At 39.0% G+C, this 72,089-nt stretch overlaps 3 protein-coding genes, 1 long non-coding RNA gene and 1 other non-coding gene across 11 annotated transcripts; 3 read left to right on the forward strand and 2 right to left on the reverse strand.

Moving 5' to 3' along the window:
* The first annotated feature begins 2,049 nt into the window (after positions 1 to 2,049).
* On the forward strand, positions 2,050 to 2,123 carry Trnai-aau (transfer RNA isoleucine (anticodon AAU)). Its single transcript has one exon. It is a non-coding gene; the product is annotated as a tRNA-Ile (tRNA).
* A 1,956-nt stretch (positions 2,124 to 4,079) lies between these two features.
* On the reverse strand, positions 4,080 to 28,517 carry LOC125762433 (wiskott-Aldrich syndrome protein family member 2). 4 transcript variants are annotated; one of them, XM_049424523.1, is made up of 7 exons: positions 28,189 to 28,517; positions 27,859 to 28,104; positions 26,741 to 27,328; positions 10,233 to 10,976; positions 9,003 to 10,148; positions 7,835 to 8,048; positions 4,080 to 7,753 (listed from the first exon to the last, which is right to left on the reverse strand). In XM_049424523.1, exons 4-7 carry the CDS (start codon positions 10,611 to 10,613, stop codon positions 7,569 to 7,571), a joined length of 1,926 nt encoding a protein of 641 aa, XP_049280480.1. In that variant the 5' UTR covers positions 10,614 to 10,976; positions 26,741 to 27,328; positions 27,859 to 28,104; positions 28,189 to 28,517; the 3' UTR covers positions 4,080 to 7,568. The 4 variants fall into 4 exon arrangements, with proteins under 4 accessions (XP_049280480.1, XP_049280481.1, XP_049280479.1 ...); XM_049424524.1 differs by lacking the exon at positions 27,859 to 28,104 and having other exon boundaries at positions 28,369 to 28,517; XM_049424522.1 differs by lacking the exon at positions 27,859 to 28,104.
* Positions 28,518 to 31,345: 2,828 nt separating this feature from the next.
* On the forward strand, positions 31,346 to 50,679 carry LOC125762431 (nicotinate phosphoribosyltransferase). 4 transcript variants are annotated; one of them, XM_049424517.1, is made up of 12 exons: positions 31,346 to 32,206; positions 37,568 to 37,738; positions 37,818 to 37,944; positions 38,051 to 38,134; positions 38,279 to 38,406; positions 43,646 to 43,786; positions 43,850 to 44,021; positions 44,751 to 45,329; positions 47,094 to 47,198; positions 47,694 to 47,959; positions 48,021 to 48,430; positions 48,499 to 50,679. In XM_049424517.1, exons 1-12 carry the CDS (start codon positions 32,101 to 32,103, stop codon positions 48,574 to 48,576), a joined length of 2,367 nt encoding a protein of 788 aa, XP_049280474.1. In that variant the 5' UTR covers positions 31,346 to 32,100; the 3' UTR covers positions 48,577 to 50,679. The 4 variants fall into 4 exon arrangements, with proteins under 4 accessions (XP_049280474.1, XP_049280475.1, XP_049280476.1 ...); XM_049424518.1 differs by lacking the exon at positions 47,094 to 47,198 and having other exon boundaries at positions 31,350 to 32,206; XM_049424519.1 differs by lacking the exon at positions 44,751 to 45,329 and having other exon boundaries at positions 31,352 to 32,206.
* A 513-nt stretch (positions 50,680 to 51,192) lies between these two features.
* On the reverse strand, positions 51,193 to 57,690 carry LOC125762432 (uncharacterized). The gene is made up of 4 exons (XM_049424521.1): positions 56,630 to 57,690; positions 52,603 to 53,559; positions 51,637 to 52,524; positions 51,193 to 51,571 (listed from the first exon to the last, which is right to left on the reverse strand). Exons 1-4 carry the CDS (start codon positions 56,783 to 56,785, stop codon positions 51,362 to 51,364), a joined length of 2,211 nt encoding a protein of 736 aa, XP_049280478.1. The 5' UTR covers positions 56,786 to 57,690; the 3' UTR covers positions 51,193 to 51,361.
* Positions 57,691 to 61,211: 3,521 nt separating this feature from the next.
* LOC125762467 (uncharacterized) lies at positions 61,212 to 64,127 on the forward strand. The gene is made up of 3 exons (XR_007418224.1): positions 61,212 to 61,864; positions 62,964 to 63,058; positions 63,199 to 64,127. It is a non-coding gene; the product is annotated as an uncharacterized LOC125762467 (long non-coding RNA).
* The last annotated feature ends 7,962 nt before the right edge of the window (positions 64,128 to 72,089 follow it).

Consider the following 72,089-nt stretch of genomic DNA (forward strand, 5'->3'; position numbering starts at 1 on the left):
ATGCACTATCCAGGCTAACTAGCTCAGATCTAAAAAGCTTAAATCATAACATTTTCCAAGTAATGACGCGTTCGAAAGCTAAAGCTCTATCCTATAAGGATGATATAAAAAAAAACACAATTGATAATGGTAATGAAAGCACAAGTACGGTTTATTTGGAGCTTAAAATTGATCCCAAAGCTAAAAAATTAATTATTTCAAATGAAGAAATCATTTTCCCTTCTATCATGAGCACAACTTACTTACGAGGAGTTATGACAAAGGTAAAGGAACATGAGAAAAATATAAAAAAATCTATATGCCTAATCACGAACGAAAATGAAAAAGTTATAAAAGATTTATTAAATAGAATGAAATTTTTAAGTATGAACGGGTTACCAAGGATAGTCCAAATAAACAAAAATGTAAAGATAATAGATGAAAGAGATGTTGGAAAAAAGAAATTAATAATGAACGACCACCACGTACTACCTACAGCAGGACATGCGGGAATCCAAAAAACGCTACACACTATAAAACAGAAATACACATGGAAAGGAATAGATAGCGATGTAAAACAAATGATTAAAACTTGCCCACATTGTCAATATTTTAAACAAAACAATAATCCAAAAATACCAATGAAAGTAACAGAAACCGCATCAAAACCCATGCAAAAACTATATCTGGATTTAGTAGGACCGTTGGTTAACTCGGAGGGATGTGAGTACGTATTGACCACTCAGTGTGATTTTACGAAATTCATTACTGCAACACCGATAAAGAACAAGAAGACAGAAACAGTAGCAAAAGCTTTTACGGAAAATGTAATATTGCGATATGGAATACCAGAAACAATTTGTACAGATAGGGGAAAAGAATTCATGTCGGAATTATTCAACAAAATATGCAAAATGTTACAAATTAAAAAATTAAACTCTACGGCTTACCATCACCAATCAATAGGTTCGTTAGAAAATTCACACAAAATGCTAGGGAATTTTTTAAGAATCTATTGCGACAAAAATCCTCTATCTTGGATACAGTGGATTAGATTTTATGAATTTGCGTTTAACAACACGGTACATATGTCTACCAATCATACTCCATTTTATCTGCTATATGGCCGACATCCTAATGTACCATCAAATTTGATAGAAGAAACTAGAGAGCGTATATCCGACGATATGGATAGTTATACAGAATTTGTAAAAGCTAGACTAAGGATAGCACATAATATAGTAAAAGAAAGATTAGCTAATAGGAAACAAATCAACAAAAGAATTTACGATATGAACTCAAAAATAAAAACATTTCAAATAGGAGATAAGATATTGTTAAAAAATGAAGTGGGGAAAAAACTAGATACTAAATACACCGGCCCATACGAAATAACAAAGGATAGTGATGAAAACGTAGAAATAAAAGTAGGAAACAAAACAGAAATAGTACATAAAAATAGAATTAAACAATTTCATGAATAATTTTTTTATTAAGGAAGGGCGTGTAGCGTGCAAAGCAAGATAAAAAAATTTTTGTTAAGGAAGGGCGTGTAGTGTAGACTCGCATTAAGCGGAATATCGTTACGTTAAGTTTCGTTAAGTTAAGTTTAGTTAAGTTAGATTCGTTAAGTTAGGTAGCAAGTATAAAATAAAGAATAAACTTCCGGGCAGCCTCTTTGGCCGTTCAACAGCGAACCTAAACGGAACACATAAAGTACACATTACATACCATTTCTGAGCGATCAAGTATTTTTGTTATGATTTGAATTTGGTTTGTAAACAAAAACAAGTACTTTCTAAAAAAAAACATCACACTTCGTGGAAAAACAAATTACGCACAGTGCGTCATAGGCTTAATGGATTTATAACTTGAATCATCACAATAAGTGATAACTTTTTTTGTAATTACTTCCTCCTTCAAAAACCTCAAAAAGAAATCTGTTCTACCAACAAAGGGACAACGGAAAGATAAGGCGCATGCGTTTCCTGTATTTATAGTTTGCAACAGATCGCAAACTTGATCAGAATGGGACAGCTGTTTGTATTATGTTGCCCCCCTCGCACAAGCGGCTCCATAGCTCAGCTGGTTAGAGCGTCGTGCTAATAACGCGAAGGTCGTGAGTTCGATCCTCTCTGGAGCCAGCACACAATTGTCTTTTTTTAGGGAAGTAAAGTATGTGTTTTTATATTTTCTTTAACATCCATTACATCTCTTAACAGAACAACTTGGAATTTAATTAAAGCGACTGTTCCATGTTCAGGGAAAATCCCCTCGGGAACTTCCACAGTTGCACAACAGAACCGGGATAGTAAGACGGAATTAGATTGGTTGTTTATACGTCTCTACACATCAAAAGCACCGTAAACAGTAATTTCATAGATTTGCGACGTGTAATAAACAACACCGTTTCATTCGTCACCTAACAATCACCTCAAGAAGACGAATAATTGTCCAATCACCCAAGGCCCCGGGTCTTGATTAGGTTTTTGCAAAGCCATCATCCCGCTGGTCCCATGTGGTTTATTATCGGTGGGTGAAGGAACCGTCGTCTTTCTTCCTAAACAAAATATACGTTTTTTCCATAGTTCATGGTCTTTACGTAACGGAAGAAAACCGTCGGTTCAAATTCCTTTGCCCGTGTTTAGAATGCTGCGCAATTTGCACATCATTGAAGAGTGGTTTTGTTTTGTATTCCAACCAGCAGCATTAAGTTGCGGCAAAACTTAATCAACACACAACTTGTACTTCATTGCACATGGGATCTCTTTCGTGTCAAGATCGTGGTTTGAATAGGGCATGTGTTTTGGTTTTGTACGCTACACACAATTACTGCGACTTTGCTGCTCGTGGTCGTTGATAAGCAACAACATATTTAGTGCCTGAATTTACCCATCCGTTTACAGCCGTTCTATGGCTTATGTTCACTGACCTACTCCAACAAGAACATGTGCCGTTTAATGACGGATGCATATAGCCATCAGCGCCTAGATTCATTTCCGTTCCAAATCTTGTGAGACGTTCGCTTCCTTAATGCTTGTGCGCATCATGATACGACAACAAACATCATTGTGTTCCCGCTAGAGATGTGCAAAGTGAGTAAGAGTGAGACTTAGGAGATTTTCAAAATTTAGGTTTTTTTTATTATTTTTCATTCTTTTTTCTATTTAAAGCATTATTTGAATGAAAACAAACTTATTTCAACAAATTCGCATTCAAATACATCAATTTATAAATTTTGCTAAATTTCCCAAAAAAAATATAGATTTTTTTAATTTTATTATTATTATTTCTAATTTAAAGCATTATTTGAGTGAAAATAAGCTTATTTCAACTAAGTCGCATTCAATATATCAATTTATAAATTTTGCTAAATTTCCCAAATAAATGATAGATTTTTTGTTATTTTTTTATTATTATTTTAAATTTAAAGCATTATTTGAGTGAAAATAAACTTATTTCAACAGAGTCGCATTCAAATACATCAATTTATAAATTTTGCTAAATTTCACAAAAATAAAAGCTAAAGCTGTAGGCTTATGAGCAAAAGCGAATCAAGCTTCTCGGAGGCCCTAAGCGGAATGGTAGTTGGGGTCCAAAAACTAAAGAGAGTCGCATTGTCGATAAACTTAAATCAATGAGGTTTATTTTGCATTGATCCACTATGACCGATCGGATGAAGGCAAATTATGAAAATACTGACCGTCGGGGGGTAGTCATTTTTGGAGGCCCTAACTGAGAATCCTCGGGGCCCCTAAAATTTTGGTTGCGATGACGGTGGAAGGGAAGGGGGGGAGGAGTGTTGTTTGGGGTCTCCATAACCGACGAAGAAAATAATTAAAGTATTACAATATTGTAAGACATTCATATTGAACTCTACAAGCGCCAAAAAATTCGAACCTTAAGTTATACGTTTATGCCGGTTTTTTTTTTTATGACTCCGAAATGAGTCGTTAAACGAGCTGACGCTTAATAACGACTCATTCACTCTGAGTTGACTCACTAAAAAGAGTTGTTATTCTCATCTCTGGTTCCCGCGCCAATTTCGCATCGAGTCGTGCTGAAAAGAAAGCAAATGATAGTGAATACACACGAGGTAATTTGTTTTTCTTGCAAGTTTCACTTTATTTCCTCGATTAGTTGTCTAATTACCATGATCAAGTGTATTTTGCTGCTGACCGACTATTAATATTATTTGAAACTGTCCTCTATTACTGCTACATTTCGTTCACTTCGTTTTGTTTTCATCATGCGTGTTCGCTTTTGTTTCATTTGCAAAAATTATTTGCCCCATTATGTTCATCGTTTGCTTTTACATTACCTATTATTTAAAGAAATTATAATACATGTACAATGTTTGCGCAGTGTTTCGCACGACAGGATGTGGGACATTCTTTTTAGGTTTGTAACAAAATAAAGCCAAGGAGGGAAGATCTTTAAAATAACTTTTTTCTTAGAAACACATTTCGTTTCCTTTGTCATTTTTTTTACATATTACAGAGACAAGCACTTTAGTGCGTTGTTAAAAAAAGGACAAACGACTAAAGCTTAATGCAGAAACCAACCAAATTGCTTTCTTCGGACACTAGTCTCAGTTTTTTTAGGGTGGCAAACGGCCCCTTCACACGACTAGTCCTTTTCCCTCTTTTTATGCGATCAAAGCTACACATCTCTTCGAGGAGTATTGGCATACGTTTGCTTTCACTGTTTAGTATGACAACATTCAACCATCCAACCACGACAGTACATTATTATTTCCCTAATATCAAAGGCGCAGTTGCACACACACGCGAACGTCACTGCGTCACCACGTGCATTGTATTACGTCGATCACGGATAATACACAGCTACGGATTGTGGATTATAGCTGGTTTTGTGTATGTGAGTTTTACATCTTTCCATTAGATACGTTAGCATATGCATGGATGCGTTTACTGCAGCAGTGCAACACAGGGAAGATATTGGTTGGTTTGCTGTATTACTTGGTTAACTATCTATAGTATAGTATCAATTGATAATATTGTTTTTTGTGTTGTTTTGTTTCCATAATAGTGACTCTCCGTTTGGCTATTTGAGTTACAGTTGCTGCAGGAAAGAACTGTGAATTGTATCATTTTTCAGTGCAATTTTTTCACCCATACTGTCGCCTTACATTGTTTGGTATTGTTGTTTTGTCAATTAAGTATTGTGTCAGTGTTTCTAAACTGTGCCTGTCGACTAAATGACACACTGAATCGATTTAACTGCACATGAAAATAATCCATCGAAAGATGTAGCGCATATGGATAGGTTTAGATTTGTTTGTCTTTTGCACCGATTTCTGTTCGAGATTTAGATTGAGAAGCCCATAAAAGCAACGTAAAAAAGTTAATCCTCGAGGAAAACAGCAAGCATTAGCATAGCATTAGCGAAACAGTATTTTAGAGATATATTTTAGTCCTAAAAAGTGTAATGTAAAATGAAAAATTTGAGCATTTAATGACGGTATGTCGCTAACGAGTTATAAATTAGTTTTACTTTACACACTGGTTAGTAGCAGGTCGAATTTTAGAGAGTGGTAGAAGAAGATTTGTTTATTAAAAGCATAAACGCGCTTTAAAGCACACTAGCAACAGAAAAAAAAACATTTCTTAAAGCTGCAAACACAATCCTAGCGAAAAGGTTTGCCAAACCTTCTGCCATGCTTCAATCTACCAATATTCATTAACGGCGTGAACATTTGAGCGATTTTGTTTGTTTTTTCTGTTTGTTTAATGTAAATAGTCGCTCTTGAAACATCTACAGTGTAGCAAGCATAAATGCGTTACTTTTAGCTTTTTTTTTGTTTTGTTCCTCTCGTTGCGTTATGCTTTTTTGCCACAAGCGTTTTACAAAAATTTTTTTTTTGCTTAATTTTTGTTTAATTTTAAGTGTCTTTTTTCTGTTTGGAGTACTGTAATGGAGTACTGTAACCGTCGAAAAGGTTGTATATTTTTCTGCTTTCTTGCGCTTTCCTAATATGAAAACCAATTGCAATTGATAGAGTTAAATGAAGCGTGTTTTAATCGTTGTGTAGTGTGACAGAGAGTGTGTAGGAATCTTTTACCCATGAACGGAAAGGCAACGGAAATAGTTTGCTTCCAATTCTGAACACATGTTGTTCGAATACGAACAAAATTTAAACAAAAAAGGTATTGTTGTTCAGCACAGGATGATGAACAAAAGAGAAAAACTAGCTATTTTTCAACATCCTACTACGAACGATCTTTTCTTCTATGCTACCGTAACGAACAAATGCGACTATATAAATGTCCAAAAGCAACAATGCAGCAAATGAGCTTTCCAAAAATCACTAGCCGCCGAAAGACGTTTCTATCATGTGAACAGATCTAATAGCCGATATCTGAGTCGTTAAATGCATATCGATTTTCAATTGTTGGGAGAAGGATATTATGATATCATTGCATATCAACTGTGTCTTCCCACCAAGGAGATATCTTCAAAAGTGTTCCGTTACGTTCATTTTGCAATATACTTGAAAAAAAAATTATAACTACCTTCAACTCTCTACCTTGTTTCCTTCGTCTGTTTGGCATTCTCGTTTGCATTTTTGTTTCATTCATTGTTGCTACTAGTTGGCAAATGACCGACTGTGACTGTTTCTATCTTACGGCTACATTGGTGTAATGCTACGTTTACAAAGTTATTTATAAATTGCATTATATTTCTCCCTAACTTCCACATACTATTTCTTCTTTTCGTGTGGAGGGCGGCGCTTGCATTGCCTACAGTCGCTTTATTAAGCGTTTTATTAGAGGAAGATAGACTGCCTTTGCTCTTACGTTTTGATATACCCACACGACGGTATTGACGTTTTGATTTTCTCTCACAAACACACCGCACTCCTGAACCAGCGAGGGTAACGACGTGAGATGCTTCCGTAATTTGTCGATCGCGCCCATTTTTTCAGTGAAGCATATTATTATTCGAAAACTAGGACATGTAAAAAAAAGTACAATAATCTATACAGAATGTTTAGAATGTATGCGCAACAAGTGAACCTCGCCATTCGATCACATCATTGATCGGGGTAACCACATCCTTTTCTTTAGCAATGCTTATCTCTGTGTATAAATAGTGAAAATTATCTTTGTACAACTTAACCGGAACTTAACGATACGCAGTGTTTCCTCCAATACAACCTATAATATAATCTCGGATATAAATGTCTTCTTTCGTTCCCGACCATCAGTGGAGCGATCACACCTTTATCAAATCAATGTTCGCTCCACTACCAGCAGTTGTTCTGTTTTGCATTGCAAAATAAATACACCGAATATCAGGCTAGATCGCAAAAAAAACCCGTCTTTGTTGCACCGATTGCAGTCCTCCTTCGATTGGTGCTCGATCCTTCCATTCATCCCATTCTACCGGTTGATGCGATTATATCGAATTCAACTACTAGAGCACTCACTGGTGGTAGTTTCACCTGAGTTATGAAGAGATGAGGATGACTTTGTATGTTTGCTGGAAGAATCGCCCTATCGGAAGAGGCGCTACACCTTGTTTCACTTTTTCTTGCCACCACCAGCCGCCACGCTCTCCTGATGTCATGCGGACGTTTCGTTCGTTTCCTGCCAGCCCTCGCTATCGTCGTCGCTCTCGGAAGATTCCGACTCGGAAAGCTCGATGGCAACGCGCCGGGCCAGAATCGACGCCACATCATGCAGACCCTTGTTGCGATCGTTTTCCTTCGCTTCGTGATTTTGCTTCTCAACCTTGCGCAGTTTAATACCTGTGAAATGTTGTGCAACATACACGTACATTAGTGTAATGAACGGTGAGTTCTGGAGTGGGTATTTGAATAAAAATTTACCGTCACGGATGGCCTTCATTAAATCGCTGCGCGGATCATCATAGGTTATCTTCTCTTGCGGAGGAATCTTCTTCAGTTGGTGCATTTTCGGCATATTGTACAGATCACCGTTTGCCAGTGGAGCCTTGGTAGGGCTTAACGGTCCGTCCAACATTGGCGGTGGTGGTGGTGGAGGTGGTGGTGCCACATTTGGTGGTGATTGTTTGGGTGATAGCTGCAGGAGGATGAGGAAAAATAGTTCAAAATATTAAAAGAATGCAAACAAATCATACATACATACAAATATTAGAATAAATGTATTTTAAATGTAAAACAAGCTCAAATAATTATTTAATTTTTAATCCCAAACGACATTACCAATCCTTCATTTTAACATTAACAGGGTAATAGTCAGTTCTGCGTATACCAGCGGCTGCAAGGAATCCTGTCAACATACCAACTTTTTTCATATTGGTCAGTTTCATAAAGAACTGCCGGAAAGATAACAATCACAAATTTCGCACAAGCCGAATCGATACTGCTTAGTTAATTTAAACGTATATTTTAACAATGGTTTTACATCTAATTCTAGTGGATTGTTCAGGATCCTTTTCAATATCTAATGCTTTTTGCAAAAAATGTACTGAAATATACTTGATGTAGAGTAGTTTAGATACTTAAGAGGTTCTTGATCGACGAAATCGACAAACGAAATATCGGTGAGCATGATAAGAAATTTAAATAAGGGAATTAGACGACAATATGAATGATGAATACATAAATATCATTCAGCAACACACGTAATGTGCCACAATTAATTCGATATCAGGGAGTATACAAACAATCAGAAAACAATTGAACATGACAAGAATGAAAGACACGAATCAGGTTAAGGGAATGTGCTTAGTTGTCACAGAAAATACACCTGCAGACGAGCAAACAAACCGATCCATTGATTGGGTACATAACTGTCCCACAAACGACTTACCTACCAACGTAAGGAATCAATCGGAAGAAGACGGGGAAAGCAGACGTACGAAGACGGAGCTATTAAAGAGAGCTTTGGACTGTAATGTGAAAGCTCATTAGCCTTAGCACCGCAAGCAAAGGAAGCGAATGTTTACAGCATTGCTAACGACCGTAACTATCCACAGGATGAGGATGCCCAGGGTAGAAACGACACACTTACCTGTTCCGGTATCGGTGGCGGTGGTGGCAGATCGTTCATCGACATCTGGTTCAGCTGCATGTTGAGATTGTTCAGGTTGTTTATCTGCTGGTTTAGTTGGGCCAGCGCAAGCTGATTCTGGTCCATCATCGACTGCACGACGACGTGCTGGTGTTGATGTTGCTGCTGCTGCTGCTGCTGCGAACCGGTCATGCCCAGCTGCGGTGATCCTGACCGTGAACCCGATCGATTCAGCAGCATCTTAGCGGCAATGTTTGTGCCACCGTTGCTCATACCATGCGGTGGCGATTGCAAACCTTCCGGAATCGGTGGTGGCGGTGGTAGATTATCGCGTCCGGTCGACAAACTGCGGCTGCGCGTCGGTGTGTTCGCGTTTGAGGCATTCGGTGTGCCACCGCCACTGCCGGACGATGGTGGTGCCGGTGGTGGCTGCGATGGGCGCGATTTCGACCGCGAAGGTGTGCCGGGTGCGTACAAACTTTCCTGCGACATCTGGTTCGCACCGGAACCGTAAATCGATGGATTACCGTACTGGTCGTATATTGGTTGCTGTTGCTGATACATGCCACCGCCCTGCTGATGCTGTAGCTGGGCCGCCATCTGCTGATGCTGATGGTAGCCACCTCCCGGTGACGGTGGTGCATAACCACTGCCATCAACCATTTCGTTCGGTTGCTGATAGCTTCGCCGTAGTTCGATGGAGTTCGGACGGGCTGCACCGCCGCTATTACTTCCGCCCATAGCGGAGGATGAGCGTGAATCGTAGATCATGCTTCCGCCACCCGCCATCGCACTGTTGTAAATTGCCTCTTCCTGCGAACCGATGATCGCGTTCGGTGTGCGGTAGATGACATTATTTGGCATCAGCGTTTCACCATGCCCGATGGCACGCTGGCGTTGCTTTTCCCGTGTGTTATGCGGTGCACGTGGTCGCTTCTTCTGCCGGCCACCACCATCGGCGCCACCCTCGGCACGCGGTTTATGTACCTTCTTTCCACGATCGTGCATCACACGCTCCGTATCTTTCAACATTTCCTGTCGCCACAGCTCGAAGAAGTAATTCGGATCGGTGTAGAACTTGAGCCCATCTTTACCATCATCTCGATAACAGTTCAGCTTATCCAGTGGCGGTGGTTTATCGCAAGTCTAATCAAGGGGAACGAAAAAAAACCAACATACATTAGTTTGAAATGTTCTGTCAATGCGTAATGGGCTCATTAAATCACTCACCTTATACACCTCCAGCATTGCCGAAGGCATCGTCGCCCGGGAGAAGATCTGCTGGTCAAACATGGTGGCACTTTTGAAAGCCTTCTTCATCTGTATGTCTTGCAGCGATACCTCCTCAACCGTGCTGTCCAGCTGGGTGACCTTTATCGCGAGACGATCTATACGCGCCTGGAGCGAGTTGGCCCGCTCGGCCAAACCACCCGCATCTCGTGCCAGCTCGCCGAACAGATCTTCCGCATGTTTCGACAGTGACGATAACTGACGGACGATATTGGTGAGTGTCGTGTTGGTTACAGTTTCCAGCTCGGCCGGTAGCTCTTCGCGCACGTACACCGACCGTGCAACGAACACCGGCTGCACTAGGCGCTTCGGTAGCGGCATCTTGTTGCGTTGTCCAGTATCGTACCAACGGGGAGTATTCAATTAACTACCTCTCGTTGTTGGTTTAACTCCACACTACTGTGTGGATGATCGTGGCGGGTGCTTTAGCCACACAAAATCGTAGTACGTGTGGTGTGCCACTACTGCACAGGAAGCACTACTTTCGTCAACACCGGTAGTTAGTGATCCCGGCTTTTAATGATACCGCGTTCGCCAACTCTCCCACCCGGTTTTTCTTTCTCCGACCCTTTCCTCCGCAGGAAGAGTTTCTAATGAAATTTCCACCGCACGGATGTTGATGATTGGATCACGTACTGTCCTACATATTACTACGCACGTGCAATTCTGCTACACAACAAAAACCTGGAAAGAAAAGCAAAATAGAATGCAGAAAATTATCACAAAATGAACGATGATCAGGTACGCTATTGGAGGTGAAAATGTTTCCTCGAGTGAAATCGAACGCCATACATTATGCGTTCGGTTTTGATGTCTAACTTATATGGTTAATTATTTTTCCGTCCCGTACATTGACGTTTATCGTGCAACCGGATGTTGCTGATCGTGATCGACGATCATCAACCGGGCGAGCCGCGGGCAGTAAACATCGATGGCAAGATGGTGCGTGCGCTGCTACAAACATAAACGAAACGTAATCTAGGTCTCCTCCCTTCATCGCACGGTGCACTTTCCTACTGAAAACATTATGTTGAAGCACCGCAGGGTGGAAGTGGGTGATTATGCTAATTGAATACTGTCCCCATGCGTGGCTATGTTTTTTCTCGGCATACGGGATCAGCTGTTTAATCACATTGCGAAAAACAGGGGACCAAGCCAGTGTCTAGTGTTTATCTCGCGACAGGGTGTGATACATGCAAATCACTGCGGGCGTTGTTCAGAGTTCCCCTGATACTGCACCGCCGCACCTCATAGTATGAACAACACTGTACATATGTATTCATACTTCATGAAATCGATTCAATTATACCATACCGGGAGCAAGAGTAAAGAGAATAAAACCTTTTCGTTTTGGCTTGCTAAAGCTTTTGCTTTTCCGCTGCTTCTTACAGACATAATGTACGAACAGTAATGCAAGATAAATGAAATAACGAAGTACGAACAAGATGAATATGAGATGATGACCGTAAACGGTTATTTTTCAATTTAAACAGCAATGTTGTTTCCAACCGACTTTCAGTTTGACGAACACTGCCTCCGCTTGGCCGCCGCCGGCATCACATTGATACAAGTGGAACATATGGAACCGTTTAGCGCGGTATGTTTTTCTCTCTCTCTGATATATCTGAAGCACATACTTTTTCACAGACAGATTTTTAAATTGAAAATGACAATTTCTACTGTAAGAAATAATTGTGAAGCTAAGAGGTTGCTAAAAATAAATCTAAAAACTTTCCCGAAAAACTATCCAATTGAAAACACATGTGTAAAGACGATGTGGAAACGAATGAAAAGTATTTTTATATTTTTTGTTTTCTCTCGCAGCAAAGATCTATTTTTTAAGACAAATAATATTCTTCACGTAGATATTACAAAAAAAATCCAAATACGATAGACTGTTATTTTTAGTTGAAAATAATTTTTCAACAACACAAGCAAGAAACCCTTCAAATGAATCTAATTATTAAGATTGTTTTTATCGTTAACGATGGAATTAGTGCCGCCACGAAAAGAAACCTTCCTTTACTAGTATATTTACCCCATACAACATTGCTACATACATGCTACAAGAAAATGGGGGAAACGCCTCTATCGTTGCAGCTTTATCTTTTTGCGCCGACCGATAACTTGGAATGCGAGCAAAATGTGTTCCGTTAAGTAGGTTGCCCCCGGTGTGGAATGCTCGTCGACGGTTCGCGACAACAACCACCACAACGGACGACGAGGACCGTCTTATGCTAGTGAACGCGAGAGAAGAAAGCACACGCCGCACTGGGACGGGGCTTTCGGTAAAGGCACGTGATTAGAGAGAAACCCTGTGGCAATAGTGACGGCGGTCGTGGCTTCGTGTCCAACACAAAATTCGTACGGCCAGATAGGTTCCGTATCTTGTCGGCAGATTATTGTGGCATACCAACCCCTCAGCGGTGCTACGAGACCAACCAATATAGAGCAGCTGGGAACTGTTTTCATTTTGGTTTTTGGTTTTCGAACTGTGAGCTCCACCGCGCCCTGAAGCTGTAGGGTAAGAAGAAAGCACTGCTCTGTAGGGCAAAGAATCTGAGGCACGTAAGCACTATCTTAATATGTGGGATAGTTGATAGGAGACCACATTAAGAAATTTACCGTGACAAGATCATTTCTGAACTGAACGTGAAACGAGATAAAAGAGATAATGCTTGATTTACAGGAATTTTGAGTCCAATTGGCAAAGTAGTGATAATGTTTGGTTACTATTGTAGTTGAACTAGAATGTGTCCAGGTAGATCTAGACTAGCTTTACAAGCTGTAATCGACTTTGTTCAAAGTTTTCTCGAATAATGCACAGAAAGCTTTGCAATAGATTAAATAGCCTCGAAGAAAATTGAGTTCCGGTTACAAAAGTCCCAGAAAATACGAAGAATTCCAGACATGCAGATATTCGACGACATCCAGTTCAACTTGAACATAATCAAAAACATGGTTCCAACTTCCAACTTTGAATTTCTATTCCGCACAGCTTCTCAACATTTTTGACGTAAGACTATTATTATCAAAGAATGCAATAAACATTGAAGAGGATAATAAATTAAGTCTTTTATTTTATCTGCTTGTAGATTATGTTATAGATAAAATAAATTTAGTATCATGGGAAACATGAATAATGAGCACACGTAAAACGACAGATATTAAGGCTAACATGATAGTTGTCATGCATTAGAGATATACCTAATTTAGAGAATCACATTTCCTTTTCATTCTACGATTGAATACATAAGCGGATGTCTTGTTTTGATGGCGATTGCGATGAGGTTGGGTTTGTAAATTACCTCATCGCAATGCAATGGGAAATTGCATCTTTAACACCTTTTTTCTAACACAATTGCACGCGGGTTCCTTCCCGGTTAAGTGTATCTTAGTTGGATTCACATTTTTTTTCTTGTATTCTCCACTCCCAACTGTACATCTCATCATCATCGGCAACTTCTAGCCGATGATGTCATAAAGATGTTTAATTGTTTGCATATTTACACATTCATACTCGGTACCCGGCCAGCGACGCAAACACAATCCATCTGCACTTCTGTGTACTGTATTAGCCTTCTCCGTGCGGAAACCCACCCAATGCACTTGGCGATGATCGCGCTGATCAGTAGTCGAACTAGCGAGCCGCGACTCGTCTATTCGTGGGGCCCGTTTCGAAAAGCATTCCTCATCTTTCATCATAACGACCGAAAGCTGGTAAGCTGCGAAGGGCTATTAAAATGATACTCTCCAGTGAACACAAGGGACCCTTAATACGTACACACGCACGCACAACAGTATCATTTGCACCGTTTGCCGACCGCTTTGTGTGTCGGGGACCTTTGAGTAAAGAACCGTGCCGCCCTACACCGCTCCACTCTGGGCCTTTCTGCAACCGTCTGGGGTTGTGCTCACTGGCGCACCCGCGTAGTAAATCAACGGAACTGTGCGCAAAATACTTGAAAAAACTCTTCGGCAGTGTATGAACACTTTCTTTCAACAGCCGCCGTATGTCTGTGCCGGTTCGTTTCCGTTCGTGCTTTGGAATCTAGCGAAAAGGAAGTTGGAAAGATCGTTAAAAGGGTACACTTGGGGGTCGAATCCCGTAGGAAATTCTCACTGTTTGCTAGTTGCATTGAGATTTTATTACTTCTCGGTATGAGTGATCATTTCGCTTGCAGCAGCCAGAATGACGATAGAAGAAATTCGTTTATCTTATCTACTTTATTAGACCGTGCTGAGATTTAGGTGTTGGTGGAGGTTAAGAAGGGTTAAGCTATATCAACATAACCTACCCAGCATAGTTTAAAATTTAATGAAGGTCATTTCAAACAGCAAACCATACATTTCTAACCATTTAATGATCAGCTTAAATGATGTTGTTTAGCTGCAAAGTGATTATTAAAAGTTGTTAATATGCATTCGATAAATGAATGATAATTTTTTTTTTATGATAAAAACTCTTTTTTTTTGAAAGATGTAAAACAATAAACATTTCATTTTGTGGAACGAATTTGTGAAGTAAAATGCAATAAGACACATCTACCATTGAAAATTCCTAAAACCTTTTTTAAGAGAGTATCTAAGTTTTTTAAGTTGATTAATTAACTGAGTCATAAACATACCAAAATACACAACAAGATTTATAGGCGGTTTTGGAGTTCAACTGGCAACGTTGGAGGAATTTCCAGATGTTTTTCAAGTTGAACAGGAAAATGTCAAATGATTCCGATTTTCTGGAACTCTTACATACTTAATTAGATTCTGATTCAAGTTTACTGTTAAAAGAATTGAGATATATAAACATATTGACATATTCTAGTTCCACTGTAACAGAATCCAGAATTTCTTAAAATTTGTAACTTGAACGAGAAACGCTGTAATATAACCAGTAGAGATATTTCCCAATTTTATGTGCTTTTCTACATCACTACATTTTTTTTATTTCAGACATAGTTATAAATTAGGCATGCTTCTAATTGTGTGCTAAAGACACTAATGTTAAGTGAAGAACTCACTAAGGAGATGTGAAGATAGATGGAATATGTCTGCAATTTCATTAATCATAAACAATAATTGTGCGAATCCCCTAGTGCGATCCGATCGATGGAGAGGATCTATGACCATTTTTTCCCTTTTAAAACGAAATCCATAATTATGTTAGTTTTTCCCGCAACCGTGTAGAACCGTTGATGACGAACTCTTGAAAGACATTTATTCTCCTCACTTTCACAATAATATCTTTTTGCTATCAATCTCTAACGCTTTTTGACCCGTCCCGATCGGCAAGCAAGAAGTAAGCAGTTCGTTCCGTTGCCTATAAATTAAATCAAAACCCATTCGCGCGGCACATTTCGTTGGTTGCGTTGTTTGTCCTCCCTTTTTGGCTGCTGTACGAAGTAGTGGAATTAGAACGCACCGGGATCGTGATAGGAAATTGGTGCCAATACCGCTAGCGGAGAAAGGTTTCGCTCCCTTTCACTATGAAACGAAAACCATTCCCGTGGGTCTGAGAGTTTACGAAACGAGCATCAAACAGGATGCCAAGGCTGGGTTGTTCTGCGTTTATCCCATGTACCGACCGGGCTTACGGCGATTGTGGATACACTTCCAATTCGAATTTGCCATTAAGATGTCTTTTTGTTTTTGTTCGGCTTTCTCCTATCGGTTTGGATTATTTATGTTTTGTAGGATTATGAAGCTCGTACGGTGGTATGATCCCTTCGCATTACGTTTCACACCTTGAGCATGGAATTATTATTGCAGGGTTTTAAAAGGGTGACTGCAAAAAATGTTTCCTAAAACAAATAAGAGATTTTTGTGGCTGTTTTTATATTAGAACTAACAAAAAATACTTTTAACCCTGAAAGGATCAATTCAGTAAATTCCTTTTGAGCCAAGATGCAAGAAAATTCCAACATTATTTCCAACATAGTCACAGGTCGAAACATGAAAAACACGAAATACCTCCCATCTAGATTTCATCGTACATACGGATCTTGTTTTGTAAACACTGGACCATTTATAGACATCCATAAAGCTGAAGCGCTTTCAAATTCGATGCTAAATTTCTCCAGAACTCTCATCCATTTTGACACGCGACTATGCTTGGCTTTTTACGTTTTGATGGAATGCGATCCGAACGACACTGAATGTTTGTTTTAGTTTCCATTTGTGATAGAATTTATGACTGCCGACAGTAAACAATGAATAATGTTTAATGGCGTTTGGGTTTTCCTTTTTACTAAGCAGCTGGAACATAATCACCATTTACTAAAAAGGGAATTGTAATTTATTGCTAAATGTACTGTGTTTGTTTGAGGATTTAAGGCACTATTTGGATCATATTTTAGATATTGATTTTAGGTTACATCTTTAATCTTAAAGTCGGAAGTAAGTCTAAAGTACTAATTTTAAAGAGATATTAATCATCAAATTGAAGAAGAGTCCCATGATCTCGTAGTTAAGTATTGTAAATAAGATCGAGATTTCATGTAGATCGATACCTTTATATTAAGGACTTGATTATCCAGACACATGACGATAAAAAAATGATTAAAAAATAAATATAATTATAAATATAATTATATAAAAAATTATGAATTTTTGACGTCCATAAATATTTTCCGTAAATCGGAAACTAACTACTTAAGCACACATGGCACAAGTTCCCCCCATTTAAGCACAATTCACATACAAATATCGTTTGATTAACACCGATGACGTAAAATTAGGAGTGATGATCATTCTTCTCGTGTACCCAAACTGTTGCAGTGCACTGTGTGCATGTGTCACCCGAGAACCGGATGGACATTGACAACAACGACCTTAATAAACAGACACACACACACACACACATGCGGAAGTGGCCGGTTATTTTTCGAACTTGAAACGCAATCTACAAAACACGCACAAACTCAATTTGAAGCTTCTCACACTTCGTCAACTGTGGCACAAAAACCAAGGGGTTGAGCTCCTGCAACATTCCATGACCACATTCCAGTTAACGTACAATATTCTCAACCTCCGTCCGATGACAACATTCGCTAGGTGGGGAAAGAGCATCTGCTCTAGCCGTAACCTGCACCCGGGCCACCCGGGGAGTGTGCAACACGACAATGAAATGCAACACGACCGCGATGATATGGTGGACGGCGGCGGTGGGAAACCGTAAACCCAAAGCTCGCGATCAGCACCGACAGCTCAACCTCAAAATGTAAACAAATCGGTCTCGCGCCTGTCACCGTCGTTGGGTTCCGCGTGCTCTCTGTCTCTTCTGTTCTAAAAATTCAGATGCACTTGTTCACCGGTGTGTGTGGAGTGAAGTACGGATTGAAAGGTTTTGGGAATAAAATTAACAAACTGCATTTTGAGAAAGAGAGAGTATTAATTTTTTTAATTACTTCTTTTTCACCTACGAGACAGTTTTTTATTCCATCAATATAACCCCATTATATGCAATAAAAAAATTACCTAGCTTCATTCCAAAAACATTGCACAAATTGCTGGTACGGTTGAGGATGACTTGCGCAACGCATCGTTTAAAGACAGAGAGACTACGATTTTATGCGAACGCTACCTCGCGGCTTTAAAAGGTTGGGAAAGTGAATTTAGAGTGAACGGCCTAATGATTTTCAATGTTAAAACGCATCTACCAACCGTCTGGTGCATCGATCCATATATCGCACGTGTAACATATGGTCAGAAGAGCGCATCGTGCATCAAAAAAAAGCTCTGAATGTATTTCATTGATTCATTCAAAAAAAAATTCTCTGCTCTGATTCATTGAAAAAAAAAATTAAACAAAAATTTAAAAATTTTAAACTTTTGGACAACATGCATTCAATAATGTTTCTTTTCCTAATTTTTAAAGTCTAATAACACCGTAAAACATTATACTAACGTCATAATCAAACTTCCGGAACATGAAATCCCTTAAAACGTTCCCTCACACATACAAGGTTTAAATGTATCGTTAATGTTTGCTGCATTATAAACCTTTAACACTGCGGTCCCAATCCCTATTCCTCACACAGTCGTTCACCAGGAGTTTGAGGTTTTATAAATTCATGGATCATGCCTTATCTTAAGGGCAAAGCGTGAGATATGATGCGCGCCCAAAGTGCACCCAGCTCTGTGACCTTTCGTTGCTTGAGTTGATTGAACGGCGGGGACTGGCGGTATGAATGTAGACAAAAATATCTCATTCTTCACCAACACCACCGTCTCGAGACGGAACAAAAAGGTTTGTAAGGGATGGGCGTTTGTCCCTTGTCTGGAAGGCTTGCACCATTTGCGGTTTAGCTTCGTTTGGTTGCATATTTATCGCGAGTATGGTAAATCAATTATTTTATTGTTTCTATTTTAGAACTTCATCAGTAAAGTTCAGCACTGTGGCACTGCATTTCTATCGCTCTTTTCCCCGTCAAGTACATCCGTTCCATCGTGCAATGAAGGCGACGTCAACATAATTTCATGCATCATTAAGTACGAAGCACCTTCTCCCCACTTATTGGGGGGGATTCGCAGCACAGGTGTGTGTACGGCGGTGTTTGTTTCTCTTCATGTTCGTGTGCTACAAAAATGTCAACGTAAACGCGGTAGCACAACATGGTTACACACGGGCGAATGACAAACAAACATTTTGGTGCATTCGTTTTTGCTGCTTGCGATAAACACAAGCAACCAACAAAACAAGTGCTTTTGTAAAGCGATACTGTGTAAGCATTAGCTTTAAAACATTACATTTGACAAATTGTGTGTGTAACGGTCAATATGGATTTCTGAGCTCTGAGGAGGACCAGTTTTGGAAGCGTTAAGACATACTGTTCCAATTTTGTTGTAAGGATTCAACAAATGCAACCCTCATTACAAAACAAACCATATAATTACATTACTTCTCTTCTTTCAAGTGCTACAACAGGTGCACTAACGACCAACGGTTTATCTTTTGGCCAGAAGAACTGCATCTTTTGTTACAATGAACTTCATGCACCCAAAACCTAATCGTGTGCACTAATCCTATTGTGAGTTTTTCTTTGTCAGCCAAACATTCCTAACTGCATGGTTTTAGCAATATTCAATTATTCTCTCTATTCAAACACGCTTTCTATTAACTTGTAAAAAAAAAGCATTCCTTTGCTAATGTACTCCAACACTTTCTACGCTTAGGAAACGATTTTATTCATTATTTATCTAATTTCCCATGGCATGGCCATTACCTCGCCAAATGTGAAACAATTAGTTGTGGCGCCGGTTGTTAGATCAATTGAAGTGAAAACCACAATACAACTTTCCATTTCAAACACACAAATTACTTCCACTTACTACCGCATTGTACTTTAGGTTTGTTTACCTACCATTACGCCCTTTCGTCAGAAACGATACATATTGGAATGGCGAAAGAGAATTTTTGGAAGTTTATGTTTTTTTAAAGATTTAAATGCAACAACATTAGGGTGTCTATTAAGATTATTCACCTCCACTGTTTGCACAGTGGTAATAAATCATAATGATGAATGGTCATATAGTATTCCGATACGAAGATTAGAAGATCAGAAAAATCTCATAAAAAAATTAGATTAAACAGATTGCGAAAATCTTTGAATCAATCTGAATGTTTCAAGTTTGATTAACAATTATATCATTTTACATTAACAATTAATTTTAAAAATTAATTTTCTTCATACATTTGTATATTTTGCATTATTCCTGTAATCCTTCAAATCTCAAATAATTTGAAGATGCAAAGGAAAGCTAAGATTGCAATTTTTAAAGTGTGGTAGAATTATCGCACCGCTGATGGCCTTTTACTCATTATAATCTTGGGCTCAACCCCCGGTTTGTACCCAGGGCTTGATTATCAGCTGACGACGGAATTGTATACAATTTGCCAAAAGAGAGGCCCATAAATACTTGTGTGTTTGTGTTTAAAGCATGACGGAATTGTGCTATTCGTGCTAAATAAAACCCCAATGCAGTGCAGTTCCCTTCACAGTTAGTAATCTGTCAAGAAAGAAACCCCATACACGAAATGCAGTTCTGAGTGCATTATTCTCGTTCCCCACTGAGAGGGAGAAGCGTTTTTCTTCCCCTATTCTGCCCCATCACAGTTCCGTTTTGTTGAAAGACAAAAAGGTTACGGTTAATATTTCACACGTTCCAGCTCATTACACTTGCTAACTGTTTCACCTTCAGGAAGCTATGAGCAAACGTAGGAATTTCTTATTTCTTCCCCTTCTCGGTTGATCATTCGATTTAAAATGTGCTGTTGTGTGGATGACCTTGGTGACATACTGAGTGGGTAATTGAAGGCAACTCTGGGTGCACACAATCAGGACGGACAGTTATTTTAACTGCAGCAATACATTATTCTGGACAAAGAAAATAAGCTGCACTTGTTTCTCACTTATGAAAAATCTGAAATAATCTAATGAAAACAGACATAGAAAATTTCTCTTTTCTTCTACCACACAATCATTTCCATTACCTTTAAGCGAACTGATTCGACATTCTTCAAGCACATCGTGTGTGGTACAAGTGTATTTCTTCGTGGCACATAAACACACGCAATCCAGATGGTGGATGCAACATGCATTAATGCAAACTTTAGTGACGTTTCGAGCAGATCCACCATTAAGACATTAACCGAGTGTATCATCATCCGTTAAACAGAGGAAAAGCATAAACAAGAAAATATACAACGAAGCCAAATGAACGGGAAACTTAAATAAACCAGCCACATCGTGTCTGGGGAACATATGAACTGTATCACTCCAACATTCTTTTCCCACATCTTCTTACTGTTCGATCGACATCACTTCAATGTTGGAATAAAAACAAAACATAGCATAATCATACTGTTGATTATGGGGAAGATGATGTTGCATTTGGAAACGGGACCGACGGTGACCATGGGACGACATTAGTTTATTTATTTTGATTTCCTTCTTTTGTTTACAGGAGTTTTACATGCGCACAATACCCAAGTAATAAAGCGATTACCGTTGGATATTTGAAAAAAATAAATACTTACTATGAAGGGTGTCTGCTGAAAGTACATGTTAGTCAAAATATCGACCATGGAATGAATAATATCTGAGAAAAATATCTGAGAATATGAATATCCTCAGCACACAACTATCATGAGCTTTAGGGAGAATGGGGGAATGGCCTTTTGCTTTGTTTAAAAATTATCACACTGTGGACTTATGTGGACTTAACCATCAATTAACATACGTGTATCAATTGCCAAATAGAAGACAAATTTAATAATCTAAACCACATCCAGGGAGGCCACTCAAATCAGAATTTTAGATTCCCGGTTTTTTCCCGGTTTTCTCCCGGTTTTTTCCAAGTTTTTCCCGGTTTTTGGCGGTTCGCTACACTTAGTTTCTCGGTTGTAAATAAACATTGTGCGGTAGTTTAATGCCGAAGTTCTTTATCATATAACATTTAACCCAATTCCATGCAAATGGCTACTTTGGTAAACAAACCGATTTCGATTGCTCATTTCACCTCAGGGCTCCAGAAATTAGGTTCAAGTGTGTAAACCACAATCGGGTTTCTCTGCAACTTTAGAGTCCTGTAACTTGTTCATGCGTGATTCAATTTCGATGCGTTAATCTAATAAAATTTAAATAAAATCTTCTAGTTTCAAGTTAGTATAAGCAGTTTACATGTTTTGGTATTTCAAAGTTGACATCATTTTAAAATAAATGAGAATTTGGGAATTATGGGCATTTGAAGAAGTTTAATCAAAACTAAACACAATAGGTATAACATTAACATCCTAAAAATGTTTAATGAAAGGAAATGTTTCACGTGATGCTAATTTGTCAAGGTGGGGCTAAATGGACAGAGCTATGGGGCTAAATGAACCGAGTTATTTCGCAAAATGTGCATTAGTATTCATGCAATATAAATGGACTAGCGAAACACTATGAAAACATAATAAGTAAGACCGATAGGACTTTCGATTTAGTTCGTAAAATGACTAACGAATTCAATGGTCCTGTTTGTATAAAAACTCTGCTTGTTAGTCTAGTCCGTCCTTTCCATGAGTTTGGATCTATTGTAGGGCACTCATGTTCCGAACTATGCATCAAAAGAATCGAAAAAATCTAAAAATACATGTCTAGGTTTGACATAAAGATACTGACATGCACTAGGACTGGAAACATTAGAAAATCACCGTAAAAATGCCAAAATCATATTTGTTGCAAATTTATTTGAGGGAAAAATAGAAGCGCCTCAAAAAATATGTACCTGTAAGTACATGGATGGCCAGGCCGTTTTGTTTGAATAAAAAACCTCTTCAAATTGTACACTTTGACGATTAATTCGGTATTACATGAAAGAAAATTTACCCGGTTTTTCGTAGAAATTCCCGGTGTTTTCCGGGTTTCCCGGTGTTGCACATCAATTACTAAACGCTAAAAATATTGAGTGTACAAATATCCATCCTTTTCCTTGCGTATCCACGAGAACTATGTATAATTTCAAATATTGATTGTATAGACTTAGAGGCAAAAAATTCTTTTAAAAATAGTAATTCAAACGAATCAGCTGCATATGATTCCATTTCCAATTGATTGTTTATTTATTCGAAGGAGTTCGCAATATAAGACATTATTCTGTTCCCACCAAATGCACAGCACGATTTTCTGTGAGGGAATAATTCGCTTTGTTATCCATGGAGCTATACATATTAGTGATGTGAAAAATCCAGTTTTATCCGGAGTCGGAATATTCCTACTACAGGACATTCTGCAGTCAGCTCCGGATCCATTCGGAAATTTAAAGGATATCATACAGAACGACGAAAAGCACCCTTACTAATTTTCCGAAAACTAACTATTGTAAACTCCTTAAAAAATGTTAGAAAACCTTTCTGAAAATTGTTGAAATAAAGTCGTGGAAGACAATGGAGCTCAATTGCCAGAAGAACCAGAAGAATCATATTCGAAACATTGAGGAATACTGTGGAAAACTCCAATTCGAATGGTCTCCAGAAATACGAAGTTGATTCCGAATTCTGTTGGAGTCGAGTCCGGTTTTGCAACTCCGGAATCGGAGTGGATTTATGATAACGCTCCGGGGTTCACTAATAGATATTGAATGATTTCAAAAAAAGTTCTGGATTATCCAAAAGATCCAATGTCGTTCTTCTTTTTGATGTATTTGCCTTCTATGGTTGTTGGCTTGACATATTAATGAGCTTACTAGAATTATTAATAACACGTGGACACTGTATTTGTAGCAGAGAATTTACCAAGGGTCCAAATAAGATTCGATCCCCGGTCTTTGGTGTATTAGACCCAAAGTCACAGCTCTGAACATGATTGTAAAACGAACAGTAAGCCATTTTTGCCATACCCAAAAAATCACACGACATGACGTTAGTGGACAAATCATCCCAAAACTGCGACAGAAAATAAATTGGAAAAAAGCCGTGTTTATTTTCCCGCGGGACACTCGGTGTGCGGGAGAAATTGATTCTTTTTCTCTCTCACACTATTTCGTGGAGGTGAAATATTTTCCCCACCATTGTCATTGTCGTTCGCGGGTTTGGGGATAGGTGTGAATTTTCCACCCCATGGTAAACACACAAAGACCCCAATTTCTCTCATTACGCTCCATATCTAACTGAAGTCAACGTGTGGCCACCAACAGGAAAGAACAATTGAAATTGGACGGATTCCCTTCAATCTTCCAACACCTTTGCGTACACACACACACATATACATTTGTCGTGTATATTTTGTACTTTTTTTGGGATGTTTCTCGACCTTCTTTTACCGGTTTTGGAAGTTTTTGATTGTCGTAATTTCGAAATTCTATTTTTTTGTCTATACATTCGTATAACTACTACCAAACAGTAACCGTTATGGGGTATAATAGACGGTAGATTAAATTGGTTCCTTTTGCGAAAGTGGTTCACCCCCGGACGAAATGGGAAATGAGGTGTCGCTTTTTTGTTGCTTCCGCGTAAACATTTCGTACACCATTAATATAGGGCTGGGGCGGTGCCAAGATCAAGAAAAGCCAAATAATGATCATTGCATGATGAGATTAGGCATTGCGTGAAACGCGTGAATGATTTTTTTGTTGTTTGCATTCCCACATGTGCCGCACACTTGTGTTTTTTAGAAAATGCTTCATTAAGCGCCGTGAAATTGTACAAAGGGGGTAAAACAGGAAGGAAACGAGAAAAAAAAACAAAAAAAAGGAAATATAACTGTTTGGTAAGCTCTCTACCACACAAACACACACCCCAGAGTTAATTCCGTTGGTTCTGAAAATAATCGACGACACGCAAAATAAAACACGCACCCTGTCGGAGAATCCACTTGTCGTTTGAGTTCCTATTTTTTATGCCATTGCGATGAGAAATTGAGGAAAATTTGGGACCTCGGATAAAATAAAACTGATGCCACTTCAAAAATCCGTTCTCGGGCAGGCTCTTCGCATATACTGGGCGCAATAATTGCCATCTGCTTAAACGATTGCTTGAAACAAACTGAAGTGAAATCGTTCCTGGCTGAGAATTTTAAATGCTATCCATAAGAACGGGGTGGGAATGGGTTCCGAGTTATTCAAAAGCATTTTAATTGAAAAAGTAAATATTGAAGATGCTCTAAGCATAAAAATAGTACATAATTTATCGCCAGTTGTTAAAATTTATCAACAAAAGCTCAAACAGGAAATTCCTTATAGTGCTGATAGAATACCATGAACATCCCAAGGGCAACTGAATAACAAAATGGTTAAAAATCCCGATATATATTACATTGAAACACGTAGTAATTAAAAACAGATTAAAACTTTAGCATTAGAAACAAACCCAACGGCAAGAGTGCGAATCACTCGTAAGTACTAACCACACTGCAATTACCTACTCCTTCTTATCAGCAACATGGCGTTTGCTTTTCGCAAGATAACACCTATCTTACTCACCACCGTACAAAGCCGTGGCAAGTTGTGCTACAAGTAGAACTCCCGATAGCAATTTTATCAACAAACTGCCTAAGAAAACCCATACATGCTTGGTACAACTCTACGGTGAAACGCACTATTCCCATTCTTAATGCAAGATAACAACACACAGACTGCTCGGTGATATTGTGACTCAGTGCCTTGGCCTTTCTTCCCTTTCCCGGGGGGCTAGTAGGGCCACGCTGATAATGCTCTTGTCTGTACGCCTCATTTTTTCTTCACACAGGGAATAAGCAGTTGGCAGATTATGCACTCAGCCAATCCAGTGCTGAAGCAACTCAAACCTGAAGGGGATGATTGTGCCTTTCGCGCGCACAAGCGAAACTATTTGCACCATAGACGCCATGTGGCAAAATCAAACGAGCGTAACTTCTGGTCGAGGCGTAACAACATGAAAAATGGCGTATAGTAATGGAGGGTTGTTTATCTATCTTATGAGACATGCTAAACAAAACATTGTATTTTTTTAATATTACTAAAGTCAATAAAAGTAAACATATTCTCAATTGTAATAAACCGTCCACGTTTCCTATCAGTAAAGAAAGGCACAATTTTAAATCAACCTCTCTTTGCAATTGGCAGCCTGCATATTTCGATTGAAACAGTTGCTCTAATTGGAGGTCACCAGATAACCATCTATCCTTGATTTCAATTGCTGAGACCATTACCAAACCCAGACGGCAACAACCAGTTGAGTGAAGGAATCATTAACATTTAACACGAACATTATTTTTTTAAACCAAGTCTTGAATATCATTTTTTAAATTATGATAGACTATTCAAAAACTGCTAAGCGGCAAAAAAAAACATTTTTTTTGATGCATTTGGAGATCATCTCTTTTAAGGAAACTATTTTACCATTTACAGCCTTTACCAGTACCAGTAGGTGGTTTCATTTTGGTTGAACCGATTCGTGGCCTAAAAATGTCAGGCTGCGTGCCACGACCTGCCTACGTATGAGAGGCTTCTTTTCACCTTTTGCCATCGTTAAAGACTTCATGCGTAAGCCGTGCTTCTAGTGTGAAGTATTTATGCTTTGCGGCTTAGTATTAGGTGCTTCTTTGCAACATGTATTCCCGGTCCCGAAGAAATTATCAAGGATTTCTGTGGATTTCCCAAGCTAAACGAAACTTTGCTCCTATGCCTATAAACCTAAAATGGAATACATATTCCATTATTACTTAATGCATTATTATTATTTCTTATTCAAACCCGCAGTATATGGGCACAATGTCAGACGATGAGCTGACTCTTCAGGAATGTTACCTACTATCGTACGGCATAAGAAAAGGTTCTTGACATTCTTTGCGCTACCACATTAAAATTCTTCACGCACGCCAGCGGTTGGCTCATAACCGGAAATGGCCAGCACCGTCCGTGATAAAACAAGTTAAAGTGTTTCTACAATTGAGAAAAAAATATTTAGAACCAAACCTAACGATACTTACATTTTCCCATTGTCCACAATCATGTGGGGCGTTGTTCTCGTTGTAGTGAAATGATGTAGCCAAAGAATCCTTCTGATGCTGCTCGACGAAGGGAATGTATCGATAACAGAATGATGAGTATGCGTTATTTTTCACTGTTTACAGGAAGCAATTTCTTTTACTTTTACTTTGAGAACAATCACTCACACAAGTACACTTTTTGCGAAACAATCGCCACCTGTCAAAACGGCCGGTTTTGACGTTTGGTGTTTCGATTTATTTCAACAACTGATAAGACGAGACTAGCAGGCCGGAATTCACTTTTTCCAGCTTCAATCGGATCCGTTCTCTTTCTTCACACGAAACATCCAAATATGGCTCGAGATGCTCTTTCCTTTCCCTTTTTACAGACCCACTTTCGCAAGACGGCTTGCAATGGTGGAGCTGGTGGTTTTGGGGAAGAAGCTGATTTCCGGTTTTCCGGTCGATGCACAATTAATAACAGACTCACTTGAACTTCGTTTCACACAGCACTCCGTGGTTGTTGTTGTTGAAGGGATTTGTAGATTGAGATTTTTCAACACACTTTTTCGATTTTTAAACACAAACCTAGGAATATAGGATGAACATACACAATCATCATTTAGCACATATCACGTTAAATATACATAGCACAATTGGTAACACCAACAACAGCGCGATTGATAATGTAGCAATCCGCATGGGACCTGCTTTGGCTGTTGTTGATGCTAATATTGTTGTTCTGGCGTGTTGCTACGGAGCTGTCACTCCTTTTGCCAGGCAATGATAATATTTTCCTTCCGCACGCTCGCTCTGCAATCCACTTTTCCGTTTCGCAAAGGCTCCTTCGTTTGCGTGCGCAACAACTTCACTGCTGTCACTACCGATCTGCTTGGCAAAGCGAAATCTTTCTATGAGCTGGCTGCCTAGCAGAATTGAATGGAGATGAAAAAACAGCACGTCACCGGAAACTTCTCACAATAATCTTTATACGAATGCATGATGTACCCAACAGCGACAGGAAATTGGGACGAATCCGCGCATACTCTACGCCCAATTTGGCGCTGAGACACCTCGATGACGACACATACAGACGAGAGACAAAAAGCAACACCCACCGTGCACATTCACCACGAGATCACGGCAAGCCGGATTTTGCTGTTGCTGCAACTGCACGTCGTCGGCGGAATGATTCACGGGGCGTACAGTTCCAACTGAAACGAGACCTTCCACTTCCAGCGAAGAATGCGTAATGCCGAATGCCGTACAACGTACCCAACAAATGGTATGGAATCGGACGGATGGACGGTAACGTTGTGGTGTGTTATATTATTCACGATATTTCCTTACTTTATACTGCAAAGCTAGAAAAAAAAACGCCACCATCAACAGATTCGGTGCCCCGTGGACACACCGAGCACATACAAGGGAGGGATCGTAATTCTTACCGACTACACATCAACCACCTTCGCCCGCAAACGCACGCACGGTATCTTCATTTATGGGCTTGTTCCTTGCGACGGAAATTGCAACAACGCTCGATTGTGCATCAATAGGTGATGCTAATAATGGCGAAACTGTTTTTTTTCACAAAACTTATTAACCACGGGGACAAAAGAGATACGCACCCGATGCGACCTCCTCTGAGTGATTTTCCTTTTTCTTTTCTTTTTGCTTTAAGTCATCGTTTTCTCCCTCTCTTCTTGTGATTCATATGTAGTGATGGCTGTGCCGTTGACGGTGCAGTTCCATTGAATCGATCCGCTCCGATATATTCGAAGAAAAATCCGTTCCACTTTAATTTCGAATGTAAATCGTGTTTAAAAAATTTTAAATTTATTCATCGGTGCGAAAAAAATTAAAAATATATCAGAAAAATTACTTTTGTATTTTTCAATACAAAATAAATAAAAAAAACAACATGGTGAATGTTCTTTATGGTCCCTCTATTTATACCAGATTTCATAAAGTTCCGAGTGTGCATCAGGTTAGCTCATTTTAAACATTCATTGACAGTATGGGAGTTTAGTGCCATGAACAGATTTTTTTCACAATTGAAACATATTTGTTTTAATTGATTAAAATACTTATTGAATATGGGAAATTTAGTTAAACAATAAGACAAATTAGTTTTGTAAACCACTACTTTGAATTGTTGATAAGAAAAATTTAGCTCCTGGCGACTGATGATCCCAAAAGTCATCAGACAGGAGAAGCTTGACAGAAATACTGGCATCGGTACGAAAGTATTTTAAGTCATTTAAGTAAAGTAAAATCGATTGGTGCGCGAGCAGACTCTACGCAAGCACTTCGGGAAGGAAACTTACAAACAATAGCGTACGCAAATTAAAGAACAGCGTCTGATATACACACACAGAGAGGCAGTTAGTAGTGATCATCAAAAAACAAAAGCTGGGAATTACTACAGCTGGGGAGGGATCCACCAGCACATTGTACAGCAGGTCCCGCCGGCACTGTTCTGTTACACTGGCATGCAACGATCATGGGCCCGCCGGACAGCCCCTACCAGGGAGGTTCATTTTCCTTAACAATCATTTTGCCAGAAAATTACCCAAATAGCCAAATTATCTTAAGCAGCTATTTTGAGCACGCTAAAGATCGCTTCTCTAATACGACTTTTGCAGTAGATAAACAGCTTCAAAGTTCGCCGTACTTTTAACCGACCCTTAAGCAGCCTGAACGTCAAAATGTTAAAGAAAGTATTTATGCAAGTTTTATTTTCACGCAAGATTATGTTATTATTATTATTGTTAATGTTATTATATTATTATATTACAAAAAACCAAAGAAAATGTGAAAAAATGACTCATTTCTGCTTGGAGTTGCATTTATACATCCTCCAGACATCAGTCACAATCACAATATTTTCTTTAAATGTCGAAAGATGCCGTTTAACATCGTTGCAACTGTGGACGCTTGAGGGCATAAGGAACTGTTAGCAGTTAGCAGTCAAGGCAAAACTTATTATTTGAGGTAAAATAAACGACACAAGAAATGTTTACATTAACGCACAGAAGACGACAGCGCTTTCATTTGATCGCGTTTACGTTAAATTTCCACCGATTTTTTTTTCCTCTCGAAAACATTGCATTATTAAAGTTCACATTTCGGAGCACATGGCGTCGTTTTGCGATGCCGACATTTGACAGATTAGCGATGGGATTGTAAACAAAATGCCATCGAGTACGGTGTGCTTCTTGTTGAACCTTGTAGTTCCATTGTGAACCACTAACCGACCAATAACAAGCCCCATAGTTCCATCGAGTACCGTGTGCTTATTGATGGACCTTATAGTTCCATAACGAACCATTAACCGACCACTAACAAGCTCCATAGTTCCATCGAGTACGGTGTGCAGTTTAAACGACCCCAAGGTTCGGGCAAGGTTCGTTTTTTCGTTAAGCAGCCTGCAAGCAGCGTTATGGTTGCATTTTTATTAATTTGGCTACTTGGGTACCCATTCTGTCCACCAGAAGTTCGTTTTACTACACCTATATATCATCCAAACATAAACAGCAACGACATTATCTGTCTGGATATACTTAGTTCTCATTGGTCTCATTGGTTTCCTGACAAATTCAAAGATGTTATCAAGCATCTGCTCTTTGTTGTCTGATCCCAATCTCGACGACTCAATGGAGCCGGAAATTGTCGAATTGTATAGAGCCGACCGAGAAAAATATACCGAAAATGCCCGAGAATGGACACGGGGGCAAGCTATGTTATGCGAAACATTGCGACGTTAAATATCAACCACCATTAACCATTAACAGTTTACCATCAACTATCTGCTCAAAAACGAAAGCAGCAAAATCATTGGCTAATAAAGTTGTACAAAGAAGCAGTCCTGAGACGGTATCGATAGAGCCATGGCGTGCACGCTCGGCAAGCAGCAGCAGAAGAAACAAAAGTGTAAAACAAATCTGCAACAAAGTGTCGAGCGGTATGACACCACGAAATACCTATAATGTAAATCAAATTATAGAGATTATTTAAAAAAATATGATGAAAGCATATGTGTGATGAAAATGTGCTGAAGAACTCCTTTTTTTCCGGTTTTGAATCGCAAGTTTTGTACGTCTTAACTTGGAATTTCCTGGCTTTGTTTTATTTCTGCTGGTGCATGGACGAACGATTCGAATTGCGTTTGGTATTGATACGCTATTACTAACAATTTCCGTTTTTTTTACTTATGATAAAATTAGAAAAGATTTAAGAAATTCAAACAATTGACAAAAATGTGAAAACCGTTTTGGTACTTGGGGAAAAGTCTTTTGTACGTGAATTATAAAACTGTTCATTGGGTATGCTTGTCCTTCAAAGTACCTTCATGCAGAAGCCGACTGCCAAAAGCAGACCGTCGCTAGAAGTGCAAAGTAAAACAAAATATTATCACACAATCGTGGAAAATATTCCCACAAAATACTCCACATGGTTATGAAATGCTTGTATGGTGTAAATTAAAAAACAAAAATATTTCATGAAATTCAGCTAAAAGCATAGAAAACCACCATTAATTTCAGCCTACACTCTGATGTTGCAGTCGGCCAACGGTATATTTACGTTCGATGAAACCAACACAATCGCACAACCGGTTGTCTAGCAGCGTAGTGTGCGTGTTGTGTTGTGTGATTCTCTTGCTTTACGGAGAACCGCGTTCGCTTGCTCATTCAATTCTATTCTATTTTTCCACCACAAAGGTCGTGATTTCCTTTCCCGGAGCTGCGAAAGGTGTCCGTGAGTTGCGTGCGAACAGAATCGTGAAAGGGTCCGAATATTAAGCAGCAAATTAGGTCTGTTCAGTTCACAGGACTTACACCTTTGTGAGCCCCGTTTTTGGCGGTCATTCTTTTATCAGTGTTTTATTGTTTACGTTTTTAAGCTAATGCTCGTCTTTAAGATTGTGTTTTAAATCGAAAGAAAACACATGTTTTGAAAGGAAATTGTTTTATAGAGGCGCGTGACTTTCATTCTCTGATGTGCTCCTGTCCATCCCGTACGCTACATTAGGCAGACGTACCAATTCTTCTCTCTTACGTACACTATCCGTTTCGCGCCTCGTAGAAGAAAAAAAAACGCGTGAAACATTGTGAAAGAGATCGTGTTGTTTATCGCGTTTTGTGAAGTGGTGAGCTGCTAGTGAACGAATACTGTGCGGATAGTGTACGTTGGCCCTGCGAGAATCTGTCTATCGCTTCACCATAATCGCTCTCAACAGAGGTCAAACGCAATCGAGGCACGACTTAATATTCCCTTCCGAGATAGCAGAACGGTAGCAAACGCAAAAGAATAACCAAAGTGTACCGTGTAAGTGCGTAAAACAAGAGGAAAGAAAGAAGATGTCCTCGTTAAACCGCGAACTGTCCGAGGACAGTGCGTTTGCCGCTGGTCGCAACAGTTGGAATCGCCACTATCATAACAGCGTCGTGCAGCCTCTTTTGACAGGTAAATACATGAACGAGATAAAGAGAGAGAGACAGAGAGAAAATGAGAAGATGCACTTCAATGCTTTTTTTTTAATTCAAATTTATGATTTAAATGTGTAAAAAGAGCGCGCATAAACTAATGCAATAGTGATCTGTAGGGATGTGCACTTCCACATGCACAATTATTACAACTTCCATCACACTACTACGTACCGTAGTATCAGCTGTCAAACGGTCATTCGTACGTAGGACACGTGCAAAAAAAGGGACTCTGTGATGCGGATTTTATTTCCTATTCACTGGCTCCTTTGATTGGGGAGGTGGTGTACTTTCGATTTCTATCATTCATGAGAACACACTCGCGAGGTTGTAGTACGGCTTCGGTGTTGTGATTGGTGCTATAATCTGTGCCTTCCTTTTTTCTTCTCACAAACTACATTTTCACAACCCGGCACACGGTTCGTGTACTCGTTTTGTTGAATTATGACCGCGTGGTCTGCTTTTTGGCACGAGTTTCCACCAGCTAGCGTGCCGGACGGCGAGTATACATAAGTTGTTTGTAAACAGAATGTTTCTTCCCTTCCGACGGTATATTGATCGCAGCCAAATATCTACTGTAAACTGAATTCATCACAAGAAAAAAGAAGAATTTCACATCGCTATATAAATTCTACTCGTGCAGTAACGCAGTGCAGTGTTGGTATAGTTGTTTTTCTAAGGCACTGTTGTAAAACTATAATTTGCACAATATGAAAGCTCAATCAACAAACCCTGTATGTTCACTAGATCGGTATCGTTTTTTGGTTGTTGCACAGGTTCTAAGCCTACTTCAACTTATCAAAATGTGAATCGATACAGTCAAATGCTTAAAACGATGGTTGACGGTAGGACGATGCTAAATATTCCTTAGTAGGCTGGCTTAACAAATGGTACAATTGGTGCGGTTCCCAGAGTGTGTTGACCAAGTGAAAGTATTCAAGAAAGCAAAAGGAACCGCATTTTTCCACCAGAATATTGAAGCAATATTGCACGAAGACTTGACATTTTTGAATTGCTGAGCGGGAATTGCTGGATGGTAGTGGCACGCGTATCTACACCACAGAACGGGCGATCAAATCCCATCCAGGCCAAACCCCTGTACGCAGGGCTGACTGTCTCGCTACGGCCAGTAATGACTGGCCAAGACTTCTTCAAGTTGTAATGAATTTAAAAAAAGAGGGCTAAAGTCTGAAATACGACCCCCCCCACTCACGGTCACTCATCTGCGTGTCAATTTTTCGTACAGGGTGGTTCGGAGACTATGCAATGTGGCCTGAATTTGATTTTTTTTACAATTACGATTAAATTGTAAGGAGGTTTTCGCATAGTGAAAAGTGATTTATTCATCGAGGAACCAAGTTCCATACGCTGTTTGTGAAACCGTAAAATTTTCCTCATTTTTGGCCCAACTTTGCCCCATAGCTCCGCCGGTATCCAAGATATCGCCAAACTTTCTTCTGGCCATGGCTAGATGGCACTTGTGGCTAGATTTCGTCCATGCACCACTAATCGCTACCATGTCTGTGGCCGGAGCTATTCGCGAAAGCTCCAACGGATCGCCAATCTTTGACCTGTGGTCGATAGATGGCACCAATTGCTACATTTTCTTCTTCGACGGCCATGCCCTCAGGTGTCTGTGTCTCGAAACATAATTAAAAAACACGCAACCGATTTCGAACCACCCTGCACGAAAAAAAGTCACTCAAATGAGTGCCCGTGAGTGGGGGGGGTCGTGTTTCAGACTTTAGCCAAAAAGAGAGTGAACTCAATACCAGGTGAAGATGCCTGTTAAGGATAAAAGCAATAGCTGGTGAAGATGGTGATAATACAGGGTTTATCAGGTCAATATGGCATCTAAAAGGCATAGTTCGCCGGCCAGAACATGTATTTCGTTTCCTGTCAAGTATTTCATTTGCCTCAACATGAAAATCCTGTTGCCCAATATGATTTTAGAGATTATTGCTTTAGCTTTTTCACCGGGATTGTTGCCTGCTCCTGCTCGTTATTTGTACCATATTTTCTAATTTATTTTTCATGCTTTTTTATAGTTTTTTTTTAATAAAATCATATCATTTAACAAAGGGGGAGGGCACAGCGTTACGCTGTTGTGCCATTTGGAGCACAATTTGTTAGATTCATTAAATTATGAGGAGGTTTATCACGAACATTTCGAAAGCATGCATGTGTATGTGTAGCATGTGTCAAACCGAATCCGAGCAAAATGTAAACAAAAAAAAATTAGCATGGTACTTTTTATTCCAGCAATTATATATTTCGAATAGATGAACGGAGGAAATATAATTGCATTGCAAAAAATAGTTTATTAGTTCTTTTACACTCCGTACACAATATCAAACCGTTTTATTGCATTCTACGCTATTACGGGATTTTTAAACTTGGCACTCATATGCTTTCGAAATGTTCGTGATAAACCTCCTCATAATTTAATGAATCTAACAAATTGTGCTCCAAATGGCACAACAGCGTAACGCTGTGCTCTCACCCTTTATTAAATGATATGATTTTATTAAAAAAAACTATAAAAAAGCATGAAAAATAAATTAGAAAATATGGTACAATTAACGAGCAGGAGCAGGCAACAATCCCGGTGAAAAAGCTAAAGCAATAATCTCTAAAATCATATTGGGCAACAGGATTTTCATGTTGAGGCAAATGAAATACTTGACAGGAAACGAAATACATGTTCTGGCCGGCGAACTATGCCTTTCAGATGCCATATTGACCTGATAAACCCTGTATTACCAGGACCGGGGAACCGGGCCACTGGTACGCCACTGGTATTGAACATTGCCAATTTTGAAAAACAGTGAAAACATTCATAAATATACTGCGTTAAGCCGATCTCATTCGTTGTCGGTGAGGGGTAAGGAATTTTGGATTTTCTTAGACATTTTATTCAAGAAGTTACTATTTTTTAGGTTACAGGAAACGGAATACATGTCATGCGCTCCGAAAATATTCCTTTTCCGTGGTCGATCCTATAATGACACATTATGAAATCAGGATTGAAGAGACGCCCAGTCTATCTCAAATGTAGTTTTTTCTAGCTTCTATCAAAATCTTCCATACCTGAATTTTCCCTATTTTGGCGATTGTAGTGGAATTATTGTGCGCAATTCCGACTGAGCCAAGTTCATTGCGCAATGGTAAATTAATAGAGATAGTAAATTGGAAACTTTAGATGGTTGAAAAGAAGCAATTCAAAACCACGATGGCCGGGCTAACATTAGCCTTGACCAACTTTGAAATCTGCAAAAAGAACGAATAATTCTTAAATCGGATATCAGTAGCTCGCGATGAAGGGTAAGGAACATTTCGATTTGATAAAAAATATTTTCACAGGTTATATTTTCCTTTGGTTTTTACACCTGATGTTCGAAGCAAATTGCCATATTCAGTCTGTAAGGCTGTAACTACATCAGAAAATTTTCAGCTTGATAAAAAAAAACTTTTACTAGATGTGACGAAAACTCCATAGAACATACCTCGGCATTACGTAGATCTGTTGTGTAGCCCTGTAACCGGGCCTATTAACTAGTAGGAAAAAAATAATAGAATATGAAGATTACAATGTGTAATATGAATTAAATAAATGTTTTATCTAACCGATCTAAAAATGTGAAATTCATTGCATTAATTATCAGTCGCATCATAAAAAGCACACACCGATAAGGTTAAAAGTGTACATTTATCGTTACTTATAACGATTGCGATTAATTTACCGTACAGCAAAGTCAATGAAAACGGATGGACAAGAAATTTGCCCTTCGGAGTTCAGTTAGTATTAGTCGCTACGCATAGTTTATCATTAAAATGCGTTATCTTGCTTATCGTTTGTTTGGTGGCACATATTCATCATTATAAAACAATCATAATAATCTTTCTCGTGTTTATGTAGAGCACGTCTACGGTTTTGTTGCATCTCTTTCGACGTCGATGGGTTTGGGTGGTTGGCATTTGTTAAACATTGCTGATAAGACGAGAAAGAAGTGTACTTATTCTTTCACTATCTTCATTCGTTGCCCTTTGTTTTACATGTCTACATGGCTTTACATGTACTGTTGGTAGGTGGAAAGATGCCTTGAGGGTCAGTAAATGCATCTTACACTAACACTCTTCACGGCACGATCGTGTGTAATAATGCATCCATTGAAACATTGTGTGCAGATTGCGCAAATGGAACGCAAGAATGGAAACTAAGCGATGCACAATATTGCATCATTTCTTCTTGCAAAAAGAAGGGAAATAAAAACTAGAGTTAATTTGTAGTTAACTTTTTAGGTTCGTTTTTAAAATGGTCTGTTATCTGGATGATACATTTTATTTCTCCCCATTAATCAGTTTATTTAATGCGATTAGTGAAAATCATTTGCAAAAGCGTTACTCGTTTACATCATCACATGATTCATGCTTCTTCATGTTTAACAAAGAGAGATTATAGGCAACGAATTTATAAATCTTTTTTTTATTCAGATAGAACGGCCTGGCCGTATTGATTTATAAAATACTTAATAACATAAATAAAACAGCAAAAAAAAGGTTGTTTTTTGTTTAATTAATTTGGTCTTATTTAATTAATTTTGGTTAATGTTGGTCGTATTTAAACTAAGAGTCCAGTGAGTAAGTCAAACAAATAACAAAAATGTTCACCAAATGTTATGTAACTATATGCAATATAACGATAAATTTATATAAAAAAAATATTAAAAAAAAGGATAGATATGTCATTAAACATTTTTTCACTTCCTTTTACCAAATTTGTGGGTTCAATATAATATAATTTCTTAGTGACTTTAATATCTAAATGCAATAATTATCTTATACAAATTTTTGTTAACATTTTTTTCTTTTAAGATAAAATTAATGACTAAATTTTATAATGTAATATTTGTAAAAGTATTTACATGTAAATTTAGTCAAAATATGAAATAAATTCTAATTTAATAAACACGAATTTCGTAATAACCAATAATAAACATCAACATCGATAATTCAAGTTTGTTCAACTATTGGAAATAGTGTTTTTCAATACTAGTTGGTGCTATTTTGAATGATCATGCGTCGATGGTCATAATTAACTGGTAACAAACATAATAATTAACATCCTTATGTTTATGAAATCTCATCATTGACGTATTTTGTGTAAACGACAGTTGTTAATCTTTATTTTTTCTGAACAAATGTTCTTGCGTCTCATTGAAGAATGTGCATTTTTTAAAGATGAACTAAAATAATGGATCTCTGACAGCTGAATTGTAATATTTTGTATATTATTTCTAGATATGTTTTTCTAATTTTTTTTCTGCTTTCTGTATTTCAGATCTGTATCAAATAACTATGGCTTACGCGTACTGGAAGTCGGGCAAAATCGATGATCATGCCGTTTTCGATCTCTTCTTCCGCACGAACCCATTTCAAGGCGAGTTCACGATCTTTGCCGGATTGGAGGAGTGTTTGAAATTTCTAGACAGTTTCCACTACTCAGAAACAGGTATGTTGTGGTACTGAACACAAAATGTTCAACACTTACTAACCTGTTCAAAATGTTGTTTCCAACCCATTTGGTGCAGACATCGAGTATCTCAAGCATGCCCTACCCCAAGGCATAGAGGACGAGTTTTTTGAGTACTTGAGCCAGCTAACCGCTAAGGACGTCACCTTGTATGCAATCGAAGAGGGATCGGTAGCTTTTCCAAGGTAAGTTGCCCCTGCACATGACGGCATTGTTTTGAGCTTCTAAACTTAATGATTGATTGTTTAATCTCGCCGTCGTGTTTGTTTTCTTTTTTTTCTCCGCCTCCAGAGTTCCCTTGATCAAGGTGGCAGGACCGTTGATTATAGTGCAACTGCTTGAAACGACGCTTTTGACACTGGTGAATTACGCAAGGTAAGATGGTATGGATTATACTTGTGGTGCGATATCTGTTCCAGCGAACAGGCCGGAAGTATTTATCCATGCCCTGATCGCAATTAGTTCGCAGCAAACTTTTTCCCACTTTTCAATCTTTCCATCAACCTTGTTTCGTTGCAGTTTAATGGCCACAAATGCGGCGCGTTATCGTATGGTCGCCGGGAAGCACATACACCTGCTCGAGTTTGGATTGCGCCGTGCCCAGGGCCCGGACGGAGGACTTTCTGCGTCGAAATATTCGTATATCGGTGAGCGAAATGGATCACGTGAATGATCGTAAGAAAAAAGATAGAAAAAACAACAGCTGTGTGATGTAATATTGGCGTGTGAATCGGTTTCTTGCGCTTAGCAGCGATACTTTGCACCTTAAATTTCCCCACGAATCATGGCTCTTCCTTGCCCTTCGGATTGGAAGGATCGCGTAACATTTGCTTTGTATGTTAAATTTTGCTCAGCACGCGATCCAACGAATCATTCACGTGTCAAAATGTTTTCCTTCCCCCGTGAAGAAGGTGAAAAGGGAAAGTGTTTATTGGGGAGGGCAGGAAAAGTTTCACCATTTCCCATTCCGGGATAACATCGGCAAGAGGTTCTATTCTGGCCCATATTGTATCGCGTTTCTTACGAAGCTTCTGCCTGCGCGTGTTTTCTTTTCTTCTTGCGCATATAAACAAACCCAAGACTAGTACTACTGCATTTGGGTAACCTTGGCAATATGTCAAAACCGGAAGAGTGGGCACTTTGTTGTTGTTCCGGTAGGTGAAAAAGGTTTCAAAAGTTCTCACCAATCAAAACCGGAGGGGTTTACCCGCCAAGGCACAGTGTTCTATCCAGTGCCACCCGCCGTCGTGTCCCGACCCCGACGCGTATCACCAAAGTTTGTTTAGCTGGTGACGCTTTTGCTGATACGTTTTGATTGTTAGACTGTTTCACTGCCCGTGAAGGTTAGCCATGTACGAGGTAGGAGACGGGGAAAGTGGGATAAACAAAAACACTTCGACGGACGGACCAGGCGTGTTCATTGTGTTGCGAGTCCATGAATTTTGCTATCGGTACACCCAAATATGGGGGTAGATAGTTTGCCAGCAGCCCCGACACAATACTGCAACACGACCTCTGTTTGCTGGTTCTGTTTGATGGGACCGATTGGGACACCCTACGGCACGGTTGCATTACTCACGGTACATTCATTTGTACAATATCGAACTTGCAGTCAATGTCAGTGGTAAACGATCATAACCTTGATGAACAAGCGAAGTGCAATGTCAAACAGGCAAATGCATTTGAATCTTGGGGCGGTAACAAAATTCGAGTCCACACGCTACCACACCAGCATTTTGTGTAGCGTGGACATTTCTAAAATGTCGTGTCAATCATGTTTGTTTATTAAAAAACCATTTTAAAAATAAATTTTCCATAATAACATATTACGTTGTAGCTATTATGTGTGGCAACTGTGTTTGCAGCACGAGTGATACAATTGTCTAGTGTCACCAAAAACGCGTGAATTATTGCAGATTTATGAAGATTTATTTAATTTTTTTACTATATACAAACAACATCATCATCAAAACGCATCAGTATTTCAACTCAAACACGTATTTATCGATAAGTTTGTTCATACCGAGCAGCCACAGCATAAATGAAAATACGCAGATAAAGAAATTTCTTAGCCCTATTGCAAACTGTTGTTTAATACGCTCGCGAACTTTTTGTTTCGCCTTTTCCTTCAAATATCCTTCCAGTATCTTTCGATTAGTTTCTTTTATTGCACCTTGGCAATCACACGCTTGAGTGTTTTGGGTCTGGTGGTGCTGTGTTACATTAAAATTAAGCTTTAACCGAAGCAGCTGAATTAGATCGGGTGGTGGTGTAAACTGATCATACACATCGGTTCGCACCAAAAACAATAAACCGATCAGCGCTCTGTTCCGTACTTTTTGGCAGCCGTAAAATACCACGTAACTGTCACCATCGGTCACCAGCACCTGGATGCTGGTGAATCGTCGGTACAGTTTGTAAAGATTTTTATAATTATGCACTTGCTGATAGGTTTCCGCACTGGTATCGTCGTTGTAAAGCGTCATCCGGTAAAGCTCCGCCGTGCTCGGACAAATGTAGCGAATTACTACTAATCCGCGTTGCGTTTCACTGAACACTCTCAAACATTGCGGGAATGGTGTTACACCTTGCGGCATGTGAAAAATTGACAGAAAGTTCGGATGTGGGTCGGTATGGGCATAAACGTACCATGCCTTAAGGTGGAAGAAATCACGATTGACGTCCCGTATCGTTGATGCCACATTTATCGATGGGCATTCGCTATATTCCAGCTGGTATGATCGCGTGGGATGAATGTAGATCGAAAGTAGCAATGAAGTGATCGCGGTTAGTTTCATTTCAGCTGGAAGAAAGTGAAAATTGGTGTACATTTATCAAACAGGAGAAAGTACTTAGAACGTTTTCTACACGTGGTTTGTCGTGATGGTAAAAGATCCTCGCTCTATGCATTACCGTAAATGGGTCGAGCATGATTTCAACTTTGTTGTGTTTTCTGTGTAAATGGAAAATTATGTCTGATATTCTAGGAACTCTTGGAAGATATTAATTGTGAACCTTTGTCGTTTGAATAGCTAATCATACTAAGGAAACATTAAACATGACTCGTGTTGCAGTATGGTAGAGAGAAAAGGGCGTTTATGTTGACAATTAAATTAAAAACTCATTAGCTACGTTGTTTCGTGTTCGTAGTGTAGGCGGTATTAAATTTCATAACATGTCTTAAATTATGGGATACATTCCCACGGATGGTACATACGTATCAGTTATTCTTTCAGTTCACTCTTCGCTGCCATCGAAGCAGGTAGTCAATTCATCGTGGAAATTCATTTTGGGAAAAGAAGATCAGTGCGACATAATACTGTAATGCTTCTACATGACCAAGGTTATTTGTTTCTTTTCTGTCCGTAAATAGTATATGCCCAAGTAAAATGTGTGCAAAACGCACCACACATGCGAGACTAACCTTTCTTGTCGGTTTACGGTGCTTGCCTTTTCATGTACTTTTTTTTTGTCTTCGCCGTACCGACAAAATCCCCATAAAGTGTTTGTCAATTGTGCTGTGATTTGTAGCAGAATGGCCACTGTGCAGTTACATGCGACAAGAATGTTTTTTTCTTCTTCCCAACCCTTGTAACCCTTTGCGAATTATTGGTTGCGCATTATTCTTGCAGCTAGGCGAATCACATAAATCGTGGCAAAAGGACAAAAATTGGCTTGAACAATTTGTTTAGTCCATGCCCATTTGATGACACGCGATTTTATCGATGCACAAATGCGGCATCGTAAATAGCACCGATTGACGACAGCTTTGTTGCTATAGATTTGCGCGATCGTAAATTGTTCGATCGACCGGCTGTGTTTTACCGAATACCCGGCAAATCTAAATGCTGCATTTGAGTTAAAGGAAAGAGATATACTCTCCGGTTTTACCCATATCGTGTGGATTTTCTTCTGCAATAATTAGATTATTTTTCAACGTCAGAAATATAAATAACATCTTAAATATAGACGCGGTTTGTAATTTATATTCGTTCAAAAAGAAAATGTTTAAAAGAATTTTTGTATTTTTATGTTTAAAATCTTGGGGCAATCGCCACAATGACAGGTTCTATTTGCTCTGTAACTATCGTACTTTCCTCGATCGGGCGGGTAGCGTCATGCGAATAACTTCAGTTAACCCTGCATTTAAAGTCCTTGTAGGTCCTTCATGCCTATTATACATCACATCCCTATGTAGATTCAATCTCGAAATAGATCTCCTAGTGTTGATCTTACAGGTTTTTTTGCGCCCGACGATCAAGTTACCATATAATCAAACCATGTAGCACTGATTCAGGAGCTGCTCCTAAATAATAACAAATTATTTATTGAAACTGACGATATTACGTTCTGGTAGTCGCCGAATTACACGCAACTTTTTATATGCAGATTCACACATACGCTGATTTTGACATTTGACAGCTGAGTGATTTTATAGCACAATACTTAAGCAAATAAATAAAACAAATTCAAGGATAGTACCTTCCATTTCAATGCAATTCATTTAATACTAAAACTGATGGAAAAATTAAACTTATTTAAACAAATAGCTGCATTCTGGTTTAATCAACATTTATCACATTGTTGTAAATGTATTTTAAATTTAAAACATTCGTCCTTTGGCTGTATTAAATTATTTAATATATTTAATAATTTTATATTACAAAATTATATAAATTATTTTGTATGGCTTATGATATGATAACATGAACGTTTATGACTGACAATAAATGTATCACGCACGGCAAGTGGTAGAAATGCCTGACAGTCTACTAAAAACCGATGCTCGCTGCTATAAAACTAATCAATTTGTAACAGCAGTACCTGATGATTCACCAACTGGTAGTCACCTGGCCTGGCAATGAATTTGTAACACCACGATTTGTTGCTTGGTTTCGTTTTTGAATGTCGATCTTTTGAACAAACGGCAATGAAAAATGCGTTAAGAAACACGCAATTAAACATTGCTCCAGACGTTGACACGAAACATTAAAATGTCCAGAAAATAAAAAAAAAATCTCCCAAAATGTAAGTAGTAATACTAATAAAAAAAAAACGCTAAGTTGAAGCCTAGCATGGGTAGGTCGTGTTGTGATGGGGGAAACAAACTAACTGCTGCATTTCCATTGGAAATGCTTTCGTTGGAGAAACCAAAGCCAACGATTACCAGGCATTTCCACTGCCGTGTGCACTGCGTGGTTGCGTTGGTTCGTGGGAAAGATTGATCAATAACATCACCATATAAACTAAATGTTCATGTTCATGCGGCTATCCGTTTCGATCGTTCGGTGCAGGCAAGGACGGGCGGGCTCTCGGCGGTGTTGTCAGCTGGTATGATACATATATATGTACGAAGCTTACGGGCATCTGGATGGGAACTAAAATGGCAGAAAGTGCCATAATTTGCTTTCCAGCGTTCATTACTGTTTGGCAATGATGTTGCATTTTAATGATGCGTTAACATGCGTGAAGCTAATAAAGAGTATTCAAGGAAGTCGTGACGTGCAAGAAAGGGCAGTTACGGGGGAAGAAATAATATGTTTTAGAAATGTATCATTTAGAATAGTTTGTTTCCAGTTCTATCTACTTTCTTTCGGGTGTCGGTGTACGTGCGCGTATATATGCTAATCTTTGATAGGGGACAAAAGACAAAGATGAGAAACAAAACTATTTGTAAGTTAGCCGTGCACGCTACTTCGCAAAAGGAAAACAATGTTTGATAGACTAAAGTAGGTTAGTAATACAGATGCAGATAAACTTTCTTACTTTACATTGTAATAAATCATCCGCATTAAAGTTCCACCTCGCTTATGATTAAAGAGCTTCATAATATGATAAATTCTCATTCGGTTGTGTCTGTTGTTTGGTGAATAATTTTTCTTGCAGGCGGTTTTGATGGCACATCGAACGTGTTGGCCGGAAAGCTGTTTAACATTCCAGTGAAGGGTACTCATGCTCACGCCTATATTACATCGTTCACCGGAATCGATGAGCTGAAGACGCGCGTTCTTCAACATAAGGAAGATGGTGAGTTGTGGGCTGTTGTTTTGTGGTAGAATTATTGAATAGCTTCCGTTCATTCTTTTGCAGGTACTACGCGTGATTTGCTTGAGCTGGCCATGGAACATCGGGCCGCATTAGCAAGCGTACTGGACGTCTCTACAGACGAGAGTAGTGAGGGCGAATTGGCAGCGATGGTGTCCTTTGCGATCGCGTTCCCGGATGGGTTTATGGCACTAGTCGACACGTACGATGTCAAGAGGTATTCCGCTTCTAGGCTCTACTCTCTCGGATGTCGTTTTTGTTTTTGTTAGTACTATCTATTGTTTCGTCTGTTTTTCTTTGTTCTTTATCCAACTTCTCTTGGCTCTTCCCCTGTATTCTGTAAATAATTTGTTTCTTCGTATAGAAAAGTTTTCTTGTTTTTAAATTAATGTGAAGGTTTAGTTCCATTATTTCTCTCTTTGTGATAATTATTCTGTAGTGTGTATTCCCTCGCCTGAGACAATCAAAACGTGGCTTAATCGGCGAAACGTAGCAGTGAAACTGTGTCTCCTTTCGTTGATAGACAATGTATTCTTGTAGATTGATAAATAGTGTTGGAATTATACTCCATCATGATTCGGGGATTTAGTTGTTTGACAGGGGGTTCAATGGAAGTTAAGATAGAACTGTGTGCAATATTCTGGAACATTAATGTAACCTACTAGTTTCATTCATCATTATGCATTGCAAAATCAAAACCGCCAATCCTGTACATTGTGTGCTGTATTGTGAGTAAACGGTGATCGGCATCATTTACCCTCCGTTCGTATCGAGTCTTTGTGTGTGTTAATGTGTATATGTCTGCATTCCACAATCTTGAGCCTTAAAATACATCTCATCGGTTAGCTAACAAACCAGCTAGTCGTGCTTATAACAAACATTATTCTTGCTCACTGTTGTTCTATAATTGTGCTGTACCGTGTGCGTACAAAACGTCAAACTTCAGCGATAAGCTGCTTGGGGAACCGACGGAGGAACTTTGCGATCCAACCGATAGTGTTGTGTGTGATTTGTCCTGCTTGGGTCGTCTGCACGATCAGGCGGAAGAGGAATTGATGCATACATCGAACACCATTACCAATACGTTGCCTGAAATACCGGAAGAAGAGTGTAACGGTTGCTGTGCGGAAGATGAGGAAAATCGCTGTGCTCAACATGCTGAACCAGAGGCAGGAGAAGAAGAAGAAGAAGTACAAGAGGAAGAAAATGCTGATGAAAAAAGTAACGAACAGCCGGAGCAGGAACCGGACGAATCCTGCCATGATCCACCACCTTCTATTACTGTGGAAGATGAAGAATCTACGCCAGTTGTAGATCCCGAGCTGACGATGAAAGAGAGCGATGAAAATGGCAATGAAGACATTGAAGATCAAAATGAACGTAAAGCAACAGATGAGGGGATCGAACTTGAAGCGCAGAATGATACTGAAGCTCCGGAAGGAGAGGATGAGATTACCCGTTGTTCGAACTGTGAAGCGCTGAACACCATGATTCATCATCTAAAAACCGTTGGAAAGTCCTTCAGGTAATGAATGGCACAAGCGAAAGAAGGGCAGTGAAAGTGAAAGGACACTAATGAAAGTACTCCCCCTCATACCACCAATCCCCTGTTACCTCGTTTCATGAAACTCATTCAGCAAAACAGTGTTAGATTATGTTTTGGTTATAGTTTTATGTTTTGGTTTTCTTTAGTGTGTTTGTTTGTGGCCCGTTTTGGGCAAGTGATTGTGACGATGAGTTCATGTTACTAATCAACTGATCGAGCAAATGCGACCGATGAACGATTGAGTTTAGTTTTTTTCCCATACTAGAGTGTCACGATCAAGCAAAAACCTTCATCAAATTGCTACACAGCATTTACACATAGAGTACACACACAGTCACTCACGGTCAAAGGGTCACAAATTATTCATAACTTTGTTTTTTGGAAGTTTGTGCATGCCTAACATTTCTTCAGTACAGCATAGTATATAAGAAAAGTGACTAAGAAGGCAACAAAGGATATAAATTGTTCGGTACACACTAGTGAAGCATATGGATGTATCACTGCAGGCTTATATTTACTGGTTATGGTCATTTTGTTTAGTATGATTTCCGATATTTTTTTAACTTATATGTTTTCGTTTTTAACGTTAATAGTTCAGGTGTGTTTCTTACCTGTTTAACACTTTAGTCACTAATTTTTATTTGCACACTTGCATGAGCTATGGTAAATAAATGACGAGGTGCGCTATTGGCACGAATGTACATTTTTAAAATAGCATTCAAATGCAAGATATTATTTATGAATGTATTACATTATACCCATCTCGATAGGTTCATATGTTATCATTACTCAAAATTTGTTGTACCAGTAAAGAATTCGATTATTTGAAGGACTTTCCAACGGGACAGTGAATCAACATGCAGAATAAGTTTCGATTGAACGTGTGAACGTGAATTTATTGTGACCATACAAAAGAATGAAAAAAGAAATGCAAAACTTCCATTGAATCCTGTCAGACAATATACAGTTAGTTGTTCTAAAGCGAAGATTGATTAATTGTATGCAAAGGTTTAGATAAAACCAACTCCACGTATTTGGCCCCTATGTGATAGACTCAAATCAGTTCTCATCTCTTCTGTGTAGTATTTTATTTTTCTTTCAATATTCGGCAATAACGAAATGATCTTTTTACTTTAACCCATGTTTCCGCAATCCCATCTATCTCTTTTTTGTTGGTTTCTTCTATCTATTTGTTTCTATTTTGTTTAGTTTTTTTTATTTCGAAATCGAAATGTACATATACTTCCACAGTCCGAGAGAGCACTCTGCATGGCTTGTGTCAGAATAATCGTTGATGTTTAGTGCTGGTTGCTGACAACCAGGCACCACTAAATGGTGGTTTGTGGATTTGTTTCCTTGCTTAAAATTCCTTCGCCTTCGCAATGAATGGATGCTTTATCATCTTATATTTTCCTCATCAATTCGTTACTGGTAGAAGTAAAGATTCAACATATCAGACAAATGTTCTTTAATTTCTAATTTAATTTATTTTTTTAAAAATTAGGTTAAATAATAATGTTCTCGACATTGTATTTAAACAACTTTCTCAATATGCACTATATTAAAAACATAATGTTAGAAATATTTGCAGTATCCTTTCATACGCTTAACCTGTATGATTTCTTATATTTCGTTTTCTCTTTACTTTCAACGCTTTCTTCATTATTTGGCGTGTTTTCTCAAAATGTTTTGTTTGCAAAACCTGTCATTATAACATCGCTCATACATATCGCATCTCACTAGCCGGACGTGCTGGCTTGAGCGTCACCTAGCAGAGATCAGTAGAATTGTGTCACATATAGAAGTGCTCAGCTATTACGACCTGACGAGCCATCATCACTTATCGAGGTTAGCACTAAGTGAAGCACTACAAGTGTTTATTTTAATTACACAATAGAATGCATCGATCCTCGCAAGATACGCGATCACTCTGCCAGAATAAATCGCTATTTGTTGTTTGTAGTGTTTGTTGGTAAAACCGTGACAGCATGCTTCGTAGTTTCTGTAGATTGTGTTTGTCGTGTCTTACGTTTAATAGGAACATGCATCCTAACCATAATCGTTCATTGCCGCAAAATTTATACCTTTAATCATTGCGATCAATGTGCTAACCACGTATCCCTCAATTGGTATAATGTGTCATTTTTATGTCTCGCTGGCAGCAGCTTTATTACCTAATACGACCATGTTAACTATCTTTCTCTTCTTCAAAGCTGCTATCGGTATCAGAACAATTGAGGATCTAATATAAAACATTCTTCTCGCCCCACCGTTTGCTTCAACGTTGGGGGTTTTCTTGCTCTGTTTCTTTTCTTTCGTATCTACGACGATATTTTTTGACAGGAGTGGTTTGCTGAACTTTTGTGCCGTTGCACTAGCGCTAAATGACCAAGGATACCGGGCAATCGGTATTCGCATTGATTCCGGTGATCTGGCGTACCTGAGTTGCCTTGCGCGCGAAACTTTCGAGCGTATTGCCGAACGTTTTAAGCTGCCCTGGTTTAGCAAGCTCACTATTGTCGCCTCCAACGATATCAACGAGGATACGATCCTGAGCCTGAACGAGCAGGGCCACAAGATCGATTGCTTTGGAATTGGGACGCATCTGGGTAAGAATAATAGATGGTTTGATTGAAAGATCGTGTTTAATCTCTGTCTGGATCATTCCAGTAACCTGCCAGCGTCAACCCGCTCTCGGTTGCGTGTACAAGATGGTGGAGATCAACAATCAGCCACGCATCAAGCTAAGCCAGGACGTGGGCAAGGTAACAATGCCGGGCAGCAAGAACGTGTTTCGGCTTTACGGTGCAGATGGACATGCGCTGATTGATCTGCTGCAGCGTGTCGATGAAAATCCGCCAGAGGTTGGCCAGAAGGTGCTGTGCCGTCATCCATTCCAGGAGTCGAAGCGTGCGTACGTCATTCCGACACAGGTGGAACCATTGTACCGGGTGTACTGGACGGAGGGACGGGTGGCACAGGTGTTGCCCTCGCTCGAGGAAGTCCGTGAGCGTGTGCAGGCCTCGCTAAGGACATTGCGTCAGGATCACAAGCGTACACTGAATCCGACCCCCTATAAGGTAAGCACGGTCACAGTTTCGACAAGGTTGAGAACGTTTATTCAATACCCTTATCTGTTTGCTGGCAGGTGGCCGTGAGCGATAACCTGTACAACTTCATACACGAGCTGTGGTTGCAGAATGCACCAATCGGAGAACTCTCATGATAAGTCGGCTTTTGTAAGCAAATGACCCGACAACACGACGAGCTGTTTCGGCACCTTCTAAAGGTGTGCAGTGTACTCCTCGAGAGCAACATTGATGCAGTGTTGTTTTTGTTTTTTATCATGTTTTGTTTATCGTTTTTATTTAACCCACTCGATTGCAAACCGTTTTTTCTTTGTTACCCAGGCCGATGTAAGTTTTGCGGTTCGAAACCGTTCGGAAACTGTTTTCTGCAAACAGTTTCATTTTCGAACTTCGTGCGCCTATATGAATAAGACTCTTGCGCGTAAGGTCTTCTAACGTGACGGTTACGATTTATTTCTTGTGTGTTGTGTGCGTAGTACTAGTTTGTAGGTCGAACATTTGTGATCCCTTTGTGACGTATCAAAGCGATACGATTCCCGATCTGACTTTGCGTCGAATTACGAGTATCGTATATGACCGTGGGGTAGAACGTTCTACCAAACAAACAAAAAATCCGCGATCGAATTTGTTGGTTGCGCCAAGTGCAATTGTGTCGTGTAGTAGCAGAAACATAAGCAATAGCAATAATGTTTGTTGGTCATGCTCTCATCCCGGCAACTGCCATCGAGACAGGACGTGTTTCCACTGCGCTGGATGTTATGTAGCTCTTGCAAGCCATAGGTTTGAGTGAAAGCTTATTTTTAATCGAATAAAACAGCACCAGATAATACACATAAACTAAGGCAACTCCCCCCCCCAAAAACACATTGCTAAAGCAAATATTTACAGTCATTCCGTTCCCGTAGAACTCTTGTCGAAAGTGGAGAGAATGTTGGGAAATAGCTGTTACAGATATTGTCGATAATGGATAGCGTTGTATCATTATAATCTCCACTCTGTACCTATTTGCATCGCAAGCAAATGTGCAGTAGAAAAGGGAAAAACAAATGTTTTTGTAAAAGAGTAAATGCAATCCTTCTTGAAGGACATTTTGTACGCTAAATTCTGCACGTAGATTTGGACGTTCGATTGATAGGGGTAGGACAAAATACTCTACAATCGAACACTTTAGCATATCTTCCATAAAACCCAACTAGGACATGAGAGGAAGAACGCAGCGATTGTTTAAAATTGGCACACCAGTTGCGTAGGTACTAAACTAGACCACGAGTCTTGTGATATTGACGTATTTGTGGCGTAGCTGTGAGTGTTTAAATTATAGAACTATTTATCAACCGTTGACTAATGGAAAGATGAGATCCGGGAAAACAAACTTATTGGAAAATCACAATTTTCATCAAGGATTTGGTTGAGCAGATTTCAGTGAAAACTAAACGAAAAATGAGTGTTTAATATGTAGAATTCCATTTGGGGCACATATGTGTGCAAAATTTTGCTAATGCAAACATCACCGTGCCTTACAAGTAAATACAGGATTCACGAAGGATTCAGAGTAGCTCGGCTGCTTGCTGCAACACGCAACGAAATACATGCACACAATTGTAACGATGAAAGCACAGTAATGATACATCCCTACTGAAGTTCGTATGATAAACGCATTGCCAGAAATGTGATAGTTCTCTATTTTTATTCTCTAGTTTTTTTATTTCACACACACCAACACGCAAATATGATTACCGGTTAAAACTCCTTTAAAAATAAGCTTTCATTACGATTCTTCTATTATGCTTTTCTTAAGATTTCGCGTACGATGTTTTCAAATGTTCTTGTAACGATGTCAAACACTAGCCTCTAAAGTAAGATGTAACTTTACACTCTCAACTGCACTGCACGATGCATTCCTAACCAGGGGCAAGCAACAACCAGTTAAAATGAGTTCTATTCCTCAAAACACATGTACTACACCGTTGTAACTAAAGGCAGACAAAAACACTTGGAAAGCGGTAAGAACAAACCCGTTCTTTTGGACTTCACTTTTCACTCTCCCAAGGGTAGTTGTTTTTTTGTATGGAATACACTTAGTGATTGTTGGTATTATGGTGGTAGCTGCGAGCTACAAAACAAACACGAATATATATAGTACACAATGTTAAATGTGAAGGTAACAACACATAACTGCATCATGGCGGAATGGAATAAAACTGTTTTGGGGATAGTAGATGGAGGATGGTACGGCTTAAGTTATGTGTGTAACATGATCTGTTGCTGAAAGAAATGATTTAAAATATTTCGTATTCGTCGTTTGAAGTGCTCTTCCAATTATGCTTGTCAGAGCGTTATGATAGAATGATTTTTAAACAACTTTGGGATTGGTAAGAAATAAAGAAGTAATAGACAATGTCAAAAAGTTTCAAGTGCTTAGCATAAAAATTTCAAGAAACAAAATATGAAATATACAATAAAAACGCGAACACGACAAATAGTTGACAATTTAACGACATACGGTTTAGCGAGACGGGAAAAGCTGACTTCGGAATCGGTCTTATGTAAAATCAGCTAAATTAATGACTTTAGAGAGTCAATAGAGGCATTATCGTTAGATATATGCTATAAAGGAGTTTGTAGAGTCTACGATTTTTCAGAACTTTATACATTTGAATTTGCTTGTGTATGTCAAAGCCTTCAATTCGAATGCCTTCGACGACTTTGTTGAACAACAGACAAGAAGTAATGTGATGCAATACTAATTGGATTTTACGTAATTTTATTTCGTAAAATATTTCTCTTATACATGTATCAAACAATAAAAGCAATTCATTGTAAAAAAACAACAACTTACATTAACTTAACTAACCATTAACACATTTAACTACACAAAAGCACCGATTAAGGGAACGATTGAGCGAAAGCATATTAATTAATCTAGCATGAAAATCTAACTTTTCTATTTGTTGTACTTTTGCGCTTGGACGACTCCATTTTCCTTGTTCTGGTCGTTGTCTCGCTAACGTGAAGCACGCTGCTAATGGCACTATGGTTATCCTTCGCTCGTCTGCGCAAACCATTTCCGGTGGTTGGTTTTTCCTCTACCACGCGCTCCGGTGCGTCCTTTGTGTGATGTTTCATGTGTAGCTGAAAAGTGGGAAAGGTGAAAATTATAGTAAATAACAACTACTCTCCCCCAAACACAAACATACCTTCAGATGATGGCTTCTTTTAAATGCTTTCTCACAATAGTTACATTTGTACGTTTGTTCCTCTGGTTGGTTCAGCTTGGCTATTTTCAGTGACGCACCTTTCGAAGCGATCGGCGTTGTGGTGGTATCGGCCACACTCGCATGATACTGCTGATGGCGGCTTAGATTGAGTGCACATTTAAATGCTCGATCACACTTTTCACATTCGAAGCGAGAGTGTTCCTGCTGCATGTGATCGCGCATGCTTTCCCGCGATGTCAACTTCTTCCGGCAAAGTGTGCAGAAGGATGCGTTGGCCTTGCGTGGAGTCTTCGACTGTGATGTCGTTGGTAGCTCATCTTTCGAAACTTTTCGTGTTTTCTGCTTCCCCGCTAACAGGGAGCTAACGTCCAGCTTGATTGAGGATTTTCGTTTTGATTTACGTACTGAAAGCTCCTTTTTCGGCGGAGATACCGCGGGTGGTTTCTTTTCGGTCGATGTTGTTATTTCGAGCTGGTGATCGGTTACTTGTTTGACCGGGTTCTGTTGGGTAGTCGCCGGTACAACGGTTATGGTGGTTGAGGCCGGAATTTTTAACGGTACAATTTTAATTGGAGAAGGCGATGTTGATTCAGTGCCCTCTACAGACACTGTCGGTGGAGGTTTGGCGAGGGTTGGCGTTATCGGTGTGATTACATTTGGTGACATTGGAATCGGTCTCGATGTGTTCTTTCGAACTCGAATTTTGATAGCCGGTTTGCCTTGGTCGGTCATCACCGTACGGTTTGTTCTGGGTAGATGCTTCCGTACGATGTGCTGTTGAAGTTCGCCGTTCGTTTCGAAACATTCCGGACATGCACTGCATTGAAATCGTTTGTTTCCCCGAACATTCAGAATTGCTGGAATCATCTGGAAATATCAAAATAAATTATTAAAATGGTAACGGCTATAATTTACTGATTGTATTTTCCAAAAGCGATCACTTACTCGTTTGTTTTCGATCATATCTCCTGCAACGTTTGTAGTGACCAGCTTAATGGTAACCGTATTTTCCTGACGATCATCGAGCCTTGCCTCAAACTTCGTGGCACTGCTGCTATCCTCATCGTCGTATGGTAGGTACAGGTCTGGGTCAACTCCTACCTCCATCTGTGTGACGTTGGCCTCATCGATCCTGTACTCATTCACATTGATCATACCCGATCCAATAGTTCCGGCTGATGGAATCGGAACATTTGAAGAAGTTTGGCTTACAGATTTCGCTTTATTCATGTCGACAAAATATTCGTTCGATTGATGGAATTGATCCAGAGCGGTAGGTTGAAGCGTGACCGTTGGGGGAACATTGTTATTTAACGGAACCGCACCAGCTGGTGCCGAAGTGAAACTATTCATCACACCCTGGCCTATGTACGATTTGAGTAGCTGGGTAAGATCACTATCATTCAACAAATTACGGTTGGACAGAATCTCGCGAAAGCTAGAATTTTTAAGCCGCTGTATCAACACCTCAAACGATGCTCGGCGATCATTTTCTGCCCACTTGAGCGCTTTGAGGATCAGCTTCAGCAGTTCCTGATCCTTGATAAGCAGTCCAAGCTTCAGGTCGCTGTACGATATAATGCCCTTATCCGGAGGACTGCTGCTTGCCGGAGGATTAGGCAATGTCATCGGTGGTGCAGGCATGCTTTGAGCAATCTTCGGTGTACACAAAATGGTTCCCTTCTTCGTATCGATAATGTCCGGATCGGGTCGAAATAGTGGCAACATAACGTTCACATTTTTCGCCGCTTCTGCTGGACAGTTGAGACCGCGCAGACGGCTGAGCCATGATCGGAACGCTTCCTCGGTACGGTTTGCCATCAGCGCGAACTGATCGATACTTTCGAGCTTTAGGTAGCAGGATCCACAAATACATTTCGGGAGGAGATCATCAATTTGAATCTGAAATGAGTCGTGATTTAATTATGTTTAAAATGTTTAAAAGAATGGACTTTAAATCTGTTGTGCAGTACTTGTAGTTCGTCACAAATATATATTTAATTTATTCCTTCCTTTGATGTTTGAATTTAGTGAAGTTAGGATTTAAATGAAATTGGCTAACTTGTTTCATTATCGATTATTAGCAGCATTATCGATTATTGTACTCTGGCTGGCCGATAAATTGTACTCAGATTTTGAGTATTTCACTATATCAAGAGAATAATTTCATAGTTGTTCATACTTCTTCAAATGATTTTCTACATCTTCTACCATACAGTTTTACTTAAGTTCTTGTACGATTGTTCTGCGAACAATCGGATTTTTTATAATTGTTTTTCCAAATTTTATTTCATTGAAGATTTGCTCTGACAAATACAAAGTCATGAAGAAAAAAAAATGAAGTCATGAAGAAAAGCGGGGGGATGTGAGGGTGAAGCATACCACCCCGCGAAGTAAAGGGTCATTGTGACCTACGGCAGAGAGTCTAGTGTGGACCTTCGCAGTTCAAATATTAGCTTAAACCTATAAGACATAGATTTTGATCTAAGCTAAGAATATCTTCTTGAAAATTCTGAGTGATTAAACAAAATTTGGCATTCTATTTGTCAAAGGAGGAACCCTTCCAGCGAAGAACTGCTCGCCGGATATCTAAACCTGCGTTACTCAAATCACACAATGTGATTGGCGCTTAATGTGTTCAAACCCGTTAAACCCGTCTAATGGAATTTTTTAAAGATAAAAAAGCGAAACAAACGTTTAAAAGATTGTAATTGTCACCATAAAATGAAACGACATGAATTTGTTTAACAATGAAAGACTTCAAACTTTACACATCGTGTTCAATGTTAGAAATCTTCTTATCGAAAATATGGTTTAAAACTATATTTTATATTAAAGTTAACATTAATATTATCTACACGTAAATACATGGAGAGTATCAAAAAATATTGTGGTGATAATATTTAAGAAACAACATTTAAACTATTCGTCAACAAAGCACCTGTTGGACAGCATCGCGCAAGTACAGCGAAGCGATAGGGGTTGAAGGCTGCTCGAGGGGTTTGTTTGTTTGCTCTCCTGCTTGCACGATCTCTCGCCACACGTTGCACGCACACGCAGATCCTCAACAAAAATAGCGTACGGCTCTCTCGGAGGGTGGCTTAGCGCGTGCACTGTGTGGAGCCAACTAAAGCTGGTCGCTAGGTTACGCCAAAAGCAGCATAAAGCGAGAGAGCAGTGTAGGGAGATATCGTACACTAAGCATGTCTCGCTCCCTCCATTTGCTTACTAGTATTATTACTTGCATCATCACGCACTAGGCTCTCTTTCGTTCGTTGTTCCATCTTTTGCACTCCCAGCTCGTTTCATACACGTGGTAATAGTCGGTTAAAAGCTGGCTGCGTACAATGTAAATGTGCGTGAGTTTTACACACACACACACAAGCTGCGTGATGGTGCGTTCCACTTCAGCTGAACACCGGATTCAGCTTTTTGTTGCCTTTCTCTTGAAACGAGTACCAGCTTTCACTTGGTATGATTAGCAGCAAAATGGCGCGAAATTTTCTATTCATCGTTGAGCGAAACAAAAGATACAACTGTTGCGCATTTTATCGCTCTTTTTACACTGCTCGAGAGTTTGACGCTCTGTGTGTGTGTGTGTGGCGATGCATTTATTGTAGCACAGCGGAAGGTAATAAAAGCATTGCAGTGAGCCCTTTGTACGATGCAGTGCCGTGAGAAGGGTTTCTTTGCAGTGCAGTACTACTAACGGCGTACTAGCTCTCGTTCACTCTAGCGCGTTTTGGGGGGGCCTATATGGCACGTCGCAGTTTGGTGGCATTGGAAATAGCTGGCTGTTGGTGTATGCGTGTGTAGAAACATTGACATTGTGAGGTGTTTTTAAAAATAAAATCAATACACCATACACAACAGAAGCGTGCGAGTGTTTGTTAGTGTAGGTGCACTACCGTACCACTACTACTACTACTACTAACGATACACTTTTCCTCCTTTATTTCAAATTCATCTATTGGCACGCACGAATATTTTCTGTATTGTGCTCTAGCACATCACAAAAAAGGGCGAAATCTTTAATCTTACACATCGTCTCATCTAGTACAGGATACGCCATAAGTATGTTTTGTTTTGAAGACTTTGTTCCTATTTTATCTCTCTCTCTCGCTCTTTTTCTCTCTCGTTACATGCTTTAGTATACTCACGCGTAATGACTTACATCGAATGCTATCTCACTCTGAAATGAAATCTCTGCGTGGACCCTTAGAGCAGTAAGCAAATAGTTTACCACGGGGTGGAATTTATTTTCGGTTTTTAATTTAAAATTTTCCACCATTTTCTATGAGTTTCAAAGAAGAGGCCTAGTGTTACTGATTCAGTTTTGGGGTGGTAAGAAAAAAAGGGACAGTTCTTTGTATTTATCAGCGAAAAAAATTCAATGAACAAAAGAAGCAAAAAACTATCGTCTCATCGTTCTACTAAATGCATATGTGTGTTACCCTTTCGACAACCATTACAAGAAACCTCTCGGTCAAACCAAGCAATACAGCGAACCGAGAAAATGCGCGCTCTTTTTACATTAACGAGAGCCGCACCACACTAATGCAGAGTGGCCTAGTGTGCTGAACGAGATTTTACACACAACTTGTTTGTTTTTTTTTTTGCGTTTGTCCCTTTTCTGCACCGTACAGTGGTGTTGCGCTCTCATTTCTTCTAACTTTCGTAGATGCTTGAAGGTATCTCGGTCGGCTACTAACCAAGGCCATCATCATTGAACGAACCACACACTACCAGAGCGGAATGTGTATTTTCTATCGAACGAAGTTAAACGTTGGTAGGATCGGTTTGGTTTGTTTCGAAAACGAAGAATTTAAAAATTGTAGAATGTAGAATGATTGACATGAAGGCTCCTCAAATGTCAAAGCCATTGGACGCGACACTTAGTAGTCCATGGTCGACATAGTAACACATCAATATTCAGTTATATTCACAAGTAACTGTTCAAATTCATACTTACATTGAGCTGAAGATAGCGCCCTATTTTCTGGTCCAACCGATCATTACCAAAGATCGGAAAGGCGCACGTAAGATCCAGTATGTCCATGCCGCAGATGCGACATTTCCGAGCCACGTTCAGTGCCAAATTCATGCTCAGCAAGCTGTTCGAATCCATCGAGCTGACAGTTAAGGAAACACACAGCAACTGTCACTAATTTAAAACAAACAACTAAACACGTGCGTTGTTGCACATTTTCCAGTGGTTGCAATTTTTCACTAAAGTTTGTGTTTTTTGGGCGCTTACTTTCTTACACAGCTACACATCTTCGTTACACAATGGAGTGAATTTTTCGTTTTGTTTTTTTTTCACACTCAACAGTGACACTTTTCCCACTGGCACACATCCGGGGGGCTGTACTTGTTAGCCTAAGCTGATTGTGAACTGTGAAAAACACCAACCTTTTTGCCGAGAGGGTTGTGTGTGCGAGTTTCCCTTTCAGTCCGTCAAAGGGGTCGGTTTACGCACTGACGCACATGCTGTGCGTGTTACTCCTTTCCTGTTCCCAATATTGGGAGATGTAGCGATGAAGAATATTTCACAAGTGCAACTCACAACACAACACGCACATGAAGGCGAACAAAACACACACACGCATTTGCTCGGTAATGGGGCTATGCTTTTGCTATATGGGTGTGCGTGCGTGTAACGTGTTTTGCCTATTTTCGTAGTGTACAAAAGGGGGGGGGGGGGTGTTCTGCTTGGGTTTCCGATAATAAGGATTACAGCAGGGGAACAGTCCCTTTCTCGGTTTTTTTTCACTTACAAAGTTCGCTTCGATATTCAACAGTATCCTGAATTATCACATAAAAATGCACTGCTTTAACAACACGTTATAATATGTTTCTACACACGCAAGCACAACGTAGTGTGTGCCCTTTGCCTCGCAACGACTGTTGATTCACGCGGCAGAAAAATCTTTCTTCAGGGGCGCCCATCATCATCCCCGAGCGGGAGGAAATATTGCGCGTATTCTTCGTCACGAGCGCACGTCAACCGATCACGAAACGAGAGAGAACACTACTGCGCCGCATGTGTTTTCGGCTGGCAGTGTGTTGTGCAAACCCCGTGTAATGCGCTGGTATGCGTGGCCCCCGTGTGCTTGTGTTGTACGTTGGCACCCCGCTTGGTTGGGGGGATGATGTACACTGCGTTTGAACGAGCATAACATAACGGCCGGCAGAGAGGCAAGAGTGAGATGGGAAGAATGAAAGTGGAACAGAGATATAGAATCGAGTGAGAAAAATGCGTCCGTTTTTCACATTTTTACTCGCACACAGTGGTGTGAAATAAAAAGAGAAAACAAAACATCGTTTTTCATTTACTCCTTCGCTTTTTATCTATTTTTGTCCCGTACTAGCTCATGTTATTTCTCTCTCTTTCTCTTTTTAGACAAATGGTTTAGATGCTTATGTGCGCGATTTCAAAATATTTTTTCTAACATTCTACATTTATGAAAACATAACAAACAATAATTAAATTATTAAAATAAAAAAACCATGTAGAAAAAATAAAATATTGCTTGGAAACAAAGATTGCATGTGCGATTCGGACTTTTTGATACCAAAAAAAAAAACACCACGTGTTTCTTTCAATCATCACCACGTGTATAAGATCAAGAACGATAGATAATTCAACATTCATTTTGTTAATAAGAAATTAAACCTTCAGTTCGAGTTACTGAAGATCGTTTCAGTACAACTGCTTAAGATTGCCTAGATAATAATTTTGATATGATATTCAACATTCATAACCGAAAACCGAAATCAGAATGATGGAAAATTTCGAACTAAACTTGAAACATTTTCAGTTCATCATCTGAATCTCTCTTTCTTAAGTTAGTTTGTATCACAATCCATCAGTTGTCGTTTTACACTTCTAAGCTAATATTATAAATCCTAGTATTGTTTGAATGTTTTATATTTAAAAATTATTGACTGCATTTGTGCATAAAATTTACCGTTTTGTTTCTGTTGCAGAAACACCCTTATTTTATTGAAATCTAATGGAGGTGCAAGGACAATAAGAACGATAATTAGGTGCAAGAGGCTTCATGTAACATGTATCAATCAGCAGTGTGATAAATGTACTTGAAGTTCGCCGTCCTTAGTCGATTGAAGTCACTGTATCTATTATGAATATTTTTGATCATTATTTAAGTTTTGCATATAAGGTTTCTAAAGTATTTTTTTATTGTGTGAAAGGGGTCTTCAAAAATGCGACAGGTTTCTTTATATCGTAACATACTTACTCGAATTTTCGACGATCCTTTGCTGCCCTTTGAATCACGGAGCTTTCCGATTATTATACGATGTGTAAGGATCAATTGATTTCAATCTCACAAGTGCTTCAAACCTGCTTTAAAAAAACTTTCTTCACGGATATACGAATTTTTAATATGGATGAATCATTCGAGACTTCAATTGTCAGTAGTGTGGTCCGATATATGAAGTAAAGAACTAATCTGAATTAAAATAATAAATTTATAATTTCTGAAACAAATGCATTTTTGATGCAAGATTTTTTTGAATTTTCTATTGTGATTAACAGCTGCTGCTCGAAAACAGCTCGAATAAAGTTTTAGCTTCCGCTATTCCCCGCCAGTGACGAAATGGCGCTAGCTATCGAATCACGTTGTTTGTTGGAACAGATGAAAATTGTTTTCAATGATTTTTATTTTCTTTTAAATGTTTTCCTTTTTTTAACTCTCCACCCTATGATTTTATATGAGGTAATCATAAAACCTGAAATACGATATTTAAAAAAAATATAAAAAAAAGAAATCTTTACGAGAGTTTTCTTCTAGAGCATAGATTTATCGGCAAATTTGTTGTAGTTTGTTTTCTAAAAAAATTGGATTTGTTATTTGTTTTGTTAATGTGGTTAGATCAATGTGGTTAGTGTGCTTCATATTTAAACTAATAGAAATGACGGTTTCAATTTGATCTTTTTAATTTCTTACATCCTCCGGTGCAATGTAACATATTTGTTTAATTTAAACCGAACGAATGTTTTCACGGAAGCTTCGCACATTTATTTGACAAGTTACGTCATAATAAAATTGCACGGTTTGGTTATCCTAGCCCAGGGACGGCTCACGACACGGTGACTGTATTAGGACATTAATAGCTAAAATCAAACCACTTAGCACAAACTAACAACAAACACGCGTTCATATCGAAGCAATCTCGAACCCATTATCCCGGTTCACATCACAATTTGGAAAAGAAACAGCCACGAAAAAAAGGTAAATAAATAAAAATATAATAAGACCTTTGCATGAGGCAATGCTTCATATCTGATCGATCGTTAATCCGCCTATCGAGTCCAATCGCGGTTCGCAATTTATCACGTTTTATGATATGACCGTTTCGCCCAAGTTTGTCATGGTGAATGAGCGCACCCCTTTAATTACGTTGCACCGGTCAGAATGTGGGACAATTAGTGGGAAGTAAATGAAGAAGAAAAGAGGGGTGAAACCTCCCCCGTACACATGCAGGACATGGAGATCCGAGACAAAAACTGTTGCATACGATCGATCTTAGCCGATCGGGAATGATCGATATAGAAGATAAATTTTTTTGTGCACGGTGTGCAGTAAGTGGTTGGTCAGCGTGTGAGGTGCATTCAGCAAAAGGGTGATGAAAAAATAAACCCAAATATAAATTGGAACCTGTTTGGAAGTATATTTTTCGTGTCGCTTTCTTCTTACTTAGAGGTGATTGTGGTTGCTAGAGTCGTAATGAGAACAAGGAACACGTAAGTTACCTTTATACGTTGGTAAAATAAAAAAGGGAAATTATATTAAAGGCAGAGTAAAAAAATATTTTTCAACGTTAAAAATTGTTTAGTCAAATTTTTTTTTTAATCCCAAAGCTAAAGCTACTTTGAATTGATGAACCTCTCCTGTGGTTCTTATCGAATAGCTCATATTAAAAATCTCTTGTCATTAACTTACGGAATGGTATCCCAAACACCAATAGGAATCTGCTTGAAATATCTTGACACAGCCGCTTACTTTCCTGTACAAAAAAAAGAAAAACATAATGAAATAAGTAAGTAATGCATTAATTTGCTTTGTCAAACTGCTGCTGAGCGATGTTTATGCAACTGCCGCCTAATGACCTTATGGAAAAAAATGCTTTAACACCGACTGAGTGAGAATTTCCGGCAAACATTGTACCGGGCAGGCAGCCGCGAATCTCAATCGCTCGCCCCAATAACCAAACCCACCCGCCCTACCACCCAGCATGTAACGTCGATCGATCGTGCAGAAAACTCACCCTTTCCTTAGGGTGGTCAACACCATCACCAGCATCCCAAGCCTGGCTCGGTACTGACGCGGTAGCAGTAAGTGCTCCCTATCCGAAAACTGTCTCCCGCACAAGCACCCACGGCACCGTGTGTACAAGTACAGGAGGTTTTCCTTCGCTCGATCGCCACACCGTGCCTGGTGCCACCGAACGATCGTGAAGGTGGCGTGTGGGCAGCAGCAAAATGCCAATTTCGTATTTGCTCTACATTCGCTTATGTAATGAGAGCGCCAACGAAAATCCAGCGAAAATCCGGCCCCGGGGCAAAGAATTGCTTGGTTCGGGGGGGCGACAGGGTTTTGCGGGGAGACCTGGCTGTCTGGACAATTGCAGGACGTCGTGCTGTGGTTAGGGTGGTCTGGATAGGGCTAGTGAATGCAGGGTAAAAAAAAGCGTGACCATTTTGTGCGCACATACTATACTTCTTATGCTGGGTCTTTTTTTTTCGCCGGGGGACCGCACTGTGTGTGTGTAGATGGGGTGGATAATTTCTCTTTAGCACCGTTTGAAATAATACTTGAGCTACTGGAGGAGTTGTTAAAAGAGTGTGTGTCTGTGTGTTTTTTTCCTCCTACTTTCATTATGCTCTACTTCCTTCTGGCCACCGAAGCTACCCGTATCTCCTTGCTTTACTTTTCTTTTCAGTCTTTGATCCTCTCCGATCCAACGGTGCCTTCCCCTTGACGGTGGCTTCGAATCGTCGATCAGCTTCATATTCTTCACCGGACAATCGAGCAGCCGGCGTTTGCGTTACGCGACTCATTAGGGGTTTTGCACTCGCCCAGGCACGAACCCGTAGTTAGCAAAACGCGCAGTACCAGTACCGTCCCCGCGTTCCCCGCCGTTCCTTCGGGAGATCTTTCAGGAAGTTCTTGATTGTGTGGTAAGTCGGCGCCGTACGGGTGGTGCTAGAGCCTTTTGCTAGTCGATTTTCATTTCACTCCAATTTGACGGGCCGATGATGAAGTGTATCGGGCAAAGAAGCAAACAGGAAGTCCAAACGAGCTGCACGAGCTCCACGAGCTTTTGCGTGGAGGTTCTTTTCTTGCACTTCTACTTCATACTCGCATCGTCATCGCCTCCCGATGCCGCGTGTAGTGCAGCAGTGAGAGTAATAACATTATTTGCTGACAGTAATGGGGCCTTAATAGGACAGATTCTGTTTTTTTGCTTACGCTAGTCTTCATTACGGTATCGCCACTCCCTCGGGTTTGTGGTCGTAAAGGTTACAATGTTGCATTCTGGTTAGGAGGAATGCTTGTTTTAGTTGAATAATTAATCAAACACCCATTCTAAAGATATCTAGAACTAAACTACAACTAAGTGAAATATGTATATTAAAGACATAATCTTAGTTATAAAATTATTGGAAGCTTCGGATGATCCATGAATTTCATATGTATGTTTTGAGATCTAAACTAAGTTGAATCAATAAGCTAACATATCCTAGCATGATCTGGCATTTACATTATTATTATTTATTTTGCTCGGTTGGAACGGCCTGGCCGTATCAAGACTTATTTTACCACGTAGCAGGATAGTCAGTCCATGCTACGGGGGGACGGACTGGATGGGATTTTGAACCCGGTCCTGCCGTGTGGACGGGCGCCTAAATAAATAAATAAATAAAAAAAATAATAATAAATGTAATGTTTCTTATAAAGGAAATATTACTTTATGCAGAATAGAATAGACCTATTTTTATTTTTATTCAAAGTTGTTACTTTCACAAACCCATTCTTCGTGAAGTTTCAGAATGTATAACTGCAGTTTTTGTTTGTTTGTTTTGTTTTAAGTTTTATTTAAATTGTTTTTTTTTGAAAATAATTAGGAAATAAAAATCGCTTTCAGTGTTGAAATAATAAAACTTGGAAAAATCATGTTTAGAAGGGCATTAATAACATTTCTGCGGATTGCTCATTTGCAGTTAGTTATTTCTTTGTTAAATTGAGCAATAAAATCAATGATCTTTTACACGACAGGGCCGTTATCGAATCCCATCCGGATCATTCCAACGTACGCAGATTTGACCATCCCGACCGCGTAATGGAAGATCAAGGAAACCGGAATTATCGAGGTAAAGACGTCGAAGATTATTGTGTCACAATGAAGAAGACTGTCTTAGTATTTTAGTGAATACTTTTACCCAAAAAACTGCGTAATTCCAAGGTGTTAATTGTATGAATTTTATGTGTTTTGTTTCTTCTTCCGTTTCAGAACGTTTTCTAGTTTAATTTAATCATTCTTATATTCTTTAGGGACCTTTTGAATGTTTGTACCATTTATATCTTCATACTTTTAATATATTTTTTTAACCTAACTTAGTAAAGCAGCTTTTAGGGTATCATTTATTAGCATTTAAATTGTTTGCCATTAAGTCTTAGCTAATAGCAATACGACGTGAACATTTCTACAAATAAATAATACCTTGCTTTATGGTTCTATCCTTTTTAGATTTGCGAAAGTCCTGCATTAACTACAGTAGAATAGTTTCATTTAAAAATAATTATCATGAAAATGAAGCGTAAATTGTAAAAACAATAGATCTGGTAGTTTTAGTGTTATTTTAGTTCTAAGTACGTAAACTAATACCCAACAGGTTAGAGAACAAATAAAGGATATATAAGGAATGAAATTTAGTAACCAAAATTATTAAAATAATGTCCAGTTTTAAATTTGCGAGGTTTAAAAAAAATCCATCAAAAGTCATAAGAAGTTCTTTCAGACACGTTTACCTTTCAAACCAACTACACGTAAGCTTACTGGCTGATTCATTCCACGCGATAACCTGTTTCGCTCGAAAATGTGGTTCAAATCCTTCCCGAGGGCTGGCATGTCGACCTAGCGTGCACCATTTCCTAGCCGTGGTCAGCCCTTCAAATCGGGACCAAGCTTCGTGTCCATTCACTTTCGATTATTGGTTAGCGGTCGTGGGTTTGTTTATTTGTTGGAGTTTGTTTTTTTGCTACTTCAATCGAGTTTTACTACGGCTATACGCGAAGGTGTGGACGAGAATAGAAGTAATGTGTGATTATTTTTACTTTAATACGTTAAACATGGATTGGTACAATATCGGTAGCAGACAAAAGACAATCGGATAATCGAGAGCAAAGTCTGTGTCCTGTAAAACGACGACATCGCCCTCAGTACAGTGAGAATGCAAGCAAGGATTCTCAAGATGGCATAATCAATACATTGAACAATATTTTATTTAATGTAAAATGTAATGCTGACAAAAAATATGTAAACGTTAGCATATTTGCAATGCATATTCCGATTTAAAACACAAATTTATTCAAAAGCGAATTTTCATGACCATATTGGCCATCTTTTCGTCCCACCGTCCGTTTCATTTGGTGCTATGGTGCAAATAGGTAGCAAACCCGATTTGAGCCTTGTTCTTTACGGGCTCATAATAATGATCGTGAGCATAATTCAATCGCTGCGAGTGGCAAGGTGAGCCCCGAGCCTCGAAATCGAGGCGTGGTGTGTGCGTTGCGCTGTGTCTCGGAATGCACTGGAATGTCGTGTCAGTGTGCCGGTGCCCTTCGGCGCGTTCCTTTTCGTAATAGGAACAAAAATGGTCTGGCGCTAGGATAAAGTTACACATTATGCGATCCCTTCATGCGGTGGACGTTGGCAAGATTTGGTCGAACACACTTATAATAAAGAAAACATATATTCATGGTGGCCAAAAATTCTATTGACAAATGATTAATGTGCTTTGGTCGCTCTTTGGTCGCTGTTTTGATGGTGCGTTTTTGGTTGCGCTTTTGTTCGCGGGACATTGTTGTACGTGTCAATCGCTGGTTATGCTTGCGTTACTTGCGTTTTGATTCAAACACGCGTCCTTTCATCACAGCTCGTTTCATACGTATGAGCTACTAGTTCCCACCGAATTCCCATTGGTAAGGATTGACATTCCTTCCAGCACTAAATCAGCGATCGGTCATCAGTGGTTTGCATTCTGAAAACAAATTAATAATCACCCGCAGCAGCCGCCGCCGGTTTCAGAGCCGATGACACATAAAAGGTGTAGCGCAAACATAATGTGGAGCAGTGTGTTTGGTCGTTTTGTGGCACTGATCGTTGGACGAATTGTACGGAGCCATGTACGGCCAATATGACAATGTGATGAATAGTAATAATAGAGTTTTGTGCTTGCTCGATTCTTTTAAGGTGCTTTTTTAGTTTTATTTCTTTCAACCAACTCACCGATCGATGGTCGTAATTTCGCTTCGCAGTGCGGCTTGAGGTTCGCGATTTGGTTTGGAGAAACACACCATTTGCTGCGAAGGAAGCCATCATTAAACACGTTTAGCCCTCGAGGCGTACTGACATGGGGTGATTGGTGACATTAAAATGTTCTTTTTCTTCCTCTATTGCCGTTGCAAAATGAACACTAATGAACTCGGAAATGGTTTTGTATAATTACTTAGATCAGGTATGTCAAACTAGTTGGCCACTAGAGTTTCTTGCTGAAAGTATAAGTTATCGAAAAATTTCGACCATTATATCATAAGCTTTGAGCTTGGGGCGGCCCGGTGGTGCATGTGAAAAACGGCGCCCGTCCACACGGCAGGGACCGGGTTCAAATCCCATCCGGACCGTCCTCCCGTAGCATGGACTGACTATCCTGCTACGTGGCAAAATAATTCTTGATACGGCCAGGCCGTTCTAACCGAACAAAAAAAAAAAGCTTTGAGCTTTTTAAAAAGGAACAATCATAAGACAACCGAATTATTGTTCACTAAACCCGATTCATTTGCGAGAATTTTATTGCAATTTTTTTTTTTGAGTATAGAAAAAAGTTATTAACTTTAAGAGATATCAAACTTTAAATCATCAACTTATGTGGCAGTACACCCTCCAAAGGTCTTGGCCTCCCATTTGTTGCTTTCCTTGACTTTTATTATCCATAGCGATATCGTCATTTCGTACGCACGGATTTTCCCTAATAAAAATAAAATTCTCAAAAGCCAAATTTAAAGAAAGTAAACAAAATATTAAAATTTAAATTATTTACATTTGACTTCCTACAAGATAAACTACCGGTCTTTGTAATGAGTTTTGGAAACATACAAAAAGAGTGAAGGTTTAAATTTTCGCTAATATGCGATGCAGCATAAATCAATGAACTCAGAAAAGAGTCATAAAATACACATAGAACATCTTTTTACCTTAATTGTTGGCTATGGAAGTTCCCAGTTGATCTTTAAAGATCGATAATAGATATGATTCTGAATTAAAAGAAAACACACAGAAATCATGAAGTGGGAAGGCCGTTCCGAACCGTTCCTCCGTACGCAGGACTTACTCTCAATGGTATGGGTAAATAAAGTCAAGGAAAGCCAGAAATGGCAAGCCATGCCCTGTTAAGTTTGAAGTGCCACAAAAGAATTGTATAATATTTGATTTTTTTTTAATATTTAATTTGCAGTCCGCGAAAAATTCTAGCGGCTCACTTGTGAAACGAGTTTGACACATCTGATGTAGATTATTACATCAATGGCATACAGCCGAGCTGAATATGTTCGGGAGGGTAAGCTTGCTACGAAATGCCCAATCGATAGAATAGTGTTACAGTTTTTAAAACGGATCAACCGACACGTTCCTTTTTTTGAACGGAATATAGAAAATTTATGAGTCGATCGGTGTGGTTGACACTTGTTGCGCTTTGTTGCCTGTTGAAAAATGGCTCATTTCCTTGTTTATTGTTCTGCAATTTTTTAGATACAAGTGCGCCAATTAATGAACTTTTAAAAGAATGATAAATTAAGCGATACGGTGGAAGTGTTTTTTTTTTCACCGCTACAACCTTGAAAGATCAACTGACCTATAAAGTGAACGTTCTCGAGAAGTGTTGTGCAAGTAAGTACGGCTTTGCTTCGTATATTTTGCTTGGTGTTAAGCTGGGGAAACATTATTTTTTTATCTTTTAACAACTGAGTTTTAACATGTGAAAATGTTGCTGAGCTTGATATTTAAAAGAACAGAAGGGGGCACACTTAAGTCATGATAAAGGTTTGAAAATGTCTCGTATGCGTGTGAGCGTGTGTTTAATTAACGAAATGTACTACACAATGGTACACAAAGAACACTGACCTTTCCGTTGCTGTAAAGAACATAGAGATTTTGAGTAGAAATGGCAGAATTAAGATATAAAGGATTTAAGAAAAACTTTTTCTTTTTGTAGCAAGATAATAAAGTTTACTTTTATTGATTTCTATTTTATGTCGAGATTTAGTTTCTTTCATTAAGTTTAATGTCGATAATTTGCATATTGTTTTGGGTGTATATGATATGATAAAAGTGGAGAAAAAAATTAAAACTAGGAAATGAAACTGCAAAATTAGAAAAAAAAGTTTTGAAAAAGGTTTCAATTATGGATAAAAACATCTAAAAACTTTATTTGTTCTGCTAATAAACCCTCAATTTCTATTTCCTTTAAATGTTAACAAGAATGTGCTACAATCTAAAAAGAAAGTTAACGAAGGAAAACTAACAGTATGACAGATGAGCTCGTGACAGCTCTTTCATATTCGATTCGATGGTATTTTGCATAGGTAAAAGGCACAATTTGTAAAGCATCGCGGTACACCCATGAGCGACATTCGATTTTATTTACACATTTATAAATGACTTGGCTCGCGAATGGACTTACCATGCCCATGGGCTTCGCCAGCCAGTAATACCCATTACCGTGCTACATTGTTACGGGCTAATTAATTTGAGCAGTGTGGGAAACGGTTTCCGCAGCATGCAAAAAAAAAAATGGGAATCAATGTAATGTGGAGCGCAATAGAGATCAATCGCTGACAGCAGCTGTGCTATTCGGGGTGGTCGAATTCTGTCCGCCCTATCTTCGACCACACCCGAAACGGTTTGGCTTGGCTCATTACGAATTATGCGAACCGGGGTAGGTGTAGGTTGATTTACTCTCGTTTGCGCGGTGGCCGAACATTTAATGATTTTACCGTGAGTCGGTACGACCATGACCGACGCTTACCAGGTGCTAATTTGTGCTACGGAAGGAGATTGTTTTACAGCCATCAGTTGATGGAAAAGGTGCTGCAATGTATTACCGATGCTGATTACTTTGTCTTTGATTGAGAATAAGCTGAGTTTAAGCTATTTCTTAAATATTTTATTTGATTAGTTTATTTTATATATTTATTTTTTGGTTGGGTTTTTTCATGGCATACCATGTGTCTTAAAACCAAAATGATTTTGTTGATTCATAACGTTGCGATTTTATCATTTTTTTTATTCAGATAGGACGACGTGGCCGTATTGATTGCGATTTTATCATTGATAATTTTCAAATTATTATCAAATATTTCAAAATATAAAAAAAATATCAAAATATCAAGTAAAAATAAAAAAACAAAGATCCATGATAATTTATGCAAATTAGTTGAAATATTGTAAGCAGGAGTAGTCAAATTGTCTTTAAGTCGTTGTAAAATTAAAGACCAAAGACTCCATTTTGTCTATTCAAATGGCAAGAAAAAATTCCTTAACTTCAAGGTTTTGTAGTGGTGGGTTTTCAAAGAGTATTTTTGTCCTGCAACTTATGCGCATTACTTTTGCCACCCCGACCAGTCCATCCCAACCCAAAGCCATTTGCTTTGGCAAACTGGATCAAAAGCTCTAAAGTAGCAAATCCGCTACTTACTAGAACCGGACGCAATTGTCCGAGCAGCAAGCGATTTCGTGCATGTTCTAAGTCACGTCCTTGAGCTTCCATTGTTTGGCGGACACAGAGTGTAGCGGCCCAGTGTGTACCTCGCACTAGAGCGGCGGTTAAAGGCGAAGGCAAATGGTTTCCCTTTCTGTGGTGTGAAACTGTGAAATCGCATCCGGTTTGCTGGCCACCATAAGTAGTGAGTAATATTCATTTACAGGAAGGACACGGCGGTACTGTTTGTGCTCGCTTGACGATGACTTGTGTGGTTTGGTAACCACCACGGTACGGTACATAATAAAGCACAAAACGAATGGTACACTTAAAACGCATAATGTGCTACGAGTGCGCGACCAGGATTGGATTTCCAAACCTCGTCATTAGTGGCGTGAGTTCGGACAAAAGGATTTGTTTAAATGGTTAGCTGCGGACATTGCCGAGAGTAGAATGGGTTTAATTGTATCATTTGATCGAATTAAAATGGCACAGTGTGAGGAGCAAGAGAACTGTTCTGATTGTGGTAGATTCAGAATGATCACTTTGAACATTAATTTAAATAGAAATATTCTGCAATTAGGATTGACTATTAAAGGAAGAATAATAAACTTCTTACCAAGAGTTGTAATACAGTGTTTACTAAGTTTTGAGTCGTTTATAAAATGTTTAAAAGTATCTCAGCTCATCACTGTTCCTTAGTGATGAAATAACGAAAAGAATTAATTAAGATCATTAATACAGTACAATTCGAAAAAAGCAAAGCAAATACTTTATTTCAAAGGACTTATTATTTTATGTATGATCAATGCTGGTTATTATGGGAAGATTTGAGAATTGATGGAGTTGACCTTTCACCAGGTATTGTTAACAAAGTTAACTAGTACTTGAAGAGAGTTTTTCGTTTTAACATGATTTTTTTTAATATGTTGACAAATTTATAGATAAAAATTTGTTGTTTTTAATCTTAAACGTTTGCAATTTCATTACAAATTGAAATTTACGAAATGTAACTAGGTTTCAGTTAAGCTTTTAATAGGTTTTGAAAATTTGAGGATTTGTAGCGGGCATTTTCGGATTTTACAGTACTCTAAAAACTGTTATTTTCATGTATAAACGCTACCAATCTACAATTTTGAAGAATTTTTACCTTGAAAAAATTACGAAGAAGTCCTTCAATTGAAATTTCGTCTGGATGTAGTTTTAAAAACCATAAATTAATTTAAATAAAGTAACTGAAACGTCACCTTTTATAAAACAAGGCTTAAATTGTCTCATAATATTAACTAGAACTTACTCGTAGTGTATGTGTACTTGAATTTATAATATCGCGTGATATTACAGAAATTATTCAATACAAAATCGAGAAAGATTTGAACGCACGCATAGACGTGTAAGCTGCTGCTTATGTCACAGAAAAAACTCATCACGAGGAATGTCTAACACGACGGTAACACACATGACCCCACGACTGGACAACTCCGTGCTGAATTCGTGTTGCGGACCATTTGCATTCATTGCCCTCCTTGTGATATTACGCCTGCGATACGCCGCGGATCTCGCGCGGTCGTACAACTCGATCGGCGCATCTGCGTTCCCGAAAGTGGAATGGAACACTTTCCACTCGCTTTAATTAAAATTACACCATCGACAATTTTCCCAATAAAACCCATGTACCGCGTACACAGATAATTGTTCACCTTCTTGTGGTGCCGAATTATGGCATAATATCGTATCACTACGGTGTGCCGGTTAGCCGCAAGGGTGAGTATGGAATCTGCCACACATTATCGGTTCTCCGGTGGTTGATAGGGGGAGGTCTAAAGTAGTAAGAGAAAAAGGAGGTTTCGAGGGTGGCTGCATCTTTCGGCCAGTGGTACGGGGGCTTTAAAAAAGTGCATTTTTTGTGGAGCACGCTTACTTCATACGTATGAAATAACTTCCGAATGATGAATGAAATTGTAGTTTTTGCGCGTGGGGTTCATGTCCCTTTTCTGGGGGTTTTGCTCTCTCTCTACAAACAACTTAGCTTGTATACCATCGTACAGCGAGTTCGCTGATTTTTTTTGAAAGGATTATAAATATATATCATAAAATATAAGCTACAATGAGAACATAGAGCATAGTTGTATAAATGCAATGATTCAAAATCATTTGTTTTAATTGTGCTTATTTATACTTAATGAAGACAGCTTTGAGCCGTATTTTAAACTTTAATATGTACTTATTTTGTTAAAAAAATTCTGAATTTTGAAAAATTGATTATTTCAATTTTCCAAAATAAAAACTGGATCAACTCGTCTACATGAGCGTTTAAATCTTTCTCGAGTAGCGAGTAAATGCTGGATGAGATTACTTGGGCGTTACTATACAGTTATAAGTTATAGCAAAAAAGCTTTGGAACGTTTTTTCCCTTTTTTTTAAATAAGTTCAGTAAAAACAGAAAGAAAACGTTTAAATCTATGTATATAAAATTCTCGTGTCGCGGTGTTAGTTTGCAAACTCCTCTTAAGCGGCTGAACCGATTTGTATGAAATTTTCGCTGAACGTTCGTTAGGTATGAGAATAGGTTTGCCGCTACTTTTCGTTTCGCTAGGTGGTCTCTGGCCAATATTATGAGTTCTTTTCTGTTTTTCCTACGGGAGTTATCAAGTAGGCATAGCCATTTTTTCAACACGAATAGCTACTGAAACAAAAAAGTTCTAACGAATAAATTAATCAAAGTAGGTACACATGACGATTTTTGTGCAATTTTATTCATTAAAGCGTAAAGTGAGTGATAAATAATTAAAAAGCAAGTGTGTGAATAATTTAAAAAACTAAAATGCTATTTAGTGATTTGCGGCTATCGGCGCCTTACACGGAAGGACCTGGTATTAAATCCCAATCGTCAAGGAAAGCCAGAGATTTCTCCTGAAGTAGCAGAAAAGAAGAAGAAGAGCCACAAAAAAAGAAGAAAAATTGCTTTGATTTGGAATATCATTTGGATTAAGAATGGCAATAATTTAAGAATTTTCAAATAATCAACGATATTCTCTAATCGCCACTGTAATACTACCACACGAATCAAGATTGAACACTCAAAATGTTTGCTTTAATTACAAAAGGCATGTTTAAGGGCAAAGCTAGGTTTGCCGGGTAAGCTAGTTTAATATAAAAATACAAACAAAGCCTTAACATAAGCTCCGTCGCCGAAAATGATGAAACAACACTCGTAAAAATAAACTATTTTAAACAATGCACATATCATACAATGATTTACTACCAACTCCGATGGGACTTATTTCCTATAAACTGAGCACAATACAGACTCGCCAGAGCTCGTAGTTAGTGTCGTAACTAACTGCCGAAAACCGAAAGCTCGATCGTTCTCGATTTCTACCTTTCTGCGATAAGGCACATGCGGGACCGATCTCACCGCTTTCGA

The sequence above is a fragment of the Anopheles funestus genome, chromosome 2RL (assembly GCF_943734845.2).
Source record: "Anopheles funestus chromosome 2RL, idAnoFuneDA-416_04, whole genome shotgun sequence".
Taxonomy (NCBI): Eukaryota; Metazoa; Arthropoda; class Insecta; order Diptera; family Culicidae; genus Anopheles; species Anopheles funestus.

Coding starts and splice junctions, on each gene's coding strand:
- LOC125762431 (XM_049424517.1), top strand. CDS start 32,101: ATGTCCTCGTTAAACCGCGAACTGTCCGAGGACAGTGCGTTTGCCGCT. Junction 37,739..37,817: donor TTTCCACTACTCAGAAACAG/GTATGTTGTGGT, acceptor CATTTGGTGCAG/ACATCGAGTATCTCAAGCAT. Junction 45,330..47,093: donor ACCGTTGGAAAGTCCTTCAG/GTAATGAATGGC, acceptor GCATCTCACTAG/CCGGACGTGCTGGCTTGAGC.
- LOC125762433 (XM_049424524.1), bottom strand. CDS start 10,613: ATGCCGCTACCGAAGCGCCTAGTGCAGCCGGTGTTCGTTGCACGGTCG. Junction 8,049..9,002: donor CGCCACCGATACCGGAACAG/GTAAGTGTGTCG, acceptor ATCCTCCTGCAG/CTATCACCCAAACAATCACC. Junction 7,754..7,834: donor AATGAAGGCCATCCGTGACG/GTAAATTTTTAT, acceptor AACATTTCACAG/GTATTAAACTGCGCAAGGTT.
- LOC125762432 (XM_049424521.1), bottom strand. CDS start 56,785: ATGGATTCGAACAGCTTGCTGAGCATGAATTTGGCACTGAACGTGGCT. Junction 53,560..56,629: donor GGCGCTATCTTCAGCTCAAT/GTAAGTATGAAT, acceptor GACTCATTTCAG/ATTCAAATTGATGATCTCCT. Junction 52,525..52,602: donor ATATGATCGAAAACAAACGA/GTAAGTGATCGC, acceptor TGATATTTCCAG/ATGATTCCAGCAATTCTGAA.